This window comes from Stomoxys calcitrans, chromosome 5, assembly GCF_963082655.1.
Source record: "Stomoxys calcitrans chromosome 5, idStoCalc2.1, whole genome shotgun sequence".
NCBI classification, from domain to species: Eukaryota; Metazoa; Arthropoda; class Insecta; order Diptera; family Muscidae; genus Stomoxys; species Stomoxys calcitrans.
The window spans coordinates 25,506,881-25,578,969 of NC_081556.1; the positions used below are offsets into that span (position 1 = coordinate 25,506,881).

Genomic DNA, 72,089 nt, shown 5'->3' on the forward strand with positions numbered 1-72,089 from the left:
AAAAGTGTATAGATGTTAATGGGGAATATTTTGAAAACAATAAAGCGATTTTCGATGATTAATATTTGTTTGTGTACCTAATTCCGAAATATAAAAGGCAACCCTCGTAGTGCTCTAAAATCCCTATAAAGATATTCTATATCTCAAGTGGACTTTTTGAGCACTATAAATCAAAAAAATGCGGAAAATCGGACCACAAATGAAGATTTGGCAACACGAAAAATTTTTCGAAATGCCACGGTGACCAGCCTTAGGGCCTTGCCAAGAGCCTAAGGGCCCTGCCAAGAGGCGCCCGTCCAAAGGCCTTGATATGAGGCATATGATTTCGATGACACTTCTAAAATTGCATATTGTTTTACTCGTTTTTTTTCGATTCTATCCCACTGTGCGACGCCACCTTCGAATAAAATGGAGAATAATTTTGTTAAATTTGTGCTTCATTGAATGAAGTAGACTAATTATATGCCACCTCTCAGAAAAAAATTTCCAGAGGCAACCGTGGAGGGTTCGATTCCTAACGAGAACATCAGAAAAAATTATCAGCCATGGTTATCCCCTCACAACCCCTTTGCTACATTTTTCTTCTCTGCGCAGAATATCCGACCTCTAGATCGATATATCAGATTCATGCTCTAATCTCAAATAACTTTCATATGACACCAATGCGAGGGATGCTATATAAATTTCTGCCCCAATAATAAAAATCCAATTTTTAATGTATTTTAAATTATTCTCCAACGAGATTTAGATACTTTTGCATGCACTCAACCCAATTGTCAAAGCGCTTTTTCCAATTTCCCGATTGAGACACCTATAAAACGTGGTAATTGAAAGCTTCAAAGGCATTTTCTGGCGACGAAAATCATTGATCACTCATTGGTTTTCTTAATGTACGGGAATAAAAGAAGTCATTAGGTTGCAAGTCAGGGTTGCATGGCGGATGACCCTTTAATTCGACTTTTTGTCAAAAAGAGCTGGCTTGAGCCGATGTGTGAAAGCTCGCATTGTCATGATGAACAATGATTGATTTTCGCTTTTTCGTTTTTGGAATTTCTCCCTAGACTACAGGCAATAAATTTGTGGTGTACCACTCAAAATTTACCGTACTACGTTGCTCAAGCGGAACAAGTGACTTATTACCAGTTTTGCCGAAGAAATAGGCGACCATTTGCTTCGAAGTTCTTCTTCCACGAAAAATTTTCGTTGGATTTGGCTCCTCTTCGAAGACCCACACGGTCGATTTTGGTTTTGTGTCGGGTTCATACGCGTGGATCCACGATTCGTCAACTGCGACGTACTTTGAAGCACCGCGATTGTATTTTTTCACATTTCTTCGCCCTACTCGCCGCGAACCTTTGTGGAGCGATTATCAAATTGTGCGGAATTTTACGAGAACAAACCTTTTTATGGCATGGTGTTTATGCAATATCGAATGTATGGTGGTGGAAGAAATGCTCAAGGATGCCTCTTTCTCATGGTATGCCATTGCATTACAATCTTCTAACTTCACGTATGGCATCAATGTATTCTGATAAAACAGCCGTTTTTGGACGACTTTATTTCAGCGAGCGTCAGCCACGTAAGTAGTGAAAAATGGTCGCGCGAAAATGTTCACGAATTAATTTCATTTCTTTTTTGTCAAATTAATTTTTTCAAGTCACTGTAAAGAACTTAAGTCATATTTTCATGGTTTCATAGCAGATATGCTGGGCTTTATCGAAAAATTAAAAAAATTACGCTTTTACAAATTTCATAAGCTCCTGAGTCGGTACCCTTAACATCCATGTAATAAATGACAGCTTTGCGCATCTATGCTGCTAAAGCTGTCTTAGATATTTGAAATGTGTTACGGTTTTTTATTTTGAAAAAATTATTCGCATTGTGACGTATCACTGTATACAAGCCAAATGCGTAACGAGGTGGAGAGGCAAAAGTTTTTGTAAAAAATGTCATTGGAAAAAAGTGTTAATATAGGAATTCTAGAACGAATATGCTTAGATTTCAATAACTGCTTCACACAATTTGACAAAAAAAATCCATGTATATGCATTTTGAGCACCCTCCTCGTATTCTTTGGAATATCTTGGCAAATTCATCTTCTACTTCTGTACATTCTTGATTTCTATAGAATATATGGCAATAACAGCGATGTACCAATACAAGACACAATACCGCTCAATTTTTATTTTATTCTCTTGATTGTCTGTCATGTAAATATGAATTTGAATTTGAAAAACACGATGAATAGAACAATGCAAAGTAATTCAACAAGCTCCGTTAAAGCAGCAGAAAAAAAAACAAAAGCGCACATAAAATTGATGAACCTCTGTCTGTTTGCTTTCCAAGAAACCAGAAAGCTAAAGAAATTTCCCAAATGAAAAATTGATGTACTTTTTTTAGACGTCTTCTAACTGAGAATGACTATTTGAATGTCGCTATTGTCTAGAATTATGCTATAAATAATATCGTGAATTAGTATAATGGCTTTTTCAGGAGACTTTATTCTCTTAATGTTGAGGATGCCCAAGTTGAACCTTGCATAAAATATATGCAAATAATCTTGGAAAATCCATTGACAAGACATAAAATTGATACTCACTTTTGATACTATGTCTCTGGGTTTCCAACCACCCCTCAAACACCCCCCAAACAGGACTTATTTACCGACCATGGCAATATGGGACTTAAATGAAAGATATTTCAGAGTAGAGCTCTCTCAAGGCCAAGACTCAGTTTGGCCGCACCGCTCCCTTACCATCCCCACTAAACCGGACATATTTGCCGACAATGGGAAGCCTACATAGCGCAGAGGTATGCATGTCCGCCTATGACGCTGAACGCCTGAGTTCGAATCCATTGAGCTTAAACTTAAATCAGACTGCACCGTTGATGTGTGAGAAGTTTGCCCCTGTTCCTTCGTATAGCGTCCATGTGCAAAATTTGCATTTTACGGCAATATGGGAGTAGAGCACGAATCTAATATCAATATTCGTGACCAGGTGTGCACGGACCGCCCACTATCATAACACCCACTAAATCGAACTTATTTGATGTCCTTGACATTGTGGGGCTCAAACAAAATCGTGCTTTAGCACGATGCCCGATATTATTTCAGGATCCCCCCCTTAAACTCCTTTCAAACCGGCCATATTTGCCTACTATGGCAATATGGTCGGAGGCCACCGTAGCGCAGAGTTTAGCATGTCCGCCTATAACGCTGAACGTCTGAGTTCAAATCCTGGCCAGACCATAAAAGAAAAATTTTTTTCAATGGTGGTTTTCCCCTCCTAATGCTGGCAACATTTGTGAGGTACTATGCCATGTAAAACTTCTCTCCAAAGAGGTGTCGCACTGCGGCACGCCGTTCGGACTCGGCTATAAAAAGGAGGCCTCTTATCATTGAGCTTAAAACTTGAGTCGGACTGCACTCATTGATATGTGAGAAGTTTGCCACTGTTCCTTTGTGGAATGTTCATGGGCAAAATTTGCATTTGGCAATAAGGTCTAAAAAAAAAAAAACTATTTGATAGTTGGGGGTCGTCTCATTTCTTTGAGAACCTGTCTGATTTAGCAAATCTGAACATTCGCAAGTTGTTGAGATTTTTAAAGCAATCTAGATGATTGAACAGTAGGAACTAGAAGGAAACTTCCTTCATTTGTTCCTGTGGTATCACAATCGATGAAAACGTCTAAGTGAGTCTGATGGCAGACTGCCACTTGGGGCGCCGTCTCACCACATAAACTACCCCTAAACCAATGGCATTTGGGGCTCAAATAAAAGGAATTTGAGAGTAGAGCTCGATGTTGATATTTTTTCAGGGCTAAGTGCATGGGTTGCCGCCCTACCCTACATGCCCCTCAAACTGAACATATTTGTGGACTATGGCAAAAAGGGGCTCTAATCCGATATCTGTTTTATGGCCAAGTGTTCCATGGCGCCACACCTCATAAACTCCCCTTAAATAAGATACATATACCGACTCTTGCAATATGTAGCTCAAATGGGGTTTTGGAAGTAGAGTATGAATGTGATATTCAGGAAAAAGGGTTTGGCTACTCCAATCCACCACCAAAACCAAGAGAATCAAGTGGATCTATCATTCAAACTTTAATGGCCGGACCCCCCCCTTACCCCGATTTCAAAAACGCAATATCTCGGAGATGGGTGGGACGATTTAGGCGAAAAACAGAAATTTGGTATCCTAACTTAAGGTGGGATGTCTAGATGGCCGCCCCACTTCCAAAGCCCACCAAATGGAAACACCAACTAGTATCCCGGTGGTCTACTTCACTGCCCCCGTTTTTGATACCCCCCAGTCACTCAGTTTAAAAGATTATGAAGTTTTGTAATAATTGCGTATAAAATTTCAGAAATCTGTTCTCTTCTGTAAATAGAGTGTGGTGTATCCACATTTATTATTCTCAATCGTTTAAATTATTTATTTTTTAACAAAGTAGGTAAAGTTTTAATTTTCCTTGTTAGTTTATATAACACTTTTGAGTTTTAAAAAATATGTTAAATTGAGTAGGCATTGGATTGTCATTTTCTTTTCATTGTACAGAAAAATTTGATTCATTTGAAAAAATATAAGTGACGTGTCAGGAAGCAAAATTTAAAATATTCATAAATTTGTTAAATGCTTGCATTTTATTTCGTTTTGCCCCTTAACCACGTCAAGAGTACCAAATAGTACCAAGAATACCAATACATCGTACAAATCATTAAGCCGCCCAATATATATTGTCAAGGTATAAATGAATCCCACTTTTGAGCTCTCTAAAAAGTACTATTTTGTATGTTTTAGTACCTAAATGTACGATTTAAAAAAAAATCTTCTGGTCGCCCAAAATTTATAGTCAAGGTGTAGCTGTATCCCAAATTGGAGAGCTTTAGCTCACTCCGTTAGAGAATTTCCATTTTGTACATTTTAGTACCTGAATATACGAATAAAAATATCTTATCTAGTTATCTAGTTGCCCAGTTTATTTTTTCGTTGTACCAAATATTCCACAATTAGTATGTTTTCTTCCAAATGTCGTACTTTTGTCAAGACTGCGATAATGGTATTTTTTAAAATTACTATTTCGTACTATTTACCACTTTTTGGTACCAAAATGCATGAATTTTGAATGGATCATTAAGTCATTCATTCCATATTTCCTTCTTTACCTTCATGCCAAATGTTAGACTTCTAGCACCATCTATTAAAAAAGTACCTATTGGTATCAAAATGTTGGAGTTGTGAATAGATCATTTAGTCACTCATCACATTTTTGCTAGTTGGACCTGCATGCCAAATTTCAGACCTCTAATTCTATCTGTTTAGAAAGTACCAAATGGTACCAAAGTTGAATATATCATTTAGGCACCCATCATATATTTCTTACTTGTACCTACATGCCAAATTTCAGGCCTCAAGCTCCATCTGTACAAAATGGTACCAAAATGTACGAATCTTTAATAGAAAATTTAGTCACCCATCATATATTTTCTTTTTGTACCTACATGCACAATTTTAGACCTTAAACTCCATCTGAACAAAAAGTACAAAAATGTACGAATTTTGAATATATCATTTAGTCATATTTCTTAGTTGTGCCTACATGCCAAATTTCGGACCTCCAGCTCCATCTGAATAGAAAGTACATAATGGTAACAATTTTGGTATCAAAATGTTCTAATTGTAAAAAAAAAAACATTTAGTCGCACAACATATATTTCTAAGTTTGGCCTACATGGCAAATTTCAGACCTCTAGCTCAAACTGCACAGAAAATACCAAATGGTACTAATATTGGCACCTTAATATACGAGTTGAAAAATGACCATTGTCACTCATCATATTTTTCTTAGTTGTATCTGAATGCCAGATCTGCTTCATCTGTAAGAAAAGTACCAAATGGTACCATTTTTGGTATCAAAATTTAAGAATTTTAAGTAGATCATTTTGGCACCCAACATATGTTTCCTAGTTGTACGTCCATGCCAAATTTCGGACTCCTAGCTCCATCTGTAAAGAAAGTTCCAAGTGGTACCAATTGCGATACTAAACGTACATTTTCTCCAGTTACCAGTACCAATTTTTTTAATTTTTTTCCTCTCATCCTTTTGCATCAGTTGTCTTTTAGGTGAAATTTCAAAATTCCGCCTTTATCCATCTGCCCTTTACAAAGTTTACCCATTTCGTACGAATTTCCAAAAACTCTTATAGTCACCCAATTAAGGTTGCCATAGTGTACCTTAGTTCATAAATTCAGAGCTCTAGTTCAATTTACAAAGAAAGTACCAAATAATACCAATTGCGGTACTAATTGTACTATTTCTCCCACTTCTGGTACGATTTTCCATTTTTTATACCAAACCTTATTTTTTCAAGACGTTCTTTGAGCCTAATTTGAGCCCAAGAACATAATTTGAGGCCTTTCCGTTCGCGCTGGGCAAATATGTTCCCTTTCGTACTTTTTAGTACCTAAATGTACGAATATCACCAAATCCAGCCTTATCCCGTGCCTATGATCCAATACCGTCCCAAGCTACTATGGACATATATCTAAGCCAGCAATCGGCTTGTTGTGCACTCTAAAAACTATAATAGGAATTCCGTGCTACTTACAAAATCTTTAATTGTTTTCAATACCACTCCCCTAAGTCGGTTCATATCTGGTATTGTGTCTCCACCTAAGTGCCGGTATCTGTTAGACGCGAAAGCCGGCAATGACAGAGGAAATGCTCCATCTTCCCACATGCCCTACACATGCTATCACTTGCCCCACCGATGTGAATAGCGAATAGCTATACTGACCTCCTTCTTGCTTCCATTCAGTAATAACCTCGTCTTCTCACGATCTGGATCTCCCTATAGGATTTTCGCCGTCCTAACGACCGTTTCGCTGTTCCACAATGTTGCATACGCATTCGTCGCCCACTCTCTTAACTCAGACTGCCTCGACCTGAAAGGCTTCGGGTTAACCAAGTTTATTGACGGCAGTCCTCTGGCCTTCACCGTCAAATCGTCTGCCCTTTCATTCTCCCTTACTCCGTTATGGTCCGGCACCCAAACGATGCGGATTTTGCCATCCTCAGAGAAGGAGTTAATCTCCTTCTTACACTGCAAGACTGTTCGTGACTTTACCGTCCTGGTTGTTATTGCCCTTATGGCAATTTTTCTATGGGTAAAGATGTTCACACTCGACATCCTCGCATTAGCACCACACCACTTCACGCAATCCGTGATCGCCCGGATCTCCGCCTGCAGGACCGTATTCTGGTCAGGCAGCCTAAACCGGATCTCAGTCCCTGGGTTCTCAATGTATACCCCCAGGCCCACTCTGTCCCCTAGCTTTGATCCATCCGTGTAACATGATCTTCCAGATGGCAATACTAGAGTTCCGTCAATCCAAGACTGTGCAGATAGCAGCAGTGCCTCGCACTCGACTTCAAGGTTCATCTCAGATATCCGATTAGAAACCTTTTGCCTTCCTTCCAGGTTTCCTATCGCCGCCTCGATTATACCGCGATGGTATGAGCTGCCCCAAGGGCCAATGGGCCTAGACAACATTTTCTCTGAACCTGTTGTATGATCCTTACGTTGCACTTTTTCTCCATAGCAGTCCACCAAACTACTGAGGCGTTAGTAAGTATTGATCTAATCACGCTTCTGTAGAGCCAGTGGACTATTCTCGCATTCAGGCCCATTTCGAGCCAACGGCCCGTCTACATAGTGCCCAACATCTGTGAGCCTTCTCAGTACGCTCCTGAATGTGACACTTCCAATTCAGTTTCCTGTCCAAGATCACACCAAAATATTTGACCTTATCTGATATCGAAATCGTCTTATTCAGGAAACGTGGTGCGTTAAATTGGTCCACCTTCGTCTTCCTCGTGAACAGGCATATTTCAGTCTTCTCTGGGTTAACATTGAGACCTCTGGGTCTAGCCCAGTCATATGCCATATGCAAGACCCTTTCGGCCCTTCTGCATAGTTCGTTGGGATCCTTACCCCTTATAAGTGTTATAACATCGTCTGCGTAGCAGATAGGTTCAAATCCATTCAATACCAACATTCGTGCAAAATTTCATGATTCTAGCTATAGCCGTTTGGGCTGGGCGGTGATCAGTCTGTCAGTCACGCAACTCTTTTATATACATAGATAAAGATAATATGGGGCTCAAATGAAAGGTATTTGAGATTAAAGCACGAATCTGATATATGGGGCTCCCGCCTCACACCCAAAAATATCCCCATTCCGGACATATATACCTTTCATAGCAGTATGAGGCTCAAATGAAAGTTATTTGGGAGTAGAGCACCAAAATCATAATGACATTGGGAACGAAATATCTGAAATGCAGTACCAGCTCCCCCTAACAGGACTTATATCCTGACCTTGCCGGTATGAGAGAGAGAAAGACACCCAGCGGAGCGGGCCCTATCCAGCTGGTATGTTATATTGGGTTGCCCAAAAAATAATTGCGGATTTTTTAAAAGAAAGTAAATGCATTTTTAATAAAACTTAGAATGAATTTTTATCAAATATACTTTTTTACACTTTTTTTCTAAAGCAAGCTAAAAGTAACAGCTGATAACTGACAGAAGAAAGAATGCAATTACAGAGTCATTGCCGACTATATGAAAAATCCGCAATTACTTTTTGGGCAACCCAATACAATTTCCTTAAATTTGTTCCGTATTCACCATAAGCATTTACTTTAAATTTCACTTTAATCCAACCCCATGACATATAAGCAACATAAATGCTTTTCAAATTCCACATACGCCTTAAAGTCCAAATCGTTTTCGCTTGAAAAACCAATAGCACTACCAATAAACAAAACCTTTAGCTTTTAATACCCTTCCTCTTTCAATAGAAATGAATCAAAGCTAAACACATATCTATTTGAAATCTCTTAATATATCCTGTAAGCAGATACGAATCACCACAATGACCCTGACTTGTTTCCAAACACAGGCAACCATTTTGTTGCCCTTACAACCTCCCCGACACCGAAATCGGCTTCTATGGCGAGAAACGCATACTTTCATACAACTATTCGCTTTTGTTGTCCTCATACTTTCTCGGTCGCATCTCAAAGGCCATACATTCAAGCAATTTTTCTATTATTGTCCTTTTATATATGGCGGTTCTTATATGCCAAACCAAGCATTACACACACATCCAACTATAACGAGCAGTATTGTCGCACTGTTATTTGGTTGTTTGGTTGTTTGGCTGTTCCTGTTTGTTTTTATTTCCTTACTATTTCAAAATACTCCTACGATATATCACCTAAACCGGAAATGCTTGGCACAGCTTATTTTATTTGCTCCATGGCCAGTTTGGAAACAAACGACATGCACACAGCCACACATATAGACTCATCCGCATGCTAGGGAGCGAGAAACACGCAAACTCATGACATCGACTAGCAGGATCTGCTTAGTTTTTAACCGGACAACACTTTCGACTTTAGGATGTATTTTTCGCAAACAACCATATCATTGCTGTGTGTTTAGACCAACAATCACATTTATTACCACAACTTTTTTCCCACGTCATGGGATCAGGAGAACGATACAAGGGAAGAAAGAACAAAAGAAGTTTGCCATAGACAGTTCAATTAACGAGGGGTACTGATCTGGTATCTTTGTGCAATTACGTTTAGTATAAATTTCTTCAACATTCAAGTAACAAAAAATGGGCAAAAATCAACATGAAAATCAATCCATCGGATACCATTAACGTCCGTCAAAAAAGTTTCATGGTCTTAGATATGACATATTTGAAGTCAGGATCAAAGTGCTAGGTCAGTAGAACAATACCCTAACAAGTTATGCAAATTTGCCCATGAAGATTCCATTTAGGAATAGGAGGACTTCGTGCCGCGGAGGTTACCATATCCACCTACGACGCTGAATGCCTGAGTTCGAATCCTGGCGAGAACATCAGAAAAAAATTTTCAGCTGTTGTTATCTACTCCCAAAGCTGGCGACGTTTGTGAGGTACTATGCCATATAAATACTTCTCACCAAAGAGGTGTCACACTGTGGCACGTCGTTTGGACTCGGCTATAAAAAAAGAGGCCCTTATCATTGAGCTTAAAATTGAATCGGACAGCACTTTTTGATATGTGAGAAGATTGCCCCTGTACCCTAAGAAGTAAGGACGGACTAAAAACAGGCAAAGCTGTCCTTTTTATACCCTATACCACATTAAGTCTACGAAACTAAAATTTCCTTCAATTTTAAATGAAAAATTTTACTGAAAACTCCCTTTATATTGTGGGAATCATTGAATTTTGAGAAAATCGCTTTCAAAGGCCCTACAAGTGAAAATTGAGAGGTATACATGGGATGTATATCTAAATCTGATCCGATTACTACGAAATTTAGAAGTGAACTGAAGAGTCATAAGAGATAACTTGATGAAAAATTTCGTGGGTATCGGTTAACAAATCACCAAGTTAATGCAGTATTGATTAAAATCGGACGAACTTATTTGAGTCAATAAAGACAAAAGAATTCAGTTATTGTTTTATTTCTTTTTATACCCTACACCACTACTGTGGTACAGGAGATAATAACTTAGTGCAATTGCTTGTAACAAATGGACAGACAGACGGACAAACTGTCGAACAGACGTAAAGATGTATAGACACACAGACGGACATAGCAGAGATGATCCCCTTTTGATATGCTTGCTAGGGAACATTCCAATATAGAAAGGTCATTCGTAGTTCTGAGAGAGTTACAACGACGAAAAGCTGGTACAGACGATGGGAAAATTCCCTATATGCCATTTGGTCGTTTAAATTATTGCCAAACATAAAAAAGTGGCTAGCGCGAAATCATGGGGAGCTAAACTTCAACCTGTCCCAATTTCTGTAATGGCTGCTACAGAAGCTACCTATATCACTTTGGTCATGATACCTCTCCACGTTGCCCAAATTGTCCTACATTGGAGGAGAACGCAAAACATGTGGTATACATATGTCCCAGGTTCGCCATAGATTGCAATATGTTGGAGTCCTTCATAAACAAGCGGTTAATATCAGTCAATAAAGTAACCAAAGTAACTAGAATCCTAGGATATTTGTAACGAGATAGACGCGTATATAGCGATAGTTCACAAAGGGCTGAAAGAGCAAGAGATCGGCCGAAAGACGAAGCAAGCAATACAGAGCTACCAAAATACAGATTGTATCTGAGAAAAAGGAATGAGGCTATCATTGAGATCGTCTATTGTGACACCATAGAAACCAAAGATGGAAGATGCCTTCCAGTTTCTACAGCTGCACCCTCCTAATCGCTTTAAAAATTCCAACAACATGCGAATATTCACATCCGCTAATTCAGACAAGTTCTCAAAGAAAAGACAAATTTAAGTGGAGCTTCTTCTGCCTGCCAATGCGGGACACACACACATGTCCTATAGTCTGCTCTTCTTCGATGTCCTCACAGCTTCTGTAGGAGTCATTGCTCGCAACTTATAGTCTATCAGCATGTTTACCGACAGACAGTGACATAATTTGGGAGTGTTCACCATCTATCATTCGTTGCCCTTCGGAGCTGATCCGGAAAACTGAGCTTATATGTCGCTAAAGGCACACCCACAGATTCCAGTTGCCCTGGAATGTGTAAGGTACTACTACTAGTCTCGCGAGATCGTCTACTCTAGAATTTCTGGGCATATCTCTGTTGCCCGGCACGCAGAAGAGGTAAATTTTAAACTTTTCATCCACCTCGTTGAGAGATCTGTGACAGTCGAGGTTGGTTTTGAATTCAGAAATATAGCCTCCATGGATAAATTGGCTGCCTTGCTGTCTGAGAAGATATTTATGCCAGTCGTCGTTATGACATTTCATCTTTGCCATTTCACCACTTCTTTAAATGCTCCCCTTGACACACAGCGGTCGGGTATCCAGCTCAATATTACTAGTTCTTTAGAGTGAAGCCCAAGCCCACCTGATCGTCTAGTTTGGAACCATCCATATCGAAAGCTATCTAACTTGTGTTACCAAGGATATTATAGTTCCTATCGGTTCTATCAGAAATAGTGGTAAGAAAATTTTATCAAAAAGCGGCACACTGCCTGGAACATCGGACATTGTATAAGGGATAATACAGTGACGGCAGCCGCCACATGATTAAAGAGAAAGCTCCCTTAGCCTCTCAGCAGTTGTCGCAGCAATTTGTCCAGCCACAATGTCCACAGGCATTAAGTGTTGAACTAAATTCAGTACATCAGATGGTTTCGTCCTCAGTGCGGCTGTGATGCTCATAGAAGCCTTGAATTCAGTTGAGTATTGAACAGTAGATGAACTTTTGAAGTGCCGTCTACCAGACCATAACACCATATAGCATATTTGGTCTGACAACTGCAGTATTTACCCAGTGCATGATACGCGCCTTAGACCACCCCACTTTCCCAATGGCTCTCTTACAGGCGTATAGGGCAAGAGTTGCCTTTATTGCACTTTCCAAAATGTTCGATTAGTAGTTCAATTTCTTGAAACAAACAAATTTGTCTCAGTGAAGAGACTATAAATGGGCGTTGTCAATTCCTAATAAGTGGTAATAAAATTGTTGATAATGTGAATAAAATATTGTCTGCAGGTATTGGCAAGATAACTTCTTTTTTTACCCACCACTATAGGATAGGGCGTATATTCATTCATCGAAATATCCATTTCCGACCCCACAAAGTGTATATCTATTTCTGATTGTCGTAAAATTCTAAGGCGATCTAACGATGTCCGTGTGTCCTTTAGTTGAAATCACGCTACAGTCTTTAAAAATTTAGATATTGAGTTGAAATTTTGCACAGACGCATATTTCTTCTATATGCAGGTTAAGTTCTTGAATAGGCCAAATCGGACTATATTTGGATATAGCTGCCATATAGACCGATATGCCGGTTTAGTGTCTTAAGCCCGTAACAGGAGCATTTATTATCCGATTTCTATGAAATTAGGAACAGTGAGCTGTTGTAAGCCTCCCTACTTTCGACTCAAATATGGTTCAGATCAGACCATATTTAGATGTTGCTGTCATATTGACGGATCTGCTGATTTTGGATCTTAAGTCCATAAAAACCGCAATTATTATCCGATTTCGCTGACATTTTAAATAGTGAGTTCATTAAAACCTCCCGACATCGGACCCATACTCAGATATCTGACTATACTCAGATATCTGACTATACTCAGATTGGACTATACTCAGATATAGCTGCCATATAGAACGATCTGCCGATTAAGGGTCTTGAGCCCAAAGAAGCCGTATTTATTATCCGATTTCGCTGAAATTTGAAATAGGGAGTTGATTAAAGCCTCCCGATATCCGACTCAAATATGTTTCAAATCAGATAAAGAGCAATCTGCCGATTAAGGGTCTTCAACCCATAAAAGCTGCATTTATAACCCGATTGCGCTGAAACTTGAAACAGTTATTTTAAGCCTTCCGTCATCACTCCTCATTATGGGGCCAGATCGGGCAACATTTAGATATAGCTGCCATATAGACCGATATGTCGATTGAGGGTCTTAAAGCAATAACGCTTAAATTACTATCCAATTTCTCTAAAATTCGGAATAGTGAGTATTTTTAAGCCTTCCGACATCTGACTCAAATATCGTTCAGATCGGGCTATATTTAGATGTAGCTGCCATAAAGACCGTTCTCCCGATTTAGGGTCTCAAGCCCATAAAAGCCGCATTTATTATCCGTTTTCGCTCAAATTTGAAATGGTATGTTAACTAAAACCTCCCGATATCCGACTAAAATATGGTTCAGATCGGTCTTTATTCAGATAAAGCTGCCATATATACCGATCTGCCGGTTAAGGGTCTTAAGCACATAAAAGCTGCATTTATTACCCGATTTCGATGGAATTTGACACAGTGACTTGTATTAAGCCTCCCATCATCCGGTTAACATATGGTCCAGATCAGATTCTATTTAGATATAGCTGCCATATATACCGAACTTGGAATCAAATATGATCCTGACCAGCCCCCATCTGGATATAACTATGGGTATGGTTGTGTATTTGTAAAAGAGAATGGTTAATTTATCCATCACAGTGGGTATACAAAGTTCGGCACGGCCGAACATAACACGTTTTTACTTGTTTGTATTAGTGTATAATCGGAAGATAGATTTATACGAGAGCTATATTTCAATAGTAACCGATTTGGCCCATTTACAATCCCAATCGACATACATTTATAAAAAAGTATTTTTGAAAGTTACATGCTTTCGACAGACGAAAGAACATGGCTAGATCGACATAAATTGTCATGACGATCAAGAATACATGGTGTCTTAGATCATTATTTGAAGGTGTCATAAACGGAATAACGAAGTTACCATGATTTTTCCTTACTTCGTTTATGTTTCTGATGAATTCAATGCGAAATTGAAAGTAATCAAATCACTTCCAATCCATCCACCTTTGAAACTTCAACACTAGACACTCCCTACAATTATCCCTCCATATTTCTAGCATGACCCTAAACACAAACATCCACCTCGAGTTTTACAATAAACACGAGGAGAAAGTTCTTCATACGTTTGTACGTTGGTCAGTTCCTTAGTGGCGCAGTTGTTTAGTTGCGGCCGTATTTTAACTATTGTGTTGCCATGTGTTGGAAACTATAGGCCGTATATTTTCGTTAGCAACAACCATGATGTCTGTGTAACTTTTGCCCTCGTGTTTCATTCATCCGATATGCTCCAACGATGTACATACACCATGATGATGTTTCTCAAACGTTTGCTAAACTACAATGTTGGAATGCAGTCTGTCATTGACAGCCAAGTCAAACGGTTGTGCGTAAATAAACATCAGCTGATATTTTAAAAACTAACCAGAATTGTTGGCTAATTTTTTAATGGCTTCGAAACGTAAGCAATTTTCGGGTAATAGCCCAAAATACAAACATCGAAGGATTATTGAGACTCGACGTGAAAACAGGTTCCAGGAACTTTCTGACCTGGACGACGATGATGATCAAGCGGGAACCGAAATTTTCCCAACCAAAGTTCCGCCTATTGTTATTGACACATCCCATTCATTTACGGATGTAATTAAGCTTCTTGGTCAAAATGCCAAATATAAGAGGATGTCTGTTGGTACGAAGGTAATGGCCAACTCGTTGAATGATTATAGTGAGATGATAAGCAAACTAAAAAGCAATAATATTGTGTTCTACACTCACCCAGTCAGGGATCAAAAGAAGTTTAAGTTGATTTTATTTGGTTTACCTCAGATAACCATAAATACCATCACGGATGAACTTAAAACTTGCTTCAACATAACTCCAGTTAGTGTTACGGAGATAGTTACTCAAAAGTCTAACAAGAACGACGCTATATACTCGGTGGAATTTGATCGCGGGCAAATTTCTAAAAGGGAAGTAAGAACTAAGGTGAAATATTTGTTTAACGTTGTTATCCAATGGAGGAATCCATTAAGACGGACAAAAGGTCCAACTCAGTGCACAAAATGTGCCATGTATGGTCATGGTGCGTCCAATTGCTTTAGGAAGAGCACCTGCCTAATCTGTGGAGGTTTGCATGATTCATCAACATGCCAATTGAATAAGACGTCATCAGAAGGACCCGTAGTTTATAAATGCTTTAATTGTATAAAAAGCAACAGGAGAAACGTGAATCATAGGGCAGATAACCCTAAATGCCCTTCTCGTCAAGAATACCTAGACATACGCCAAAGAATAACCGAAAGAAACGGTCCCAGGATCTCGAGAAACCGAAATGTAGAGTATTCTTACTCTGTAGAAGACTTTCCTCAAGAGGTTGGCAATCATACGCAACCTCCAAACCGTATTTGGCCAAACCAGCAGCCTGGAAATCAACAAAGATTTAACCAAAATCAAGGTCAGTACCATGATAATGATGATCTACCGAATGATAAGATTTTGGAAATTTATTTTGAAGCTATCGATGCCTTGCAAAAATGCAAGAACAAATTCGATAAAATGCGAGTTTTAGGAAATATGCTCAAATATGTCATATAATTCCTCTACAATTAGAACGCTTCGTGTTATGCACTGGAATGCACAAGGCATAACAAATCGATCGAATATTGCACAGCTACAACACTTTTTAAATGAAAAACAAATAGACTTGCTCTTTATTAACGAAACATTTCTTAAATCACACCACAAATTTAAATTAACAAACTACAAAGTATACAGAAAAGACAGGCGATCTCATGGAGGTGGCGTACTTATAGCAATCAAATACTCAATCCCGCATCAGCTTATATCTTCATACTCAACTACAGTATTGGAAAATGTGTCCTTAAAACTTCAAATTAACAATCGTCCAGTCCGCTTCACAGCAGCTTACAACCCAAGATTTTCCTCCAGCTTTCTAAACGATATTAAAAAGATTACCACTGATGATGGTGATTTCTTCATATTTGGTGATTTGAATGCTCTGCATACCAGCTGGCATTGTATTCGTAACAATTCTGCTGGTAACTGTCTTTACAATCATCAATTACAAAGTAATTTTTATATCCACGCCCCAAACTCTTTTACCCGCTTTGGCCAAAGAACCTCCTTTGTACAACCTTCTGTTGTTGACATTCTTTTGACGAATTCATCTTTACAAATTTCTAATATACGTTCTCATCCCGGAATATTACCGTCTGATCACGTTCCAATCTCATGTGATATTTTTGGTTCAGTTGAAGAAAATATTATTAAAATTCCTCAATATAATAGAGCAAATTGGGATGAGATACGCAACTGGGTTGATTGCAAACTTGAGTGTTTACACTCAGTAGAAATAACCACAAACAACATCGAACAACGATTGTCTCTAATAACTAAAACGCTACAAGAAGTAAATAATAAAATACCAACTGTCAGAAAACTCAACAATAAAAACAATCTCTCCAAATTAAGTGTCTACTTAATTGGTCAGCGAAAAAGATTCACAAGAAAACTGCAAAGAGCACATGATCCAGATCAGATGATTTTATTGAAATCACTCATCAAACGAATTTCACAGCTGATTGACGAAAACGTGTCTAATGATGTCAACAACAACTGGAATACATTTCTATCTAAACTCCCAGCTGGTAGTAAAAACTTTTGGAGAGTTTCAAGGGCCATGAGGTGTAAGATAACAGCCGTTGAAACACTAACCGTAGATGGTGTAGACATGGAGAGAGCTGACATAAAAGCAAACGTCATTGCTGACACTTTTGAGAGAGCACATAAAATTACGCACAGCGATCATTCGGCAGCTGATCGTAAAGTGGTGCAACATGTTCAGTGGTTAAACTCACAGAGCATTACAATTGAACCATATGATCTTACCACAGCGGAAGAGGTAAAATTTCACACAATATCACTGAAAAATAAAAAATCACCTGGATTAGATGGTATAAAACCATTGATAATTAAAAGAATGAGTGACAATTTTTTTGTACTTTTAACACAAATCTTTAATTGGTGTCTGTGTAACGGCTACTTTCCTCAGACTTTTAAAGCAGCGAAGGTAATTCCCATTCTTAAAAAAGGTAAAGCAGCAAACTTGGCTTCAAGTTATAGACCAATCAGCATGCTGACTGTTATAGATAAAGTTTTTGAAAAAATCATCCTGTCGAGAGTAAAAAGATTTACAGAACAAAACAACATTATCCATAAATATCAGTTTGGTTTTCGTGAAGGGCTTTCAACAATTCATCAACTGAAACGAGTTTTGAAATTAATTACCGACAACAAAGTTGAGAGAAAAAGTACAGGAGTGGTATTGCTCGATATCGAAAAAGCTTTCGATACCGTATGGCATAATGGGCTCGTATATAAATTAAATGAATTCAATTTTCCAATATTCATACAGAAAATGATAAAAAGCTTTTTAGAGAAGAGATCATTTTTCGTTTACGTGGATGGCCAGAAATCTTCTATGAGAACTATAAACGCGGGAGTCCCTCAAGGTGCTATTTTATCTCCAATACTTTACTCTATATTTACATCTGATTTTAAAATTGGAAAGGAACAGTCTGTCGCCTTTTACGCCGATGATTCGGCATTAATTTCAAGCGGAAAGGTGTCAAATGCTATCGTTAAAAACATGAAAAAAGGTTTGATGGCATGTCAACGCTATTTCAAGAAATGGAAAATCAAAATTAACCACAATAAGACACAGGCAATTATATTTCCATATAATAAATCACCCAGAAGGATACCATCTCTAGCGCTATCAGTCAATGGTTCTGATATCCCGCTGCTTGATTCAGTTAAATATTTGGGGATAACTTTTGACAAGAAACTAAATTTTAAGCATCATATTATAGATATAGCTGACAAAGCAATTAAATGCGGCAGAGCTCTCTACCCTCTCTTAAATAAAAGGTCATTGCTAACACCGAAAAATAAAATCTTACTGTACAAAATGTGTATTCGCCCAATAATGGCATATGGATGCCAAATATGGTTCAAACGGAGTGCAGCATCGAATCTAAAAAAATTGCAGATAATACAAAATAAAAACTTGAAAACTATTCTAAAACTACACAGAAGATTCTCAACTCGTACTTTGCACGAGACCTCTAAGCAACCTACAGTAAGCTCTTACTTGGCAGAACTTACTCAAAGGTTTGAAATGTCTTGTAGATTTTCTCCCTATGAAGAAATTAGAAATTTAATCAGATAACCAGAATTTCGCAACTTCTGTTTTGAAGTTGTTGTAATTGGGGTTTCTATTAAATTTCGGTATATAAAATAAGGTCTTTTTCTATCTTTTTGCCTTAACCTTGCATCTCATTTATAAATCCATAAAAATTTGATGATAAATCACTATAAAATGCTTAAGTTTGCTGTAATACTTGTAAGTAAAATCTCAAAATAAGTTTACAATAATTACAAATGTACCTGTGATAATGATAGTTAAAATAATAAAAAAAAAAAAAAAAAAAAAAATGTTGGAATGCGTTTTCGTTTTTGCGCGCTGCTGTCGTGGTGTTTTCATTGTGGATAGTAAATCAGTAAAACAAATTATGAGGGGAGATGTTTGTTTTATTAAACCAAAAGTTTAAAGCCAGATAGCCAGATTTATGGTTGTTTTGTTGTTAAATATTACATTGTGGGAATGGTAAGGCATTTAGTGGAAAGGATTTTTTAATGTCTGATAATAGCCATCATTTAAATGGGACTGTTTTGCACAACGATAATTAGGATGAATAAAAAATCAGCAGGTTAAGGATGGAATAATGAGTAGAGTAATGAACATTGTCCTGCTTTGGACCATTAAGTTCAATATTTCTACTCAAAGAATAGCAAAGAATATAAAATAGAAAATACCTTCTACTTTATAGGGTCTGGGATTAATATTTCAAGTTATAGCAAATAAAATATCAATATTAGCTTATCCTACCTATGGTGGAGGGCATAAAAAGTATTGCATGACATCGAATTTCCAAATTGCATAAAAGAAATAAATTCCCAGAGTGAGAACATTAGCTCAAGTATTTGAGTTAAATTAAACAAACCCAACGTTATACTAAAGTTAATTTTGGCTTTCGTTTAGTGAACGGAAATATGCACTTGACAATTTCTCACCAAAATTTCATTTCCGTTTCCTTCCTGTTTCATCATAACAGTACACACAACCTTACATGTCCCTCATGGCCCTCACCCTGTGTAGTATTTCGAACATCTTGGTTTTTTTACTTTTATTAAACGAGACACTTACCTGTGGAATTTCATGCACATACTTTGTAAAGTTCATCATAAAATGCTGCTAAAACACACATTCAGACAAAGGGGATTTTTAAGATATATTACAGCATATTGCATATGGGCCCCTCTGCATGAGAGCTCAATGAAGAGAAAAAATTCACATTTGACTTGTGATACTTCATTGCCTCCTTGCTGTGGAGGAGTTGTCACCTACAATGAAGAAAAACCTGTAAATTTGAGAGATCGTAAAAAAGTTACAATAACAAGGTGAAAAAATTCTTCGCTTTAGCAGCAATGCTCACACCAACATGCTTGCACTCACTAACTCGATACGCAACCAAGACAATGTCTGTCGTCCTTTTTGTGGTTTATGGCTGTTTTAGTGAATACATTTTGATGTGGGCGTCCACCCGTCACCTCTTCCCCACAAGCTGAGAACAATTTTTCATTAAAGTTTACGATGTAAGTCATATAACATTTACTTAAATGCATTCACATGTTCGTACCGGTAACAAACTCATCATCAATCCTTCAAAAATGAAAACGATGAGCAGTAGCAATATTGGGGGTATTGTTTCTACTAGACATCCCAAAGGAAGACACATAGCTTGAAGGACAATTTGTAAGCTCGACCACACTTGTGTTTGAGTGTAAGACTTTATGATTTAAAGCATAAAACCCAAGTGTCATCAACTAACTGAACAAGCAAGTAAATACCTGCATTGAATTATAACCAATATCTGCTAGGGTGTCATTCAAATGAGCAACATGCTAACGGACAATGTGCTGTGTATTGTGTCTTCTATGAAATGAGCAAAGCTATGGTTTTTTTAGTTAATGACAAACGTTTGTAGTTTTTCAAATAATACAAATGTTCTGCATTTATTGGAGTGAGGAGAAAAGGTTTAATACGAGGGCTGCTATGTAAATTTTTGACCTAATAATAAAAATATAAATTTGTATCAAATGGTTTCCTCCAGCATGATTTATGCACTTTTCATGCCCTCAAGCCAATTGTCGAAGCAGTTTTTCCACTCCGATTGAGACACCTTCAAAACATAGTTGTTGCACTCTTCAACGGCATTTTCCGGCGACGAAAATCATTGACCACGCATTTTTATCTTAATGTGCGGGAATGAAAAAAAATCATTGGGTGTCAAGTCATGGCTGTACGGCGGATGAAACATCAATTCACTTCAATAACTTCAAACTTTTTATGGCGATAAAGCACCATCCTATAGCGCTGTGAAATACTGGTTTATTGAATTCAATCGTGCCCGACACTCGCTCAAAAAGGAATTCCTTGAAGGTCGTACAAAGACGGCCGTTTTACCAGAGATCATTGATGCCGTGTTTGAACTTATAATGTAAGATTTGTAAGATTTTATTTGACATACCGTGAGATAGAGACATCCTTGGGTATTTCTTCCACCACAGTGCTTTTGATATTGCATGAACACCTTGCCATAAAAAAGTTTGTTCTTGTGTGGATCCCGCACAATTTGACAATCGCTTAAAAAAAACTGAGTGGTATACCACAATTTGATTGCCTGAAGTCTTGAGAGGAATTCGAACAAGTAAAAAGGCATAAAGTTCGGCCGGGCCGAACTTTGATTACCCACCACCTCGGTTATATATGTAAACCACCTTTCATCAAAATCCAGTGAAAATTGCATACCTTATGTCCCATAGCAGTTACATCGAAATATGTTTCGATTTGGACCAAATACTAATAAGTATGTCATTGTTCAACTGTGTATTACAAAATATTGGTATTTTTAGTAGCTATTGGGTTGCCAAAAAAGTAATTGCGGATTTTTTAAAATAAAGTAAATGCATTTTTAATAAAACTTAGAATGAACTTTAATCAAATATACTTTTTTTACACTTTTTTTTCTAAAGCAAGCTAAAAATAACAGCTGATAACTGACAGAAGAAAGAATGCAATTACAGAGTCACAAGCCGTTGTAAAAATTTGTCAACGCCGACTATATGAAAAATCCGCAATTACTTTTTGGGCAACCCAATATGTAAACCACCTTTCATCAAATTCCGCTGAAAATTGCATACCTTATTTCCCATAGCAGTTACATCGAAATATGTTTCAACTGTGTATAACAAAATATTGGTATTTTTAGTAGCTATATCTAAAAATAAATCTTAACCATGAACGACACGGATGTCGAAAAGCCTAACATAAGTCATTGTATCAAATTGCAGTGAAATCGGATTACAAATTCGCCTTTTGTTGAGCCAAGACTTTACATCAAGGTATCAGTCTACATGGCAGCTATAACCAAATCTGGACGGATTGGATCCAAGTTGCAGCGCACTGTCCCAAATTTCGACGAAATCGGACAATAAATGTGGCTTTTATGGACCTAAGACCCTAAATCAAATTGACGAAGGATGTCGAAGGACCTAACAGAACTCACTGATTTCAACAGACAGGCGGACGGACATGGCTAGATCGTCTTAGATTTTTGCGCTGATCAAGAATATATATGCTTTATAGGGTCGGAAGTGGATATTTCGATGTGTTGCAAACGGAGTGACAAAATGAATATACCCCCATCCTTCGGTGGTGGGTATAATATGGCAAATGGCTCCATGTTTCACTATTTGACTTCTAGAGCCCCTAGAGAACATAATTCATATCCGATTTGGTTTATATATTCCATGTATACTGATAAGGCTTCTAACCTAAGTATGGTACCAATTGGTTTATAACCGAAAAAAGTTGGCCTACATGTGTGAGAATCCATTACAACTTCGTAACCAACAGCGTACAGGGGAGTAGGAATGGCTCTCAAAAAGTTGTTCTGCTGCTCGAGGTTTTACACTTTTTTATGAAAAGGTGGTATTTTGATGTTTTACTAGACTAATTTCATTAGGACTTACAAGAATGCAATTGAATATCTGCAACAGAGCATCATATTTTCAAACAAAATGCAATTATCAGTCATTACACTTTTGGGTAGCAATTGCAATATGTTTATTACTTCTCATGATTTCTTAATTCTCAAATTTATGGTTAGTATTTTAAAGTCACATTGTTTTTTTCTCTTTCTTTAAATTCCTTTCTATTTCCCTAATGTTACAAGAACATTTCAAAAGAACATTTTTCCAAACGAATAGATATGTAAACAACGTTTTTACATTACCACAGACATTTGGCTTTGGTTTTCGTTTGAAAAAAATCCTTAATGTATACATGTAACCAATACCACAAAACATTAACTTTAACAAAATTTTTGTGCAATAAATATTTAAATTTTATGCAAGTTCTTTTAATTGGATTTGTTCGAGGACACAGACCATTTGGATAAACTAACAGTTTATTTTTCTTTGCCTCTTGGGTAGTTAAAGTCATGGCATGTATCTAAATTTTAACAGACTCATTTACATGCATGTGGAATGCAGGTAGGAAAAAGGACATAGTGGCAGTGTGTGTGTGTGTGTATGTATGCGTGTATTTAAGAAGACACGTAAATGTAAAAGCTTATACATTTTTAAAGCAACATTTGCAAGTAACATTAAATAATAGTAGTTTAATAAAAACAATTGTCAAGAAATTATATGGGCCCGATATATTTTTTCATTTGGAGTTTACAGCTTAAAAAGGGTTTATAATTATTATACCCATCACCGCAGGATAGGGGGTATATTCATTTAGTCATTCCGTTTGCAACACATTGAAATATGAATTTCCGACCCTACAAAGTATATATATTTCGGATCGTCGTAAAATTCTAAAACGATTTTACGATGTCCGTGTGTCTGTCCGTCTATCCGTCTGTCCGTCTATCCGTCTGTCCGTCTATCCGTCTGTTCGTCTATCCGTCTGTCTGTTGTAATGGCTCCAAAAATTGAGATATTGAGCTGAAATTTGGCACAGATACGTCTTTTTAATGCTTGGTGGTTAAGATCTTGAACGGATCAAATCGGACCATACTTGGATATAGCTGCTATATAGACCGATTTTCCGCTGATCATCGACAGAAACTTGCCTCGGATCAGCAGCACGACGTAGTCCGCATAAGCGATAATCCTCGTGCCGTCCCCATCGAGATCCATCAGGATTTCATTTATCGCAGGGTTCAACATTATCGGTGAGAACACCTCGCCTTGGGGCGTTCCTCTGGTCACCCGCCTTCTGACCACACAATCTCCCAGGTTTGCATTAATAATCCTGCCTTAAAGCATATTATTGGTCCATTGGGAGATTAAGGGGTGAATCCCTGTGCGGTCCAGTGCGGCGACTATCGCCCCAATCTCCACATTATTGAAAGCCCCCTCAATATCCATGAAGACCGCCTGGTTAAATGATTTCAGTAGTGGTCGACACTTGTTGAAAGTCGCATTCGTTAAAGGTCGTCCAAATACGACCGTTGTACCAAAGAACATTGATGCCTTGCGTGAACTTATGTGATATACCATAGGGCATTTCTTTCACCAGCATACATTCGATATTGCATGAACACCTTGCCGTTAAAAACTTTTGGGTTTTTTAACGGCTGGATTTCGCACAATTTGACAATCGCTCAAAAAAAAGCTCCTGTCTATAAGTGCGAAGAAATGTTAAAAAAATACAATCGCAGTGCTTCAAAATCGTATATAATATCCTCACTGGTGGCGAATCATGGATCTATGCGTATGAACCCGAGACAAAGTAGCAATGGACCGTGTGGATCTTTGAAGTCGAACCAAATCCAACGAAAGTTGTTCATGGAAGAAGTACTTCGATGCAAATGGTCGCCTGTTTTTTCGCCAAAACTGGTCATGCGGTGACTGTTCCGATTGAGCAACAAAGAACGGTGACGTATGAGTGGAACATCACAATTTGATTACCTGAAGTTTTGGGAGAAATTGAATAACGAACAAGAGTAGACGAATCATTGGTCATCATTACAATGCAAGCTTTCACACATCGGCTCAATGAGTCGGTGGAGGGTTAAATTGTTTCACAAAAATATTTCCTGCTGTTTTTTCAGCAACATTTTCAAGAACACTTTTTACCTAAAATGAAGGAATTACAAAAAAGCTTATCAAATAATAACAAACATTTCGGAAAGAATGGAAATTTCGGCCTCTTAGTATTAGAGAACTTTAAATGTATAAACTTTCAAAACGTTAATACTTTAGTCTTCTATTTTTGTTTCCCATGATTTAAGTTTTCTTGCAATTTTCGTACAAAATTTTGTATGAGAGTGTTATCAAAAATTAATTTGGAAATGTTTTAAGGTGACATCTATTGATAGTTTTCTCAATATTAAATCGAATTTTAGTCAAATAATAACAAACATTTCGGAATGAATGAAAATTTCGGCCTCTTAGTATTAGAGTACTTTCAATGTATAAACTTTCAAAACGTTAATACTTTAGTCTTCTATTTTTGTTTCCCATATCCCAACTGATTTAAGTTTTCTTGCAATTTTCGTACAAAATTTTGTATGAGAGTGTTATCAAAAATTTATTGGAAATGTTTTAAGGTGACATCTATTGATTGTTTTCTCCATATTAAATCGAAGATCACCAAGTATTATAATTTTATAACAGTTATATTGCAATTCGAGAACGATTAAGATAAGATAATAGCAACAATGTGACATCTATTGAAAGATTTCCTAATGTAAGTTGAAAGATCATCAAGTATAACACTTGTATAACAGTTGGAGGGCGTCATCTATAAGATTATAGCAATATTGTATTGCTGATCATTGGTTGTACGCAGTTTAGCTCATGTTAAAGTTACGATAGTTCAATACATCGAAACACAAATCGCAGCCACCAGCTGGTGAATTAAAATAATTTCACCACTTGTATAACTCATTTTTACTAACAACATGATTTTGGCGTGTGTATACTTAAAACTGTAAAAAAAAGTTTGAATATATCAATCGTAAAATATATCCCATATGGTCTAGTGGCTAGGATATCTGGCTTTCACCCAGAAGGCCCGGGTTCGATTCCCGGTATGGGAAGTTTTTTTTTCCTTTTTTTATAGAAACTAAAAAAAATTTAACTAAAGTTAATGTAAACATATCTAATACAATCAAAAGAAATAAGTTTTTATAATACAACATAAAACTTTAAAAATGGGTTTCTTTTGGTAAAGTTTAAGCCATACACACAAGCATCAAACTCTAAAAAATTTGTAAATTTAAAATTTGTAGGGTATTCATTGTTGCCGTTTTTGAAAGTTTTTTTCTCTTGGTTTGTAGCCCGACCTCCATTTTGGTAAGCTTTTCCACTATTTAAATACCAAGTAAGTTACTGAAGAAATGTGTAATTTTTTTGGGACGAACTGCAAAATTAATTACTGGAGTTTCTCTGTTCCAAATGTCAAATATCAGTCGCGTATTATCTGCTTAATGTGGATAATATTTGTATCCTATGGGCTCAATACCTTAAATCGGGAGATAGGTCTAAACGGCAACTACATTGAAATATGGCTTGATGTAAACCCATACTCGAATTAAGTGGAGTCCAGCGCAACTCACAGCGATAAATTTCAACAAAATCGTCTTGTATATGCATTTTATTGGCCAAATAACTTAAATTAGGAAGTGCTTAACACAGTTGTCGATGTAACACATCCAGTATGATACAACCATTTAAGTCACCCGGACCTGATGGAATATTTCCGGCTTTACTACAGAAGGAAACGGACAAAAGCCTGCCTAGGTTATACTCCGAAAGCCTGGCAGGTGGCTAGGCCTGCGACACCATAGGCCTACAGACCTATGTATATGCCTTACGTCCTTTCGTCTCAAAACCATGGAACGTATTGTGAATATATGATAAAGAGTACGACATCCAGCGAACTGCTCAAATACAAACAGCTCAAATAAAGAGAGGTCCGTGGATACTGCCCTGTACGAGATTGTGGATAAAATAGGAGAATCCTTCGAAACATTGGCGGTATGCATTAACATCGAGGGGATGTTTAACAATGTGCGGACCGACGCACTGATCTAATCCTTAAAACAGTACCGGGTGCTCCGGGTCCTTTGAGACTGGATGAACCATATAGCAAGGAACAGGTGGATAAATTGCGTGTCCCGTGACATTAACATAAGGGAGAAGGTGGCACAGGGCATGCCACAGGGGGGCATTTTATAGCCACTCCTATAGGTAAAACCGTTTGCTACACTGACGATGTTATAATACTTCTAAGGGGTAAGTATCCGCATAAGCTTTGTATAAGTACCTTATGGATTAATAAATTTCTCTTCCCGCTAAACGCTTTATACTTTAACGTTGGCAACACTGACGCCACATCCAAAATAATTCAGTAATTTTAATTTTAAATAATTGGAACATCCCTCTTACACTTACTTTCAAAAACACAAGATCTCGGAAATGGGTAAGGCAATTTAAGCGAAATTTTCTTTGGATTCTCGACCATGGCAATATGGGTCTCAAAAAGTATTTGAGAGTCGAATACGAATCTGATATCAAAATGTGGGATCAAGTGTTTGGGGAACGCCCCTTCACCAAAATACCCCCCAAAAGAGGACAAATTTACCGACCATAGGAATGTGGGGCTCAACTGAAAGGTCTTTGGGAGTAGAGCACGAATCTGATTTGAACATTCGAGAAAAAGTGTTTATGTGGCCTACCTACCCACCATAACATTATTTACTAACCATTACACTATGGGGCTTAAATAAAAGATATTTTAGAATAGAGCACGAATCTGATATATATTTTCAGGGCCAAGTTAATCAGTGGCCGCCCCATCCCTCAAAACACCCCTACAAACCAGACATATTTGCCGACTATGGAAATATGGGTCTCAAATTAATGGTATTCGAGAGTTGGGCCCGTTATTGATACCTACTTTCGAGACCAAGTTTTTGGGGGTCTACCAATTCCGCAAAACACCCCCCAAACAGGACTTAATTACTGGAAATGGCAATATGGGGCTCAAATAGAATACGAACCAACAACCACCATGGCCCTTCCCACTCCCAAAATTCTCATGAAAATATCGGGCTCTAATAAAGTCTTTTAAGAATAGAGTACATCTAACGTCCAAACATAAATGACCTTAGACCCTTCGAGCGAGTTCATAGACCAATAAAGATCATATGGGATTAACATTAGGGCATTTATATTGTTATACTGAAGCCACATACTGCCTTAATGTGAATTCCATACGATCTTTATTGGTCTATGAATTCGCTCGGAGGGTTTAGGGTCATTTAGGTAATATTCAAAGGATAACTTTTTTCCATATATTGTAAAAGATCTACAATCTCAAACTTCTCACATAAATTAACCCGAATCGCCCTGAGTTTTTTTGTAAATTTATATTTGAACAGCTTATCAGGATTTATGTACATATAACAAACGATCTCTTGTTAGAAAGCCGCCTCTTACAATGCAAAAACATGCAACTTAACACCATAATTTCAAAACCTAGCAATTTTACCTTAAGAAAACTTTAAAAATGCAACCGGAGTTATTTGGATAAATAGTAATTGTGCTAGATGTCGAGAGGCTAGCCTTACTCATTCCAATTTTGCCGTACTTAAAATTGACGCTTTTAAATATAGACATAGATAGATCTTAAATGATATGGCTTTTTGGAACATAAATACTTTATACGGTCTTCGAACAATGTTTCGGAATTACAATCCATATGACAAAATTGGTACACCTTCATTTCTGGATATAAAAATTAATTGATATCATCTTCAAATGTGGCCCAATTTTAAACTTAAACTTATTTATGTCTAACATATTTAAAAAGCATACAAATCTAGCGCTCTAATACATTTGTTATCATATATTTTGGAAGAAATTTTAAAAAATTTTATATAAAATTTTTTTGAAATTATATATTAATTTTTATTGCAATTTTGTCAAAAAGAAGTGCACAAATCACCATATTCTCCCCGACGGGGAATTGAACCCCGGTCTCCCGCGTGACAGGCGGGGATACTAACCACTATACTATCGAGGATGTCGATGCAAGGACATTGAAACATAATCAAAACCAGCCCACAATACAACAACATTCCAACAAATCACCCTTAAATTTAAAAAAAGAACCATTACATTTTATAAAATAAACGTATGTGTGTGTGGATGTATGCCTTCATTCAAAAGACTTTTCCTTCTCAAGTGCTTCAAATCCATTCTGTACCCAGCCGTGAAACGAATAGGCACATGCAACCCCCAAACATTAGCAGATGAGTGAATTCAACCATACTGTAAACACATTCTACTAGCAGGCATAAGAAAAATAAAAACGAACTCGTTGAATAAAAATAGATTTGTTTTATAAACACTCATTTGAAAATCATTTTTAGGGAATTTCAACTAGACAACAAGAAAAGTTTCTCATTTTTTACTTGTTTTAAAACTATACCACATCTAGGGATGTTCAACTAATTTTAAACAAGACAGTTCATCTAAAAGGTTTTCACAAAATATTCTGTGGCATTTTTGTTACTTCCCCACCGGGTATTGAACCGCCATCTCACACGTGACAGGCGGGGCAACTAAACACTTTACTTTCCAGGACCTTGATAATGTTTCAAAATTCGTCTTATAGAGTTTAAAAGTTAAAGTTGCTAAGCGGTCATATTTATATTATATTTTTTACAAAAGGTAGACTTGTATTACGCTTCTTCGAATTAGATAAATTGAGATTTACTATATCCAGAAGAGGAAGAAAATTACTCCCCTTTGGAGGACGAAGCCTGAGGGGCAGTTTACATTAACACTGGCCATTCTTGGAATAATCTTGCACATGAATTTCATACCAACAGCAACGCGTTTACTTTTGTAATAATATTGTACCGCGTTATTCACAAAAGCCTTATCATGTGTTTATTTGAAAGTTCTGTAAAGGACATTTGCCAAATAAATCTATTTCAAATCTACATTAAATTTTGTTAATGCCGGTGTTAATTTTAATCAAAAACGAAAAACTTTTTCGTTTTTTTTAATTTTTTTTTTAATTCAGTTTTATTTTTTTTTCATCCTCTCATGTTTATCTTACTTTAATTTTTCATTCATTTACAATTAATTTATTATATACAAATATCAGCAGGTAAATAAGATACTTCATAGTTTTTGTTTTGCTGTGCAGGCATTCAATGAAATAAATAAATCTATCTACAGAATTATTTTAATTCTCCCCGACGGGGAATTGAACCCCGGTATCCCGCGTGACAGGCGGGGATACTAACCACTATACTATCGAGGATGTTATTGATCTTCAAAGATAGTTGAGATGGTAAAATTCTCAAACGACTCATTAAAAATCCTAATATAAATAAAAGAGTATGTTTACTATTCTTCAAAAGGATTAAAATTGTAATTAGTAAAATTAAATGGATATTTCATTCCTTATTACAGAAAGACATGTTTAATTTAAGCAAAATAATTTTAGCCCTCCCCGACGGGGAATTGAACCCCGGTCTCCCGCGTGACAGGCGGGGATACTAACCACTATACTATCGAGGATGTTACTGATCTTCAAAGATACTTGCAATCCAATTGAAATTCTCAAACGGCTCATTAAAAATTTTTATATAAAAAATAAGTACTGTATACTATTCTTCAAAAGACGCCGAAGTTTAATTGGTTAATTCGTTAAATTTTATGCATATTTTATTCCTTATTATAGAAAGACATGTTTAGTCCATCCAAATCGGACTGTTCTATGAAAAATAATTGTAAGTCCTCCCCGACGGGGAATTGAACCCCGGTCTCCCGCGTGACAGGCGGGGATACTAACCACTATACTATCGAGGATGTTATTAGTTTTCATAGATAGTTACAACGACGTTAAGACGGCAATATTTTAAAACCGCTCATTAAAAATTGTAATATAAATACATAAGTATATGGATAACATATCTTCAAACGGCTTAAAATTTTAATTAATTTAATTTTATGTATATTTCATGCTTTATTACAGAAAAACGGGTTTAGTCTACCCAAACCAGTCTATAATTGTAGTCCTCCCCGAGGGGGAATTGCACCCTGGTCTCTCGCCTGGAGATACTATCCAGTATCCGTATTATCGAGGATGTTAATTAGTGACAGCAAATACATACATATATCGCACATATCTCCAAGATATGACTATCGTCAACATCTCTGCGATATGCCCGGACACAGTTGTACATCGCAGGTAATTATGCAATTCTTTATTCTAATACACAATTCTTTTAATATTGCCTTGATAAGTGGGTGAACTTCCACAGCTCATTGCGATATATAAAGCCAGGTTTTTTTGAGAAAGATCCCCAAATTCCAAAAATTTTCCCCATTTAAAATGTGTTTCCCCTAATAAAATCCCATAAAGTATAAGATTTAGGTTGAAATTAGGGTGCAGATATTAATCTGTCCCATACCACTTTGGACACACAACTACGCCAGTAATCGGCTTGATGTGCGCTCTAAATACAAAAAAAAATCTTGACAAAAAAGTTAGGAATTCCCTGCTACTTACAAAATCCTTAATTGTTTTCCATGCCACTCGCACCTAGTTGCAGGTATCCCTTAAACACGAAAGTCGGGCAATGACAAAGGAAATGCTCCAACGACTCATCATCTTCCCCGAATGCCCTACACATGATAGCACTTGCCGCACCGATTTTAACATACCAAAAGCTATACTGAACTCCTTCTTACTTCCTTTCAGTAAAAGCCTCGTCTTCTCACGATCTGGATCCCCCCATAGTATTTTCGCCGTTCCACCGACCGTTTCACTGTTCCACAGGGTTGCATGCGCATTCGACGACCACGCCCTTAACTAGGACCACGTCGACCCGAAAAGCTTCGGGTTAACCAAGTTAATTGACGGCAGTCCTCTAGCCTTCACCGCGAAATCATCTGCTCATTCATTCCCTATTACTCCGATGTGCCCCGGCACCCAAACGATGCGGATTTCGTCATCCTCAGATAAGGCGTTAATTTCCTACTTACACTGTCCTGGTTGTTATTGCCCTTATGGCAATTTTCCTCCTTTGATCCATCCGTGTAACATGATCTTCCAGATGGCAATTGTAGGGTTCCGTCAATCGAAGACTGTGCATAACTAGACCTCAAGTCTCGTCTCAGGTATCCGATCGGAAACCTTTTCTCTTCCTTCCAGGTTTCCTATCATCGCCTCGATTTTATACCGATAGTATGAGCTGCTCCCATACTCTACCCATCCTACAATCGCCTAAAGTCTCATAGCCGTAGTGCTGCCTCACACTTAATCTTTATGTCAATGAGTTGGATGTCTAGGGTAGTAATGAGGTAGGTCTAATCACGCTCCTGTAGAGAAGAAAAAGATTTACTGATTAAAGTTTCTTTATTAAAAATTATCTTTTATGCCCACAACCAAAGGATGGTACATTTAAATTTTGTCAATTTCATCCAAATCAGATAACAATTGTGGCTTTCATGGGCTCAAGATGTCAAATCGGGAGATCGGTTTATGTGGGAGCTGTATCAGGCTACTACTGATGTGGGAGCTGTATCAGGCTACTACTGAGTATTGTTCTAATCACGCTCCTGTAGAGAAGAAAAAGATTTACTGATTAAAGTTTCTTTATTAAAAATTATCTTTTATGCCCACAACCAAAGGATGGTCGAAAGGCCACTTTATATGGAAGCTATATTGAAATCTGAACCGTGTGGTCCATTTGCAAATGGTCCAAAAATTTCAAGGAGATAGCTTTATTCCTTCGACCTCTATCGTACTTCCAACAGACGGACAGAGGAAAGAACATAACTAGATCTACTTAGCATGTCAATACGGTCAAGCCGACTTTAAAATGTATGAAACATTTTCAGCATTACTACGATTTCTACTAAATAATACCTAACCCAAGGATATTGGCTCGCACTTAATATAAGGAAAATTCGCATACTCAAGATAATTAATTTAAAAGCTATGCTGACGGAATTTTCTCTATTAATCCCCAATTTTAACTTTTTTCCTCTATCAAACCGGGGTTCAATTCCTTGTATACACGAGTATATTGTTTACATTTTAAGACCTTATATGAACACCGTTCGACTTCATATGCAAAAATATTTTCAATCTCTCCCCGACGGGGAATTGAACCCCGGTCTCCCGCGTGACAGGCGGGGATACTAACCACTATACTATCGAGGATCTTACATGATTAAAATAAAATAGTCGTACGGCTTTTTATGCACAATAATTCATAACCAAGCCAATAAAAACATTCCAAAGTTTTCTTATACAAAAAATGAATAAGGATCAGCAAAAAATATTAGAGTTTAATACAAATTCTCTATGATTAATGTTAACATGTATTACATTTCCTTATCCTTATCTAGGAAAGACGTAACATTCACGTTTTACTGTTATAAAAATGACTTTGTTCCTCCCCGACGGGGAATTGAACCCCGGTCTCCCGCGTGACAGGCGGGGATACTAACCACTATACTATCGAGGATGTAATGTAATTACTTTGGATTTTTTACTGCATATTTTGTTACATTAAATAATTCCCAAATAGTTCATTATAGAAATTCTATAAGATCGTGTCAGAGATGTTACGAATTTCATGGAAATGAAAAATGACGATTCTTTTGACCATTGTAGGAATTAATTGTAAATTGTCTTAATATTTGAACAATTTCGGGTTTTATAAGAATAAACTTATTGTAAAATAATTCGTATACCTCCCCGACGGGGAATTGAACCCCGGTCTCCCGCGTGACAGGCGGGGATACTAACCACTATACTATCGAGGATGTTAGATAATACGTTTGAGTTTTTCAATGTATATTTTGTCGAACGAAATAATTCTCAAAGAGCTCATAATGAATTTTGTATAAAATAATGTGACAGATAAAAGACAATCTGTGAAATAAAATACTTCATAAGGACCTCTCGTGTATAATAGCTTATGTTCTTTGCTTAATCTAGCCCTAAAGCCTGTAAAATAGTACCAACTTCTCCCCGACGGGGAATTGAACCCCGGTCTCCCGCGTGACAGGCGGGGATACTAACCACTATACTATCGAGGATGTTAGATAATACGTTTGGGGTTTTCAATGCATATTTCGCCGAACGAATTAATTCTCAAACAGCTTATAATGAACTTTGTATAAGGTTCTGTGAGAGATAAAAGACAATCTGCGAAATAAAATCTTCATAAGGATCTCATTTGTAATAGCCTATCTTCTTTGCTTAATCTATCTTCAAAGCCTGTAAAATAGCAGTAATTTCTCCCCGACGGGGAATTGAACCCCGGTCTCCCGCGTGACAGGCGGGGATACTAACCACTATACTATCGAGGATGTTAGATAATACGTTTTGGGGTTTTCAGTGCATATTTTGTCGAATGAAATAATTCCCAAACAGCTCATTATGAATTTTGTATAAAAGACTTCATTAGGATCTCATTTGAAATAGTCTACGTTCTTTACTAAATCTATCTCCAAAGCCGGTAAAATAGTGCCAATTTCTCCCCGACGGGGAATTGAACCCCGGTCTCCCGCGTGACAGGCGGGGATACTAACCACTATACTATCGAGGATGTTAGATAATACGTTTGAGTTTTTCAATGTATATTTTGTCGAACGAAATAATTCTCAAAGAGCTCATAATGAATTTTGTATAAAATAATGTGACAGATAAAAGACAATCTGTGAAATAAAATACTTCATAAGGCCTCTCGTGTATAATAGCTTATTTTCTTTGCTTAATCTAGCCCTAAAGCCTGTAAAATAGTACCAACTTCTCCCCGACGGGGAATTGAACCCCGGTCTCCCGCGTGACAGGCGGGGATACTAACCACTATACTATCGAGGATGTTAGATAATACGTTTGGGGTTTTCAATGCATATTTCGCCGAACGAATTAATTCTCAAACAGCCCATAATAAACTTTGTATAAGGTTCTGTGACAGATAAAAGACAATCTGCGAAATAAAATCTTCATAAGGATCTCATTGTAATAGCCTATCTTCTTTGCTTAATCTATCTTCAAAGCCTGTAAAATAGCAGTAATTTCTCCCCGACGGGGAATTGAACCCCGGTCTCCCGCGTGACAGGCGGGGATACTAACCACTATACTATCGAGGATGTTACATAAGTTTGAGTTTTAGGTAATTATTTCTTTTTTAATTTATTTATTTGCGCACCAATATTAGAACCAAAAAATTGGTATGTCAGTCAAATCGGACAAAACTTTATGCGTCGAAGGGTTCAAGGAGTCCCATAGGGAAGTAACCGTGATATGGACCTTTAAAAGCTACTTGCTTGCCGTAGCCTTATTTGTTAAAATGCTATCGCGATTTCGAAAGATAGTCCACTGGACATCGTTAGCATGCCAATGTCCTATTGGGCCATACCGTACAAATAATCTAAAAGACAACAGGTCATCACAACTGCATACTACACTTATAAATGCATGGTGCCAAACCCAAGAGCGCCATAGCACGCAATAACAGCGGCATGTAAGTAGATCAAGCGTGATTTGTTGTCATGGACAATTTCATTCGCCAGTGAACTCTCTCTTTTCTCAAATATTTTTTTTAAAATTTACACTATATTGGGTTCTGTTAAATATCCAGATCTAGGAACACTGCAACTGGGAAGAAGCGCCCCAGAAAGATCTGGTAGTTGACCGTGTAGTATTAGGTGGGTAGATATATAAATGTCATGTGCTCCCTGGTGACTTGCTGAACTTCTAGCATCTAGAACATTTTATAATCTGTGATATTAGTAAAAGTCGTGTTTTGATTTTTATGTTTAAAAATCAAAAATTGATGTAAACGGTTAAAATTAATATTCTGCATTAAAAATCCCCTGAAGAAGTCTGATAGAATTGATGAAACGTTTGGAGAAATGCAATAAAAAACTTTCCTTAACTTGCAAAACAAAAAAGGTCTTAAAGCTTAACAACTTTGCCAAAACATCTTACACATTGACATGAATCCTATCCCAGTAGAGGCGGCTTCATATGCTGGAAATTAGTTGAACCAAACCTACTCTGGTTTGATGAGGGAGGATAGCTCTTTCAGTTGATTTGGGTGGAGGATGGCCTTCATAAACGGCTTTCACTCAGTGGTTTTCACCGCTTCCAGATGCTCGTGAATGCTATTTGGACCAGCTTGATATATTATTCGAAGCGCTGAACCATTTGCTCTATCTATTTATAAGATGATGATTGGAATGTGTGCCGTGTTAACTACCCAATAGATACTGCGTGGACATTTTTGCACAAATGGATAAAAATACATCTTAAAGGAGCTTAAGAAGTCCAATAGGGAAATCGATTTACTGAGCAGTTATATCCAATTTGCGACTTGGAGTGAAATTGGCACGATAATAAAAAAGACTAATATAACACACTGTTAGAAATTTGCACTGAATCGCGTAAAAATTAGGTTTCAAATAAGCTTAATAACTTTTATCAATCTATATGGTAAAAGGGTTATTTTTAAGAGCTATAGGAAAGTTAAAAAAAAAATCATAAAATTCAGAGAAATGCATGAAATCATTTTTTTGAATCGATAGCACGGTCCATATAATTTTATGTTTGAAGATTATTTCATGCAAATGTTGAAAATGTTGAATTGCGCCTCAAATGGTCCATCTGCTTAGTCCAATTTTCGCATACTCTTTCCAACATTTCGGCCGGTATCTCACGAATAATTGCTTCAATGTTGTCTTCCAATGCGTCAATTGCAGCGGGCTTGTCTGTATCGACATAGCCCCACAAAAAATAGTCTAAAGGTGTTAATTCGCCGGCGGCTAATTGACCGGTGAATTGACCAAACGTGAAATAAAATGTTCATCGAACTCGTCTCTCAATAAGTCCATTGTTACGCGTGCTGTGTGGCATGTGGCACCGTCTTGTTGAAACCACACATGCAAGTCAAGCTCTTGCATTTTGGGTAAACAAAATAATCTCACGGTAGCGTTCACCATTCACAGTTACTTTACGATTCGCACCATCTTTGAAGAAGTACGGTCCAATGATGCCACCGGCCCATAATCCACACCAAACTATGACTTTTTCTAGATGCATTGGTAGCTCTTGCTATGCTTTTGGCTGATCTTCACTCCAAAATCGACAATTCTGCTTATTTTCGTTCCCATTAAGCCAAAACTGAACTTTGTCTTTAAAATGGAAGGAGGGCGTGATGAACTTTCTTAACGGAGCACGCTTTTTGTAATAAAATTCAACAATTTGCAAGCGTAGTTCGTTTATAAGACGATTCATGGTAAAATTATAGACCAAACTGAAGATGTTTGACAGTGAAACAAAACACGTAACTTGCGTGAGTTCTTAAAACCAGTATTGCCAAAAAGATAATAGGTAAAAAATCACCCTTTATAACTAAACATGGTCTGATTTTGACCTGTTTGACCAAATCGTGTAAAAAAATGTCCTTTGTGAACTAAAGAACTTTATATCTTTATATAAAAAGATATAAACTAAGTTCACCATTTAAAATTTATAACAAAAAATTAGTATCGTACGAGTATGTATAAATCCATTTCAAATTTACAGGAAGAAGAAAATCACATCGTAAAGAGTTTTAATTTTTGAGTATCAAAGTTAAAAATCATCCTACTGGTTTTGAGCCTACGGCAACGGCTATTAGTATATGAAAAGCAACAGTGTGTGCAATCTACATGTGTTTGTAGCTCTCCTTCAATGCAGACAAAATATGTCCTTTACTTTTTGTTGTGCCATGCATATTAGGTACAACTCTTTTAAGAGTTAATATAAAATCGCATCCATATCCGCAGTTGCATTAGCATATCCTTGCATATTTCGTTTATAATTTGAACAATAGCGCAGTGAACCACAATGCAGCATTGTATTCATACATGAAACTAATACATATTTAATTGGCATAAAGCTATAAAATTTAAAAATTCATCTTAAAATTTTTTATTGATGGCAAACAAAATTTATTAAACCAATTAAAATAGGATAAGATTGGAAAGAATAATGCTGCTTTTTGAAAAAGAAAAACAAATAGTTTTTCATGTGCTAGAACCCCTTATGTAATAAAATCCTTGAAGTTTCTTAGCATGTTTTAAGCCTAAGATAGAATAGCGAACATACATACACAAAACGTATGCTTTACTTTATGAGTGATTCTGTAGAACAAAATAAACATAAAGAGCGTAAAAACAAGTTCATGCTTTGCATAAACATAACTGAAATACACATTTCCTTTTACAATTCAACCCCCTTTCGTGTTACAGGACCAAATTGCGAGAATTCTAACGGCAGGATAACGTCCTCGATAGTATAGTGGTTAGTATCCCCGCCTGTCACGCGGGAGACCGGGGTTCAATTCCCCGTCGGGGAGTTTGAAAACCCACTCCTGTTTTTTTATATATTTAGTGTGCTATTTTATAATGTTTAAAATATTTTAAAATAGTTATTAACCTAAAAAGGGTTTTACGTAATATTTTATTTTCTAGTGATATTGATATTGTCTAACGAAGCTTTGACAAAAAATCTTAACTTACTTATCCTTAGCTTCAAAAGTAAATTTTTCAAAATCACAGATGAATACATTCTTACTCCCCGACGGGGAATTGAACCCCGGTCTCCCGCGTGACAGGCGGGGATACTAACCACTATACTATCGAGGATAAGTTTTAACTGAGAATAAATTTACATCACCTGCAAACTCTCTCGCATTTATCATTATTAAGATTGTTCGCGTACTCAAAAATTTGTGCAAATATGCACAAATTGTTACTGGAAGTCGTTCGAGTACTTTGTTTGTCAGCAGAAGGAAGCGAGAGTGTGCGAGCAACCAAAATTTTGAGATTTTGTTGAGAGTTTGCAAAGGAGGTCTTTTTGCCAGCACCAATTTGCAGCATTGAACAGATGTTTTCTGAAAACCATATATATAAATATATAAAAAAAAATGGGAAAAGAGAATAAAGGCTATTCTTATTATCCACTAAATTTTTAATTGTTTCTGAAAAAGTATGCAAATAGACCTATTATTTGAAAAAAAAATCAAGCTCAAAGTGCAAATATACCCGTATTAGCTTGTAAAGGGTGATTTTTTTGAGGTTAGGATTTTCATGCATTAGTATTTGACAGATCACGTGGGATTTCAGACATGGTGTCAAAGAGAAAGATGCTCAGTATGCTTTGACATTTCATCATGAATAGACTTACTAACGAGCAACGCTTGCAAATCATTTTCAGTGAATGGGCCCTAGAAAAGTTGGCAGAAAATCCGCTTTTTTATCGACAAATTTTGTTCAGCGATGAGGCTCATTTCTGGTTGAATGGCTACGTAAATAAGCAAAATTGCCGCATTTGGAGTGAAGAGCAACCAGAAGCCGTTCAAGAACTGCCCATGCATCCCGAAAAATGCACTGTTTGGTGTGGTTTGTACGCTGGTGGAATCATTGGACCGTATTTTTTCAAAGATGCTGTTGGACGCAACGTTACGGTGAATGAACACATTTCGAACCGAACACTGATTTTGGTAATAAAATTCAATGATTTGCAAGCGTTGCTCGTTAGTAAGTCTATTCATGATGAAATGTCAAAGCATACTGAGCATCTTTCTCTTTGACACCATGTCTGAAATCCCACGTGATCTGTCAAATACTAATGCATGAAAATCCTAACCTCAAAAAAATCACCCTTTACAAGCTAATACGGGTATATTTGCACTTTGAGCTTGATTTTTTTTCAAATAATAGGTCTATTTGCATACTTTTTCAGAAACAATTAAAAATTTAGTGGATAATAAGAATAGCCTTTATTCTCTTTTCCCATTTTTTTTATATATTTATATATATGGTTTTCAGAAAACATCTGTTCAATGCTGCAAATTGGTGCTGGCAAAAAGACCTCCTTTGCAAACTCGCAACAAAATCTCAAAATTTTGGTTGCTCGCACACTCTCGCTTCCTTCTGCTGACAAACAAAGTACTCGAACGACTTCCAGTAACAATTTGTGCATATTTGCACAAATTTTTGAAATCCCACGTGATCTGTCAAATACTAATGCATGAAAATCCTAACCTCAAAAAAATCACCCTTTATTAGTTTTAAAGTCGATTGACTTCTCCAAGAGGGCCTTTCGTGATATAAAAACCTATCTCGCAATTTTCCTACACAAACGAGTTTAGATTTCGACTCTATACAAATGTGAATACCAGACAAGAGTCATTGGGGTTCGACTATTCATAGATCGCCCATATGGATCAATTAAACAATTTTATATCTTAAGCTAAAAGTATGAGCATTTTCTCAATAATTAAGAGTTGAGAACATTATCGGTATATAGGTTAGGTTAGCTTAAAGTGGCAGTCCACCCCCAGACTCAGACGATTTCGTCCAATGTGATACCAGGGGAGAAGGATAATGCCTTCGAGTTCCAACCGTTAAACCATTAAAATCACTTTAAAAAGCCCAACAACGTGGAGATGTTTAAATCCTCTAATGAAATGAGAACCTGAGGTGAAACTTCTTCTGATTGCCACTGCGGGACACACACACAGTAGATGTTCTATACTCTCTACTTTCTCAACGTCCCCACAGTTTCTGCAAAAGCCGTTACTTGCAACCTTCAGTCTGTCACCATGTTTCCCGATCAAACAGTGACCTGCCATGACGGACACTAATACTTAGACGTCTGTTCCAGTCAGCGACAGCAAACCGGTAGACCTCCTCAGGTCTAGATAGGGTCACATTATTTGGAGTGTTCACACCAGGATTTGTTCGGAGACTTTCTCAGCTCGCCCATTTATTTTCTTAGCTCAGCCTTGTGTACACATATTGGGACAACGCCCGAATACGGGCGAGTCTACAGCATAGAAGATGACAGACTAATAGGACAAAAATCTTTCACCTTCGTATGGTAAGGTTTTCCTACTTTCGGAATGAAAATGATCTGTGTGTCCCTCCACCCCACATGTATATATAACATGATGATACAAGCATAGTACAATATATCTCCCTAAGCCATGGAACCAGTCTATCACTCACAGCTTGTAACTCAAGCTATGGTACAACATCAGGGCCTGGCGACTTAAAGGAGTCGAAACTTCTTATCGCCCAAAAATTTTCGGATCAGACACGATTAAGACAGACAAGAATAAATCTCGAGTACAGAATCTTCCTTAGCCTAGTGGCCCCAGATGTTTTCTGCAGCCCTTCCATAGACCAACCACTTCTGGGGTGCACCATGGCGGTCGATTTTTGGACATTTGCTCGGCATTAGGACATGCTGACACATGCGAGTCGTTCAGGCCCTTGCCGATAAAGGAATTCATCGGGTCAATCTGGTACGTACAACCGGCTGCCATGGTTGGTAAAGGTCACATCTATTACCTCCTGCCTGTTTCTGGTAATAAAGGTCGATTTAATTCCCTTTATTTCAAATCGTGAGATTGCACATAATAATATAGTCGATAAGCAGCTCACGCCCTTCGTAGATATCCGAACTTCCCCATATTTGGTGATGTGCAATAGCATCACCTCCCACAATCAAACTCTTTTTACATGGCTTATCGGTTCAGATTTGAATATAGCCACCTTATACGGAAACCCATCCCCCGATTTGGGTTCTTAAACCCTTAGAAGCCTCAATTTTCATCCGTTTTATCACTTCTTTAAAAGCCGATGGTAAAAAAGTTATAGAACCAAGTTTTTTTTTGTAAATTTGTGGGAAATTTTGAAGAAAATCCGTCAAGGATGATTTTTAGTATAAAAAAAAAACAAGTAAAGCGTGCTTAGTTAGGCCGGGCTGAATTTGCGTATCCACCACCATTGATTCCCCTAAAAATGTACCCTTATTAACTGAGTTTGCATTTAAATTTTTTTTTTTGGTCTCAAGAAGTCGTATCGGGATATCGGTTCTTAGGGGGGCCTAAATCACCATATTGACGGATTCGGATAGAACTTGGCACTGATGTTATAAGTCATAAGACAGGTTTTTGTTCCAAATTCCAGCCAAATCAAGTGAAAATTTGGGCTTTATATTTTAAATTATAGAATTAGCAATTTGTCGATCGTAGGTGTTTTGGTATTTCAAATGCATAGTAGAGTTGACCAGACACGATATTTTTATACCCTACACCACCACTGTGGTTGAGGTATTATAGATTTGTGTATTTGTTTGCAACGCTAAGAAGGAGAAGAGCTAGACCCATCGATAAGTATACGGATCGGCTTAGAATCACTTCCTGATTCGAATTACCTATGTCCGTCTGTCTGTCTGTCCATGTATTCTCGTCCTCAAGGTACACGTCGCATTTGTTGTCCGATTTTCACAAAATTTTGCGTTAGTCTCTTTTTTGGCCCAAGGACGAGCGCTTTTGATTTTGAAAAAAATACGTCCAGATTTAGATATAGCTCCCATATATATCTTTCATCCGATGTGCCCTTTTAAAAATGTAGAAGCTACAATTTGGGTCCGATCCTTATACAAAGTGTTTTTTTGTATTGTCCCAATATGTGTGCAAAATTTCATCAGAATCCGATCAGATATATATATAGCTCCCATATATATCTCTCATCCGATATGATCTTTTAAGGCTGTAAAGGGCACAAGTTTGGTCCGATCCTTAAAAAATTTGGCATAAAGTGTTTTTTTTACGTCCCAATATGTGTGCAAAATTTCATTGAAATCGGTTCAGATTTAGATATAGCTCCCGTATATATCTTTCATCCGATGTGCCCTTTTAAAGCTGTAGAAGCTACAATTTTGGTCCGATCTTTACATAATGTATCATAAGATGTTTCGTGTGACGTCTTAATACGTGTGCAAAATTTCATCTAAATCGGTTCAGATTAAGGTATAGCTCCCATATACAACTTTCATCCGATTTGACCTATTAAGGCTTTAGAAGGCGCAAATTTGGTCCGATATTTACCAAATTTGGCACGAAGTGCTTTTTGTGACGTCTCAATATGTGTGCAAAATTTCAAAATCGGATTAGATTTATATAGCTCCCATATATATCTTTCATCCTATATTGCTTTTTAAGGCTGTTGAAGGCACAATTTTGGCCCGATCTTTACCAAATTTGGCACGTAGTGCTCTTTGTGATGTCCCAATATGTGTGCAAAATTTTTATATGATGAGTCTCTTTTCAATGTATTCAGGTAGTGGAATTCCAAACACTTGTTTTAATGCAGTTTAAATAAAATACATTCATTTTTCCCGTGTGTTAACAGATTTGTTGACTTTGGGGAAAAAACACAGGAAAAAGATACAATTCCGACGTTCTTGTATCTCATTTGTAACCTTTTCCTTGTAATCCCCATTAATTGTCATTAGCCGACACTTTTGAGCCGTTTTTTGTCCCAACTCGTTTTTATGAGTCTATGTCCTCCCTTTTTTGTCGCCCGGTTAAGTGTATTTTTTGTTGTTACTTTGCCACTCTCATTGGCAACTTCCTTAGCTCGATTCATCCAAAGTATAAATGTAAATATAAGTTTGCGGTTAAGAATTTCTCAAAACACTTCTTTGTTTGCCTTTGTTTCAGGCTCACAAAGTAAGCTTTCCCCTTTTGCCTTTGTTAGACGATAGTAGAAAGATGAAAAAAAGAGAAAAATTGGAAAACACCCAAGGGGTTGGTCGCATGTTCTTGTTAAGATACCAGACACATAAATTTTGCGTAACTCCCTAAACTGCAAATAAAAAGACATAAACGTTCGTAATACCCAACTCTAATTCTCGATAGAACAAGAGCCCAACAACATCATCAGCACCACCACAATGGCATAACTAGTACCCTTTCCGGAGAACAGAGGCATGGTACGAAATCACCATAGTTTGTTTTTTTAGGTTGATAGAGAAAAAATACAATATTTAGGCATAAATTAGCAAGGACCTGGTATTGTGTGGTAAATAATTCCCATTTCATATGAATCCTTGCCTATGAATTACACTCGCTCTTTTTCCAGAAGCGAAAAAATACAAAACTGAAATGCTAAGTGTGATCAACCCTTCATTTCATGCTCTTGAAGCGTTTCCTCCATAGATTGGCCCTATAAAGAGTCAATGCTGTGGCCCATGATAAATGGGGTTGGTTCAACAATGTCACAATATTGTCGTTTATTGTGAGATCAATAAATTCAATTTTCACATAACAGCTAAGTGACAGTTGTTTTTTACAACATGTGCATTTCAAAAGTTTCCATTATTGCTTTTTGGTTTGGCGAAAATCAACACTTTTCAAAAATTTACACAGCTGTTAGCCACATTTTAGGCCAATTTGTTTGGTGGTTTCTTTTGTAATGGCTAAACAAATTAGCTATTGTTGCAACATTTTGAACAGATGAATATAATTATAAAGCAAATTAAAAAAGGAACAGTCAATTAAAAAAATAAATTTTGTTTGATCATATAATATAGCAGTCTCTGAAATATTTAAAAAAAATGGGGGAGGGGGATGGATGGAAATGTTTAACAAAAGTTTTTGCTTAGGTATGTAGTTAAAAAGAAGAAAAATTTTTTTATAGTTTTTTTTTTTTTTTCACTACCATGACATGGTGCTATATACACTTTATTAAAGGAATCATTTATGATATGTTGGATTTAAATATTTTTTAATATTTTTTCTGGTATGATTGCCAATGTGTCAGTGAATTCGAAAATAAAAATACAATAATTTAATGCATTCTTTATTTCATTTCTCCAATAATTGTTTTTAAGTTTCATAATATTTTTTTTTGTCCAACATTATTTTTTTTATTGCAGGCACCTGCTTAATTGTCTTATCTTAGTACTACATTTTTTGATATTTGTAGAGGGGGCGGACCCTCCCCCTTACCCTAATTTTCAGAAACGCTAGATCTCAAGCGAAACTTTGTGTGATCTCTTATAGTAACCTAAAAACAAAAATTTGGTATCCAAATTTCGAATGGGGTATCTGGGGCCGCCCCACCCCCAAAACCTACAAAATATATATATAGACCAATCACGACAATATGGGCCTCAAATTAAAGGTATTTAAGATTAGAAAACTTATCTGATATCCAATTGTTAGGGGGACCACCCCAACCCCCAAAACGCATCTAAATCGGACGTATTTACCGACCATGGCAATATGGGACTCAAATTAATGGTATTTACGAGTAGAATACGAATTTGAATCCAAATGTGGGACCAAGTTTCTGGGGGTCCACCACTTCCCCAAAATACCCCCATTTACTGAAATACCCCATATTTACTGACCCTGGCAATATGGGGCTTAAATAAAAGCTATTTGAGTGTAGAATACGAATCTGATATCCAAATGTGGGATCAAGTATTTAGGAGGCCGTTCCTCCCCAAAAACATCGCCCAAAGAGGACAAATTTATCACCATAGTAATATGAGGCTTAAATGAAAGGTCTTTGGGAGTATAGCACGAATTTGATATCAATATTCGGAAAATTGTCTATGGGGCCACTCCACCCTCATAACACCACCCATATAGGAATAATTTGCTGACCATTGCAATATGGGGCTCAAATAAGAGGTATTTCAAAGTAGAACACGACTATGATATATACTTTCAAGGTCAAGTCAATGAGTGGCCGCTCCATCTCCCAAAACACCCCCAAACCGGTCATGATTGCCGACTATGGAAATGCAATTGCGAGTTTTGACCATTCCACTAAGGAACAGGGACAAACTTCTCACATATCAATGAGTGCAGTCCGATTTAAGTTTTAAGCTCAATGATAAGGGGGCCTCCTTTTTACAGCCGAGTCCGAACGGCGTGCCGCAGTGCGACACCTATTCAAGGGAGAAGTTTTACATGGCATAGTACCTCACAAATGTTGCCAGCATTAGGAGGAGAAACCCACCGCTGAAAATTTTTTTTGATGGTCTCGCCAGTATTCGAATCCAGGCGTTCAGCGTCATAGGCGGACATGCTAACCTCTGCGCTACGGTAGCTTCCTGCCGACTATGGAAATATGGGGTTCAAATGAAATGTCATCCTCAGAGAAGACTCCAATATCCAAGCCAAGTTTGGCTCGAATCGACTAACCTGATATATGTCCAATAGCATAACAATTCTTATCCATTATGCTTTTGAATGATCGATCTTTACCAAAGCGGTTTCTATGCGCCTTAGACCTTAAATCGGGAGGTCGGTCTATAAGGGAGCTATATCACTATGGACAAGTCCAATATAGCCCATCTTCCACCTTTTCCTAAACTTATGGGCAAAAAAAGAATCTGTGCAATGTTTCTGCTCATTATCATCATTTTGGAAGACTGAGCGATAATCAAATCTTCCCATCTAAGATAATTCTTATGGCCAATCAGCTCGACTCCACTTTGGAGAAAAAAAAAACAACTAAAAGAAACGACTAAGATTAGTTAATTGTCTCTTCCTTATGTCGAAGTTTCCTAAACCCCTTATTTTTTATTTACAACTCACAAAGCAAAAAAGTGTAACAAATGGTACCAATATTGTGTCTATTACTCCCCGACGGGGAATTGAACCCCGGTCTCCCGCGTGACAGGCGGGGATACTGACCACTATACTATCGAGGATCTTAATCTAGCACTACATTTCAATTCATTTCAAGCCTTCTTTGAATACTAGCTTAAGCTATCTAGTGTCCGATAGAATTTTATGCGATCTACAACATGGTCATTAATGCGAATTCATTGAGAAATGGTTGTGTGTACAATAACTCTTGGTACTTTTTAAAGAGGATAGCAGATCACAAACTGGAAAGTGAGTCATGAAACAACGATTTTTGTGTGTATAATAACTTGTCTTATCATAGTCTATGCCAAGGCACAAATTCTTATCGCATAGTAAGTGGTTTGCAGTATGATATAACAAACGAAATACTACTAATACTACTTTGTTGGAGAACATTTTTAATGTATAACAAATTTTGCCAAGACTTTATTTCATTGTCGGGAATTGTAAAGTTAAGTTAAGTTAAGATGGGCTATATCGGACTATATCTTAATATAGCCCTCATGTAGATCAATATGCCGATTTAAGGTCTTAGGCCCATAAAAGCCACATTTACTGTCCGATTTTGCCAAAATTTGGGACAGGAAGTTGTGTTAGGCAACTCCCCATCCTTCTTCAATTTGGCTCAAGTCGGTCCAGATTTCGATACAGCTGCCATATGGACCGATTTCGTAGAAATTTGGGACAGTGAGTTGTGTTAGGCCCTTTGACATCCTTCTTCAATTTGTCCCAGATCGGTCCAGATTTGGATATTGCTGCCATATAGACCGATCTGTCGATTTAAAGTCTTGGACCGATCTATATTTGGATATCGCTGCCGAAAAACCAATATTTTGTTCTACAAATCCGAATTTAGTCCAAATCGGACCATATTTCGATATAGCTCCCATGTATATTTTTCATCCAATATCGTCTTTAAAGGCTGTAGAAGCCACAATTTTGGTCCGATCTTTACAAAATTAAGCAAGAGGTTTTTTATTTGACGCCCTTATGTGTATACAACTTTTTGTCAAAATCGGACCAGATTTAGATATAGCTCCCTTATATATCATTCTTCCGATATGGCCCTTTAAGACTGTAGTAGCCACAATTTAGGTCCTATCGTAAGAAAATCTGACAACATTGTATTTAATATTTCAATAGGTATGCAAAATTAAAGTCTAAATTGATTTCAAGATATGTTCCATGTATAGAAAGAAGAACGTATTATATAGTCGGCGCCGCCCGACTTTTGCCTTTCCTTACTGGTTTTAATTCTATTTTTGCTTCTGATTTTGAAACTTTTAGTTACGCGGATTTACCTGATTCAATTATTGATTTAGGTAATTTAATTTTAACTATTGATATGATATTCATTTTGAAATTTCTAAATTGAAGTGTTCCTTCAGAGTCGATAACAAGGGTTTTTGTGGTTTCTTTATTAAAATTCCTTATCATTGGTATATCGTATGTTAATTCTTTGAAACAAGGCGTTTTCATCGATAATTGGAAGTTGGCATCCCAAAGTCCTATTTTTAAGGCAGGTGCAAAAGAGAATATTTGCAACTATATGCCAGATTGTCTAATGTCTGTAAGACATTATATTTGAAAAAAATAATTTTTAGTAAAATCGATAAGAACGCAACTTTTTAGCATGGGTTTGTTCCTGGCCGTTTTAATGTTACAATTTTGACTGTTTTTTCACAATACTGCTTATCGAGTTTTGAGTCAGGTTATCAAGTTGACACGGTATATATGGATTTGTCTAAGGATTTTGACAAGGTCTCAATTTGCTTACTTATTCACAAATTGCATTCGTTTGGTTTTCATTCGACTTTTTTGAGATGGTTAGCATGCTGTCTGAGAAATCGAAGTTATTATGTTTCTATATTTTTCAAGCTACCTCTGGAATACCCCAAGGTAGTGTTTTAATAAATTTACTCTTTATTTATTTATAAATGATATGTATTCCTTATTATTAATTGGTCAAATATATTACTTTACGCTGATGACGTATTAACTCCATTACAGATATTATTCGACTACAACTGGATATAGTTAATTGGTGAGTTGGTTTACTTTTAATCTTCTTGATGTTAATATTGATAAATGCTACTTTATTTCATACTTTAAACAAAATCCTTTTTTACACATTCATTCCATAACTGGTCGGCCTTTAAATAGGGTTTATGAAATTAAGACTCAAAATTTACATTCATGATGCATATTAATTTCATTCCTTATTGGCTTTTGTGAAAAAGAATTGCATTCTTTTAAATTAGTCTATACGTCTCTTGTTGGGTCAAAATTTGAATATGCAGCATTTATTTGGAGTCCTTATTATGGTGTACATTGCTTTAGGATAGAACGTATCCAAAAGAAATTTATAAATGTTGCACTTCTTTTTTTAAAATAGTCTGTAAGGAATTTTTTACTTTCCATAGACTCAAATAAATAAATAAATTTTTGGGAGAATTTAACTCAAAAAACATGCACTTTCATCACAAACAAAGACCAACATTTGTCACAAAAGAAGTTTACTTGTCCAAAAATTTCCTTTTTGTGAAACGAATTATTTGTTGCGTGTATATGAGAAATTGAATGTTTGGAAATTAACCACATCGGTATGGAAATTATCCACATCGGCGTTCAAATAACATTTTCATGCAAAGTAAGACGAAATTTGGGTTAACCCACCAAGAAGACCCTGCCTTTTCTCTAATAGCATTAAAAGGAAATCGGTAATACATATTTGAAATATGATCAACTTTGAATAGAACAAAATATTGATTTGAATGCATTGAAATTAATTGGATTAAGTACCCAAAGATATCCGTGGAGCTTTTTTTCTATTTCTACTAACTTCTCGCAACAGTACTAAGGGTTGATCCCGACAAATTCCGTCTAACAACACTTGTTCCAGAGCCTGATTACTACCAAACTCTATCAATCGTACCGTGTTAATTCAATGACACTGCGTATAATCGAATTTTCCACCATTCTGTGGATAATGGGAACAGAATAAAAGGGAATGAGTGAATATGGTCTGCAACAACTCTTCGGTAAAGCAATAAATATTTTATACAATTTATTAAATTATGACTCAAAATGCAATAATCTCAATGGGTGTGTGTGTTCTGGTACAAATGCGAGGGTTGGCAAGAATTCCTCTTCTGCTCTATTCTACCCTTAATGTCCTGCATCCTATGAATGCTTGTGGAGTGTTTGTGTGCTAACGAAGACAAATTTTTGTGGTTGGGCAATATTGGCTGTACTAGTAAAATGTTTCAAAAAGATTTCCTTCACGGTTTTTAAATGGGACTGATGCTTGCTTTTGTAGCCTCCTCTATGCCTAGTGTGGGGTGGTTCCATAGACACCAGGGAATGCTTATTCATAGCCTTTATCTACAGTGAGACCAAGGACACGTAACAAGTGCATTCTGTGATCATATTTTTGCAATATTGCAAAAACAAGGACCTACCTAACAGAACTACCAACTATGTTAGATAACAACATGTTCCTTGAGTGATGGATAAAACCATAGCAGATGTTATAAATGGCCTTTTAGAGATGTTTCATGCTATACGGCAATGTCTAAAACTTTTCACAGTAATTTTCACTAATGTATAAAGGCATTTATTAGCCAGATATTACACATGTCACTGAACTGTCTATAAAATTTATGTGAGTTTTGTTGGTTTATTGGCCACGACCCGCAACTTGTCATGATACATTTGTAATGGGTTTTCATTTCATTCGTTTGTTTTGCACGGTCGATTAGGGACTCCAACCTAAACTTTGAATTTTCATTAAAAATGCTTCGTTACATTGACGATCGAGTGGCTAATCAATCATTTTTTCGGATTTCCGACATTTTATGATTCTTCTTCTCTCCAGCATAATCCCTTACACCTTGAAATCCCTAGGGGCGCAATTTTTATATGGTATTAATGAAATTTTGCACGAAATAAATTATTATGACTTCCAATAATGTTTCAAGTATGGTTCGAATCGGGTTATAAGCTGATACGATCCCTTCCACACAGCGTTAGCCCCAGTGATATTGGGATAGTAGAGAAGAACAGCAGTCCAGCATCTTCTACATTGTGAATCAAATCTCCTTATCACATTATCCACAGAACTGGTCATAATGGAAATGTTCCTAATTGTCCCCATAGTACGATAGAAACGAAAAATGTTAATCAAGAAACGAGTATATACCCTATAGAATTAAGAAGAAGAGGAGATAACGATCGATACTCCACAAGCTTGGCAGACAAGACAGTTGATTTTCCTTCGAGAATCAAGTTCAGGAGAAATTTTGATTCTGCAAAAGAAACAATGGATAAAATGAGTGTAAGCTTCATTGTATAATATAATTCAACAGTATAATGATTTTCTTGGATGAAAAGCTACTTGAATATGAAACCGATAATGCCATAATGTAATACTGGGTTATAGGTCAGACAATCTTTAAATAAAGGGATCCATAAAATTTGAAACTCTAAAACATTAGACCCATTGGTAAATGGGTTCTGCACGTTTTTCCTTCATCAATATAAATCACCTTTCACATCGATATTCTTCCATAAAGGATTTAAAGGCTACTCCTCTTGTTGGTAAATGAAATCTCCGTACCCCATTAATTTATACACCCCCCACAAAAAAAGTGAATCACTTCCTGACCATTGCGTGTCTGTAGAGTCTTATTTATATCCTTAAGAAAGAAAAAAGAGATTGAACATTTTATATAAATTAAGTTTTTTCTTTTGACAATGCCACGAAAAAAAGGTTATTATCCTTATAAAACGAACAAGCAAACCTTCCCACATGGTCATACGTACATACCATAAGCTAGAAAGAATAGAAAAAAACACATTTATTTTCTGTAAAACATTTTTGAACATTTCATTCATTCATACTTTTTCCGGGAATTTATGGCATTGTCAACAAATAGTGAAAAGTTATTTACTCGGCTGTCGTTGACATTTTCAACTTTTTGCTGTCAACCAAAGGACTTAGGACAACGGCAACACGGCAAAGTTAATCCTGTTAATGTGTTTTACAAAATAGTCCCCAAACACGACAAAGGATATGATAACGTAAAACTTAACTTCATTTCCTTTACTCTGTCTGGCACTCTCTCTCTCTCTCTCGGTCTCACTCTCTTATCTTTGTTGGTCTCTGTTGTATAGGGCTTTGGTCGCTTTTCGCTTTTTAATGAGCCTCAGAAAAATTGTAAATTGAGTCCCTTCGCAGTACCGAATAACAAATGATTAATAAGTTGCATTTAATATTAACTGCTGCCATAATGGCCATAAATAATGATATGCTTGATTGTTGTTTATCTTAAGGGGAGTTGTTTTCTCGGAGTGCAATAATGCATTTTTAAGGGTTTGTAATTAATTCTTGTGGAAAGCATTTCTTCCGTGTCATAGGTATCTGATGCATGCCATATGCAATTGATTAATTACTAGAGGTTTTGTAATGGAAACGTTGCTTTTTGCGCAAAAGAATAACCACGTTGAGATATGATAAATCGATATACGTCCTTTTAACAGGGCATTGATAGGTAATACATTGCGATTTGAACTATAACATAAGGGTAACTCCGATTTGGCAATTATGTCAAAACTGTTATTAAAGAATTTAAATATTTGATCTTCCGCCAATTTTATGCTAGGACCTAAAATAATCAACTGGATTACTTAAAAGCACTACATCCATGTCGGCACAGGTTATCGCAAACCGACTGTCATAATATTGGGTTGCCCAAAAAGTAATTGCGGATTTTTCATATAGTCGGCGTTGACAAATTTTTTCACAGCTTGTGACTCTGTAATTGCATTCTTTCTTCTGTCAGTTATCAGCTGTTACTTTTAGCTTGCTTTAGAAAAAAGTGTAAAAACAGTATATTTGATTAAAGTTCATTCTAAGCTTTATTAAAAATGCATTTACTTTCTTTTAAAAAATCCGCAATTACTTTTTGGGCAACCCAATATTTTGTATTCTGCTTGTTGGGAACGAAAACGAAAAAAGGAGGGTAGAGTTTATCAATTCGCAATAAAATATTTCCCCTTTATAGCATTGGATGGTCTAATGTATCTCTAAACATGGACCGATCTATACTATATTCGCCACAAACTTCGAGATGTCTAAAACAACATACTATTCAAAATGTAAACGACGCACAGTGGCCCAGGATATTTAGACCATTTCAGGTTTTAATTCAACTAAAAAAAGGGAAAGTAAATGGGAATGTGGAAACTTTTGCAAAAAGCTAATTTTTAACAAAAAGTCTACTTTTTGCATAAGTCGTCTTTAAATAAAGTCGAAAATTCGACTATTACTATTGTAATAAAAGTCGACTATTGTAATAAAAGTCGAAAAGTCGTCATTTCATCCTAACTTGGGATCCCTAACTCAGGTGACTGTTGAGGCCAATAGACGAAACCTACTTCAATTGGGTGAAATAGGTTCTTCCTTACAAATAGCTCCTCGATACAAGTTTTTCCCATTTGGTTTTATGTAAGAATAATGGCTCACATTATATGCAATATTTTGAGCGATTTCCACTCGAAATGCCCAGCAAGCAAATTTATCAAATAACATTTCCAAAATTTTGCACAATCTTTATCTCATGACTACAGCAAGCTAGTTAAGAACTTTTCTACTCAAATAAAAATTTTTCTACAAATCGGTAAAAAGTATTTACGGATCATATAAAATTGTCCTTCATGACTTCTTTTAAACTATTGGGTTGCCCAAAAATTAATTGCGGATTTTTTAAAAGAAAGTAAATGCATTTTTAATAAAACTTAGAATGAACTTTAATCAAATATACTTTTTTTACACTTTTTTTTTTAAAGCAAGCTAAAAGTAACAGCTGATAACTGACAGAAGAAAGAATGCAATTACAGAGTCACAAGGTGAAAAAAATTTTCAACGCCGACTATATGAAAAATCCGCAATTACTTTGGTATTACTTTGGTGTATGATATAAAAAAGCCGGCTTTACTCAACACTTAATTGTATGTAAATAAAAACTGGATTTTGACTTAGGGTTTTTTCCAGAAATTTAGGCCAAGCCCTACTTGTTCTATTGGACTTGTAACTTTTTTTTGCTTTGGGCATCTGGCAAGCCTTACAGTCTGGCAAACTGACATCGCACAATCGTCTTAGAATTTTGGGACTACATATCATAAATAAATGCACATACACATGTATGCAAATTTTTGTTTACAACATGTTGATTAGAATGTTTCTATACACCATGTTGTTAAACGACTGGGTAAAAATGAATCTACCTCCTTCCACCCAATGGTGGTGGGTATAATATAAAGCCATTATGAAACAAAACAACCCATCTGTTGACTACACAGACAGCATGTTGTATTAGTAACTACAACATGTTGATAAGAATGTTCATAAAGACAATGATGAATGTTGAGTTTAGTGGCACACATGCATCTATACGTTATTTCATAGCCAGTGTTGCTATACACTTGGCTAGTAATAAACGCTGCACTGTCAACATCCTCGATAGTATAGTGGTCAGTATCCCCGCCTGTCACGCGGGAGACCGGGGTTCAATTCCCCGTCGGGGAGAATTAGTATTTTTCTTATATTTATAATTTATTATAAATAATACTTTTTATCATAATTAAAATTTAGTTTAATAGAAAAATCGTATTAAGTATAGAAGTACCTATATATCGCTTAAGCGGTAACGTTATTACAATCTGTCTTAAATCGACATGTCGACATTTCACTTCTGTAGAAGATTTTGCCAAATTTTGTATATCTAAAGAAAAGTTTTTAATCATTTAAAAATAATTCTCAAACTTTTTTGACAACCTTCTTTAAAAGACTTCTTCGGTGGAGCTTCTTCATTCATTCTTATTCATTGTAAAGGGTGATTTTTTTGAGGTTAGGATTTTCATGCATTAGTATTTGACAGATCACGAGGGATTTCAGACATGGTGTCAAAGAGAAAGATGCTCAGTATGCTTTGACATTTCATCATGAATAGACTTACTAACGAGCAACGCTTGCAAATCATTGAATTTTATTACCAAAATCAGTGTTCGGTTCGAAATGTGTTCATTCACCGTTCAGCGATGATGCTCATTTCTGGTTGAATGGCTACGTAAATAAGCAAAATTGCCGCATTTGGAGTGAAGAGCAACCAGAAGCCGTTCAAGAACTGCCCATGCATCCCGAAAAATGCACTGTTTGGTGTGGTTTGTACGCTGGTGGAATCATTGGACCGTATTTTTTCAAAGATGCTGTTGGACGCAACGTTACGGTGAATGAACACATTTCGAACCGAACACTGATTTTGGTAATAAAATTCAATGATTTGCAAGCGTTGCTCGTTAGTAAGTCTATTCATGATGAAATGTCAAAGCATACTGAGCATCTTTCTCTTTGACACCATGTCTGAAATCCCACGTAATCTGTCAAATACTAATGCATGAAAATCCTAACCTCAAAAAAATCACCCTATATTTTAATGCGTTTACCTATGCTATCGTCGTCATCAGGGCTGCGGAGTCGGAGTTAAGAAATTTTCCCTGGAGTCGGAGTCGAAAAAATTGCCTCGACTCCGATAAAAGTTTCAACACAAAAAAAAATTAAAATATAAAACAAAAGAAATTCATTAAAATATAGTTCATAGAAAAAATTTATTTGAAATCTTGTCTTTAAAAAAAATTTCATTAACATTTTGTCATTGAATTTTTAGCTCTAGAAAAATTTTATTGAAATATTGTCTTAAGAAAAAATTTATTAAAATTTGTCCGTTTATTTAAAAAAAAATTAGTTAATATGTTATTTTCAGATAAAATTTGATTGAAGTTTTGTCTTAAGTAAAAATTTAGTTACAATTTTATTGACATTTTATGCTTAGAAAAAATTTCATGGTAATTTTATCTTTAGAGAAAATTTGATAGATATTTTTTTCTTTGGAGAAAATTGATCGTAATTTTGTCTTAAGAAAAAATTTTATTAAAATTAGTATTTAAAAAAAAACTCATAATAATTTTGTCTTTAAAGAAAATTTGATCGAATTTTGTCTTTAGGAATGATATTATTTTCCTTTAGAAAAATTTTCGAAAAATATCAATACAATTTTGCCTTTAATAACTTGATTCGAAATATTGCCTTTAAAAATGTCCTTGAAATTTTGTGTTTAATTTGTTTTTTAATTTGGTTTTAAAAAACTTTTGAATGAAAAATTCTATATAAAAATCGCATTAAAATTTTGTCTTAAGAAAAATCTTCATTAAAATTGTGTATGCATTTGGAAAAACTTTTACTAAAATTTAGTTTGGAAAAAATTTCATTGAATTTTTTATCACAGAACAAAAATTGTTTAGTATTTTAGTAAAAAACATGAATATCCTGCAATGGATATTTGAAAATGTGTTGTTGCATTCATTTTTTGAGTAAGGTCAGTTTTCGAACATTTTGAAAGCCCAGTCCAGGAAAAAGTTGGCCTAATAATCACTTTAGAAACGTTCGCAGTACGAAGCAATTTTTAAGTACTAAGCCTAAATTTTTTTGTACCAACCACCATAGGATGGGATATACTAATCTAGCCATTCCATTTCTTAAGCCTCGAAATATTGAACTGCGATCCCATAAAGTATATATATTCTGGATCGCCACTACATTCTAAGTCGACCTAGCCATGTCCGTCCCTCAACCTGCCTGTCGAAATAACGATAGCGGTCGAAAGCGTAAAGCTAGCCGCTTGAAATTTTCCACAGATACTTCTTATTGATGTAGGTCGCTGGGGATTGGGTCATATCGGTTTAGATTTCAATAAAGCCCCCATATAAAGCGATCACCGGATTCGACTTCTTGAGCCCCTAGGAGCCTCAATTTTCATCCGATTTGGCAGAAATTTGGAACAAAGACTTGTGTCGGCGTATTAACTGATAAACCGCCCATATAAACGGATCATATAGTTCTTAGTTGTACCTATATGCCGAATATCAGACCTCTAGCTCCATCTATTAAGAAAGTTCCAAATGGTACCAAAGTGTACGAATTTTTAATAGAACACTTAGTCACCCATCGGTATATATTTCATAGTTGTACCTACATGCCATATTTCAGACCTCGAGCTCCTTCTGAACAGAAAGTATTAAATGGTGCTAATTTTGGTACCAAAACGTACGAATTTTGAAGAAATCATTTAGTCATCCATCATTTATTACTCAGTTGTACCTACATGTAGAATTTCAGAATTCTAGGGTCATCTATAAAGAAAGAACCAAGTAATACCAATTTTGGTACTAAAATGTTTGAATTGTGAAAAAATCATTTGGTCATCCATCATATATTTTTAAATTTTACCTAAATGTCGAATTTCAGACCTCAAGGTCCACTGTAAAGAAAGTATGGAAAGTTGGTACCAAAATGTACAAATTTTGGATAGATCATTTAGTCACCAATCATATATATCCCAGCTGATATAGCCCCCGATATTCCCCGATCCCCGGATTTGACTTCTTGAGCTCCTAGAGGCCTCAATTTTCATCCGATTTGGCTGAAATTCGAAAGAAAGACTTGTGTTATGACTTTCAACATTCATACCAAGGACGATCCTGTCTATAAACTGATATAGCGCCCATATAAACCGATTCCAAATTCTTGATTTGGACCAAATTTGACCCTTAAATCTATCCATCACTGCCAAGTTTTACCCGAATCGGTCAATATGGTGATGTAAATACAGATGTCCGAATTCCCGATTTGCTTGCTACAAAATAATTCAATACAAACTCAGTTAGTAAGGGTACATTTTTAGCGGAATCCTGCCACAGGTGCCCAAAATTCGGCACGGCCGAATTTAGCACGTTTTTACTTATGTTTTGTATAAATTATAACAATCTCCCCAATATGGTCAATATTGAGCAGCAAACGACCCACAATAAAAAGTATATATGCAAAATTTCAGGCGGATAGCCTCATTCGCTCCAATGGTATCGTGAATATTCAGATGATTGAGAATATTTATTATATTGGGTTGCCCAAAAAGTAATTGCGGATTTTTCATATGGTCGACGTTGACTAATTTTTTCACAGCTTGTGACTCTGAAATTGCATTCTTTCTTCTGTCAGTTATCAGCTGTTTCTTTCAGCTTGCTTTAGAAAAAAAGTGTAAGAAAAGTATATTTGATTAAAGTTCATTCTAAGTTTTATTAAAAATGCATTTACATTCTTTTAAAAAAATCCGCAATTACTTTTTGGGCAACCCAATAAATATTTTGAGGTGTTACAAACGAAATGACGAAATTTGGGGAAAATGCAATTTAGTGGGCGCATTCCTTAGTTCTGAGCCCAGCAACGAAATTCTTATGTCCGTTTCTGGGGCAAAGGCCCCTCAATCCCTTGCAACCAAAAATGCCAATGGGGTATTGTTTTTGGCCCTACCCAGGGATTGCCGCTTGGATGTGGCAATCATATTTGAATGCCTTTAGGAGTATATTTAATATGGGCTCGATTTAGTTCCAGGGTGTGATCTCTTCATACTCATCCTCCTCCTCCTTTTCATCCTTTATTTTGGATAAAAATGAAAATTAGAAAAAATCGCCGTAGTCTACTCCTTAAAACCTTTCATTTGGCATCCATAGAAGATCCCGTAGGTCCTTTCCCGGTCCAATTTTTATTTTTTTTTTACTTATTCGTAATCTACTCGCTAATACCTTTCATTTCATATCCATATTGGGTATCACCGCCATTCTTTTCTGCTGGGTATAAAATATAGCATTTTTAAGATCCCGGAGTCGACTCCGGAGTCTGAGTTGGAGTCGAGTCAAAATTCCCCGACTTTGCAGCCTTGGTCGTCATACAGCTAGTGGTTCAAACGAAGTCTAAATTCTGCATCAACGCAGGCTGGTCTGTATATTTTACGAAGGCTCATTCTCTCAAACACTCCAAGCATTGACTCATCTGCTTTCGCAAGTTCCCATGCTTCCGAGCCATACAACAGTACTTGTAGTATTAGTGTCTTGCATAGGGTGATTTTCGTCTGTCGAGAGAAAGGAGGTTTTGCTCCTGAACTACTTGTGCAATCCAAAGTTGTATCTGTTAGCCAATATTATTATTTGTTTTAATTCAAAAAGGGATTGCGGGATTAGGCGGGCCTCTAATGATAGCGATTTTAGCCTTTGTCAGAGGCCTTATCAGATTGCGATGCCACCAAAAGATTACATGCTTCCACCTACTCAGTTGCAGTTCCCAACTTTCACCTGTTCATTCTGCAAAGTCGTATCAGTTGTTCATGGGTACCTCAGCATTGTGCTCGTGAAAGCTTTTCTTAAAATTTTGCCAACAATTTGTCGTTGATTTCGTCATTGCTAATATTGACATTTGAATCTATAATATGTTGAAATCAAATCTATTGTTATGGAAGAGTAAAGTAATTGGTGAATTTTGTCTAAAATGGCGAAATTATTGACCATATATTTTGTATGGATTACAATTCCGACCCAGACTATAAAACATCGGTTTTCAATATCCTCGATAGTATAGTGGTTAGTATCCCCGCCTGTCACGCGGGAGACCGGGGTTCAATTCCCCGTCGGGGAGGACAGTAACAATATTTTTCTATATAAATATGTAAAAGTAAACAAGTTCCTATGTCTGTTTTCCCCTAAAAGAGTTCTTTAAAATCCATTCTTCGTTTTTATCATTCGCCCAACTTTAATTACACATACTATGCATACGGCAAATTAATCCGCTTAATGGAGGAAAACGAATCAAAATGGCAAACAGAAAAATCAACACAATGTGGGCCCGAAATAAATGCTATTACCATGTGGCCGGCCGTATAGCACAGTACGTACAAACGACACAACAATTAAGAGTATGTCTGCCAATATGTCGGACAGAATAACGCCGTCCATAATATGGCAGACACAAACAGACTTCAATTTATATCACAAGAGCATCCAAGCATTTTGTAAATGAATGCATCCATCACACAAAAGGATTCTCCTCGCTCTCTCTCTCTCGGTCGCAATCGCTGTGTATCCTTCTTGTAGTGAGTGAATGAATGCTGGGAATTGTCTGATGAGCAGATGAGAATGAACCAATGGACGGACACACTTCTAGGATTCGGTAACAAAAGAAGAGTGAATAGGGAGAGATTCATAGGAAAAACAACTTTGTGTGCTTCGTTAAGCAAAGTGGATGTTAAGTGTAATGCGATTTTTATGTAAATTTCTACCCAGAATAAAACTGTTGGCAACGTGTACTACTATTACAACTACTGCTATGACAATGGTGCTGACTGGCCTGCCTTGTCTCCTGGCCGGATGCTGCTGACGATGATGGTTTTGGTTGCCACGGTCACGGCCAGGAGATATTCACACAGTCATCAACATCCAGAATCCAGAAATTTTAACTTTTCCATATGAGGGCACACCACGAGCACAAATGATCACACATATGCATAAGGTTATTTTGTCCTTACAGCTCCCATCTGCATGAATATGGGAAAAGATATATGTATTTTAAATGAACATTTTATATTTTAAAGGCATGCCAGCGGTGCGTGATGTCAAAATAGAGTAGTCATCTAGCAGGCCTTAGACAAAAGGGCATTTTTTATGCCCTACATATATGTGCTTATAGCCTACAAATGGCAGACATACAGGTTCCGTATGTCTCGTCATCTTCCGAACGAATAAAAGCTATGCGATCCAAATTTTGCACAAATGTTTCTGATTATTGCAATTCAGTTTTTAGGTATAGCTCCCATCTGAACTAGGTAGAATACTCTCGGTCCGCTTCGCCACCTCATTTTGGTAGTACCTCAGTTTTAGTGTTGGACTTTCGAAAGCCCACGTACTCACGAAGATTATAAAATTATGAAGTCTTGTCATATCTGACTATAAAATTTCAGAAATCTGCCGATTTCCGTAAGGAACGTATCAAATAGTACCAAGCAAAATAACACTTTTTAAACCACTTTTCCCCACTATTTTTCCAAAATATATTAATGTCCAATTTTAAAAGGTTTTGCTCAATCGGTTAAGAAAATAAAGCAGTAACTATGCCACAGTTTTGAGAGCTATAGCTCAATCGGTGAAGGAAGTACCATTTTGAACTTTATTCTAGTTACCCGATACACACCGCAAAGTGTAATTGTACCCTGGTTTTTATAGCCTTAACTCAATTCCTAAAGAAAGTACCATTTTGTACATTTTAAACCTAAATGTACGGATTTCAAACAACTATTCTGCAAAGATATATTGTCTTGGTGCATCTATATACCAATTTTAAGAGCAGTAGCTCAGTCTGTAAATAAAATACCATTTTGTACGTTTTTGTACCTTATCACGGTACACCTGTATTCCAATTTCAAGGTATGTAGCTCAGTCTGTAAAGAAAGTAAAATTTTTTTAGTTTTAGTACTTTATGTACGAATTTAAAAAAAGACACAATCTTCTTGTCGCCCGGTATCTACTGTCCAGTTGTAACTGAATCCCAATTTTGAAAACTGTACATAAAAGTACAATTTTGTACTTTTTAGTAAGTTATGTACGAAGTTCAAAAAATATTTTCAAGTGGCCCGGTACATGTTCCCTATATCCCAAATTTTAGAGCTGTAGCTCAGCTTGTAAAGAAAGTCATATTTTGTGCTTTATAATACCTATATGTACGAAAAACAAAAAAATACACCGCAAGGTGTAACTGTTTCCTGATTTTAAGAGCTTTATCTCAATCCGTAATGAAAGTACAAGTTTGTACGTTTTAGTACCAAATGTACGAATTTTGAAAGATATCTTCTAGTCGCCCAATATATACGGCAAACGTGTAACTGTATCGCAGTTTTGGAACTTAAGCTCTATCTGTAAAGAAAGTACCATTTTGTACGTTTAAGTACGAAAGTGTACGATTTAAAAAAAGTATCCAGATCCGGGAACTCTGCGACTAAGATGGGATGCGTCCAGAAGGGTCTGGGTCTGAGTAAAAGGCTTGCTCAAGACCATTCATTTTTTGATTTCAAGACACACTAACAATCATAAAGTATTTCAAGAACTGAACTCTTCGTTAATAATACAGCATTGTATGAGACAATTGAGAAATGAGTAAAACAGATAAGAAGACACCAAGTAACGAGATGAGTGAATGCATAGAACGAGCCCTTTGACAAAAAGAAAGATTGATTCGGATTGCAGTGAGTGCACGTTGTATAATGGATGCATTCGGGTACATTTTTCTTATCGTCTGCTTTCGTAGTACGAGATTCGCACGAAGTCAACGTGGTTGATTTGGCAAAAGCGTGGGTTAACACACGCCTAACGCCTGCTTAATATGAGAAATCAAATAGTTTGCAAACGATTTGTGTGATATTTTGAAAATGACAGCGAGACGCTATCATATACAGCGAGTAATTTCTTATATCTCACTGTAGCGGCGATAAATTCGAGATACAAATACTCCCAAGCACTGAATGGCGGTTGTTTTTCAAAATTATCTACTTAACTGCAACGTGTTCGGTTTTCTCTATCTTCAGTGTCTCGCTCTTCAAATGCAATATCATGTGGGTTCAGATTCGCGGTTCATCAAAAACAGTCACCAATGAATGGTTTTGTGCAGGCCTTTGGTCTGCATCGGTTGGGTCTGGCTGGGCAGTTAAACAGATGACGTGTGATTCCTGATCGCAATCGGGACATACATTCTGCACATTGGCATGAAACCTTTTTCTGGAAGAATTGAGGCGGCTGCATCTGCCGAATCGTAATTGAGTCAGAACTACGCTGGTTTGGCGGTGGAAGTTAATTTCTTCAGGTGCAATGGGAGGCGGTCGTTCTCCGAGGACCACATTCACTCGGTAGCTATTCAGCCTTTCTGCTACCGTGTCTGCATGAATGTTGTCTAAACCCGCTTGAGGTTCTCTCTTGTAGCGTTGGACATCACTCTCTAGATCATATAGATCTAGCTTAAGGCTTCTGGGCGGGGGATACCTATCCACAAGATGATGATTTGGATGGTCCCTGCGATAACCGCCCGCAAGGTATTGCTTAGACAGCATGTAGTTATGTCTTCGCACGGGTAGGATCTTTGTCTCCTGATGGAGGCAAATGTACGATTTGTGGAAAAATCATTTAGTCAACCAAAATTATTTCCTAGTTGTTCCTACATGCTAAATTTCAGAGCTCTAGCTCAATCCGTGAAGAAAGTACGAAATCGTAATAAATTCAGTACTCTCTCGTTCCCGGTACTATTTTTCTATCTGCCCCCTTTACTTCGCAACAAGAATTATTTAAATTTTGGAGTTCTAGCTCTATCCGTTCCCTCGTTCAGACTCCCAACTTGGGTTGCCATAGTGTACTTATGTACCAAAATTAATAGCTCTAGCTCAATTAACAAAGAAATCATCAAATAGTACCAATTGCGGTACTAAACGTACCATTTATGTCGAATTTGCAAAAATTTTTACGATTTTGCAAAAATTTTTAACTTGAGTCCAATTTCGTTTTCCTAGCACTTTCCGTTCACGCTGGGCAAACATTCACCAATACGTAAACCCTTAACGCAGTTTTTGGATGTCAGCACAAAACACCGCCTACAAAATTTCTGCGAAATCGGATAAGAATTGCCACCTATAGAGGCTCAAAAAGTCAAGATACGAGATCGGTTTATATGGTAGCAATTTCAGGTTATGAACCAATTTGAACCCTTCTTGGCACTGTTATTGAACTTCAAATTAAACATCCATGCAAAATTTCAGCCAAATCGAATAAGAATTGCCCCCACTAGAGGCTCAAGAAGTCGAGATCCGAGATCGGTTTATATGGCAGCTATATCAGGTTGTGAACCGATTTGGGCCATTATTGAAAGTTGAAACAAAATACCTCATGCAAATTTTCAACCGAATCGGAAAAGAAACACTGCCTCTAGAGGCTCAAGAAGTCAAGATCCGAGATTGGTTTATATGGCAGATATATTAATGTATAGACCGATATGGCCCATTCATAATCCCAACTGACCTACGCTGATAGATCAAGAATATATATATTTTATTGGGTCTCGGATCAACATTTCGATATGTTACTAACGGAGTGAGGAAATTAGTATACCCCCATCCTATGTTGAAGGGTATAATATATTTAGCTCCCACTCTGTTGATCAAAGTAAAAACCCTTTTCAAATTCGCCCTCATCAACCTGCGGTCTACCATTTCCGCCTCTGTTTTAAACATGACTATCCTCGAACTCCTTGTGGGTGATAGGATATCCGATTGATAGTATGAGACAATTGTGTCTGTGTTGCCAAATACTCACTTCAGTTATTTGCATGGCATGCATGTGCTCATGATAGGAGTATGATTTTTATTTAAGTGTATGTCCTTGTGAGCTGTTCATTTTTCAGCATTCGAATGAAATTGTATAGCTGTTTCTAGATGGCCATCTTTCCCATCTTTTGAAATGAGGGAGTTGCAAAGCAAAACATCGAAATCAAGAGCTTAGTAGCAGTTGTGCAATGGAATTTGGTATGATTTTCAAGCAAAAACTAAATGTTTATGGAAAATTTGCTATTGTCCAAATAAAAGTTTTCGTAATTTTTTAAACCATTTAAATGTTTGCCTACTACAAATCGAGGTAGGACCAATCGAGGATTGTATGAAAATGGTGAATAGGTAACATTCGTTAAAGGCTGAGCATGGTGATGGTCAACTTGAAAGATAGGTCATTCCTATTAGTAGAAGATTTAAGATGCCAAAGAATTCTCATGTATCTCTAATTTAAAGGGGAGCCATATTGGGTTGTGGGCCGATTTGGACCAAATTTGCCATGGTATTCAAAGTAATGGAACTCAATCTGAGATGTAATTTTTCACTTGATCTTTGCATCGAAGTTTTGTTCTTCAAAAGAGTTCTTAATTCTGACAAAATGATCCAGCCAACGCAATCGATGTATTTTGATACGTTTAACTATGCTAAAATCGTTATACAGCTCTTGATTCATATGGCGCCTATATTCTCCATCGGGCAATGAAATATTACCTTGGCTGTGGATTGTGGTTAGTCAGCCACAGACTAACCACAATTCTTAAAAGCCTCCTTTGTCTGGTATTGAATTGATACCAAATGGTATTAAAAATCTTTCATTTTCAAGTTGTTTGCCTGTTAGAACTAAGATCATTAAATTTTACAATTTTAGTTTGTTTCTTTTTGAGGCGAAAGAATGACAAAATAATACCAGGCGGTATTGGCATAATACTGTCATTGTTCTATCAGTGTAGTCCTGCAAACACGACTGCTCAACAATTTCCTGGCATTATTTTTTGCCCGGCACACAGAACAGGTTAAAATAGAACAGCCTTCACGTTGAGAGATCTGCCAGAGTGTAGGGCGGTTTTAGTAAATACGTTTTTCAGAGGTTTAATGGCTGCATGAGAAGGTATTTATACACTGAACAAAATTGTGTCCTCACTTTAAGGATTCGAGGCAAGATTACAAATTTTGGCACGAGCCAGAGCATGACTCGCGGTTAAAACCCCAAACGATTGCCAATGATTTTACCGATTTCCAAATTTTCCCACCGCTCTCGTACAACAATAACTGCCAAATCGGTTTTCATGTATTCTCTGATGATCCTGCCTGCTTTTGTTTGGGCTGCATGCTGGAGCATAAGCCCATATGCGTGTGAATCTGTAGGTAAGAATGTGTGCACATCAATACATGATTGTCGAATTTTCGCATTTTCGTTGGATTTTTTTGTCTGTTCTGCTGTTGTCCAGGATTGCAAAACGTTGGAAGGATATGCAAATGCAAACATACACCGACAATATACAAAATATGCGATGAGCAACACAAACAACATAATACCCTGTCAAGTGGTCGGTTGAACATTTACAATATGCCACAGCTAGTTTCTCGCTGTGGCCATCATTGCTTTTGCTGTTTGCCATCCTTATTGTTGGTTGGGGTGTTTTTACTCCTTTGGGTTGAATCCTTGAAACGTTATAACGGATATTTGCATCTTTTGCCGTTGTTGTTGTTTTATAATTTGTTTTGATATTCCTATGTTGTTGTAGTTGTTGTTTTTGGCATTGGCTCCTCTCCACTCCAGTTTTTTTTTTTGATTGTGCATTACCTTTGTTGTGTTAACTCAAGTGTGCTTTTGTTATTGCATAAAGAGATTGCCGACCATTGGTCTGCGTGGGTGGTTTCAGTTTCGGTTGTCTACAAACGTCTGTCCATGTGTGTGCTGTTCTGTTGGAGTACTCTTGGTGTTTACATAAATGAAATCACATTCAAAAATTGCTCATATTTGTTTTCGGTAATTAACGTAATGAAAATTTCCTTTCAAGTGCTTTTTGGAGTAATGCGGTGGTACATTGGTCGGTTGGCCGGTCACTCATTTGATGTTCATTTCGCTAGAAATTGGTCATTGCATACTTAGGTGTGGCTCTATGCTTGGAAAGCATCTAATGTGGTTTCAGGTTAACTAAGAGCATACACCTATGGTAGGCCAACCAAAGAGTTTATTTTGAAAGCCTATTAGTCTCAAAGAAGCTTACAATTTGGCAAATATTTTGTACAATAGACACAAATGCGTTTCTAATTGTTTTGCGCTTCGTAATTTGAAAATTTGCTCATTTTGATAGTTATGTGTGCGATGAGTATAGTAGGTATGCCAAACAAATGTGTGAGCTTGCTTCTGTGCTATCAGAAAATTAACATCAGCGTCCTCGATAGTATAGTGGTTAGTATCCCCGCCTGTCACGCGGGAGACCGGGGTTCAATTCCCCGTCGGGGAGAATTTCGATTTTTTCTTTCCCCTTATTGAGATCTTACCCAGCAGAGGAACACCTCAAGGAGGTGTACTGTCTCCTCTACTTAGGAATATAGGCATTAACAATATATTATTGTCTCTGGAAGAAAAAGGCGTAAAATTTGGTTGCGTATGCTGATGATGTGGCAATTGCGGTTAGGGGAAAGTTCCCAGCACTCTAAGAGATATGCTTCAGGAAGCTCTACGTGCAACAGCAAAGTGGACTACCGAAAGTGGTCTAGGTATAAATCCGTGCAATACAGAAAAAGTTCTTTTTAGCAGGAGATACAAGTTGCCTACAGTGGAACCTGTCTCCTTGGGTGGAGAGAATGTTCCATTTAAAGAAAGCGCAAAATACCTGGGTGTTTTGCTGCTGGACAGGAAATTAAACTTCAAATCCTAAATCCCTACCTGAGCCGCTTTTTAATAAAAATTATGTACCACTTTTCCTGATAGAACCCTTGAAAAAGAAGTTACATAAACTTCTATACGGATGGTTCGAAATAAAACGACCAGGTGAGCTTTGGGGTATACTCTAAAGATCTAGAACTGCTCATAATGCAAAGGTTTCCCGACCACTGCAGTATGTATCAAGCAGAGATCCTTGCAATTAAAGAATTGGTGGAATGGCTTAGATATAATGTCATTACAAAGATTAGCATAAATATCTTCTCAGACAGCCAGGCAGCCATTAAATGCCTGGAGAACGTAAAACAGCCCTCAACGTCGCAGATCTCTCAACGAGATGGCTGAACAGTTCAAAATCCACCTGTTCTGGTTGCCTGGCCACAGAGATATTCCAGGGAATTGTAAAGAGGATGAGCTTGCGAGACTAGGAACTATCCTACACATTCCAGGGATACTGGAATCTGTGGGTATGCCTCTAGCGACATATAAGCTAAGTTTTCCGAACCAGGCCCGAAGGACAACGAATGATAGATGGTCACAAAGAGGGGGCTGTGAGCATTCCAAAACTATGTGGTCTAATCTATACTTGAAGAGGTCTACTGCTTTGCTGTCATTGGCTAGACAAGACGTCTCAGTAATTGTGTCGTCCGTCATGACAGGTCACTGTCTAATCGAAAAATTTGCTGACAGACTGAAGGTTGCCAGCAACGATTGTGCAGTAGGAACTGGAAGGTATCTTCCATCTTCTGTTCCTGTGGTATCACAATGGACGAAAAAGTCTGAGTGAGTCTAATGCCAGACTGCCACTTAACCACTTATCCTAACCTAACTTAGCTGAAATTTTGCATGAAGAGTTTTTTTTTACTTCCAACAAAAATCAATTAATTCAAACCTGGTATTGAGTCATGCAGGTTTTGACTCTAATAAACCGTTCTATATAAATGAGAACCTGACAAACCATAATTACAAAATTTTTCAAAATGCACTGAAGCTTAAGCGACAAAAACATCTGGAGTCTGTTTTTTCGCTTCGTGGCCTTGTTTATGTAAGACGGCCTGGATCTGATTCCCCTACGCTTGTTGAAAACATAGAGCAACTTACCAATCTCTTTCGTGAAACACCTGAAAGACCAGTTGCTCATATTGAGTCCTGAAATATTTTGGTGTCATATTAAATTTAATATAATAATTTTAATTGTATGTTACTATATATTCGCTTTACTATGCCTTTTTCTATGTTATCATATATATGTTTTGCCTCTATTTAAATCGAATTTCCTTAATACAGCTCAGCACTTAAGTCAACTATTCATACTGTTAGCATTGCTTATGCGTATTACATATGTCAAGTGACACTTCTTGCGGTTCCAGAGATAATCTCAAATTGATGCTGAAGATTTTTAAGAACCAAATGCCAGGGCTTACAATTGTTCATATAAATGCACAAAGTTTGAACAATAAAATGGATGAATTTCGAGATACTTTTGTGAATTCTGCTATAGATGCCATATGTGTATCTGAAACTTGGTTTCGCCCGGATATATGCGATAATATATATACCTTACCAGGATATAACATATTTAGAGCCGATAGGCAAAGTCATGGTGGCGGTGTTGCTATATTTTTGAAATCTGGACTACATGCGACTGTTAAATGTATGTCATCACAAGGTGACAGCATTGAATACCTATTTCTAGAAATAAACTGTTATTCAAATGAGAAGATGCTGATTGGCTGTGTTTACAGGCCCCACAACAATATACCATATGACATGCTCCTATCTTGTATCGAAACAATCTCGTTTTCTTACAACAATATAGCTATAGCTGGTGACTTTAATAGCAATATATTGTCTGAATCTCATTTTTCCAGTTCGATGGAGCTGTTGGGCTTAGTACCAACTAACACTTCTGTGCCCACCCATTTTACGAGTCATTCATCCAGCCTTCTGGATATATTTTTTGTTAACAATGTTGCAAATGTTTTGTTTTATGACCAACTTGCTGCACCTGGTTTTTCTAAACATGACCTACTGTTTCTAACATATAACTACGTCATGACCTATCAAGACAACAGAATTACCTACCGCGATTTTAAGAAAATAAACTACAATTTACTGAATCACCTTACTGATGAAGTACCGTGGGACTCAATTTATCATTTTGACTCTGTGGATGAACAAATATCATTTGTTCAAAATCATATCTGTTCAATATACAATCGATGTGTTCCAGAGAAAACAATAACAATTAAATATTCACAACCACCTTGGTTTAACCAGCGAATAAAAACTTTGATTGATGAAAGAAACTTTTCATATAGACGTTGGAAACGTTTTAGAACCTCACAACTACATGAACATTTTAAAAATGCTAGAAGAGCTGTTGGAAAGTGTATAACTGAGGCAAAGACATTGTATTTTCATAATAAATTTCAGAATGCTGTTAATAGTCGCTCTAAATGGAATGAGATACGAAAAATTGGCGTTGGAGAAAAACGCAATACTCAGCTGGAACCCAACATGAACATAAATGAACTAAATGAGAATTTTGTTTCAATAAACACTGTCTATCCTACTGAAAATATATATGAAAATATGTGCATGGTAGCTGTTGAAAATCCTTTTTCCTTTCGCTGTGTAAATGAAACTGAGGTTCTACACAGCATTCTGTCCATTAAATCTAATGCGATCGGAACTGATGAAATAAATCCACGATTTATTAAAATAATTGTGCCAAAGATTCTGCCATATTTAACATATATATTTAACACTGTTCTAACTAAATCCACTTTTCCGCTTGAATGGAAACATGCAAAAATTGTACCTATTCGCAAATCAAAAAATGAGTACCGTCCCATCGCCATTTTACCATACCTGTCTAAAGCACTGGAACGCATAATGGCTAACCAAATTGAGCATTTTCTGAAATCTGAAAATTTGTTATCTAACTGGCAATCTGGATTTAGAAAGAAAAGAAGTTGTACCACTGTTCTGATTGATGTAATTGAAAACCTTCGTCAAAGTATGGATAACGGAATGATATCCTTTCTCCTTCTTTTGGATCACAGTAAGGCCTTTGACACTGTAAACCATAATATTCTTGTCCTAAAACTTATGAAATTATTTAATTTCTCCGAGACGTCTTGCAAGCTGATATCATCATATTTGACGCAAAGATCGCAGTCTGTTTTTTATAACAATAGTTGGTCTAACCCTCTGAATGTCCTTAAAGGAGTACCTCAAGGTTCTATCCTTGGCCCTCTTTTATTTTCCATGTATATAAATGATCTGCCTGATGTGCCTGCAACATCTAAAATCCAAATGTATGCTGACGATGTCCAACTTTACACATACTGCAAACTGAAAGATATCCAAACCTGTGTGTCTAACATAAATATTGATTTAGACTTAATACATTGTTGGGCTGTTAATAATGCATTATGTTTAAATCCATCCAAAACCAAACTGATTCTGATAAGTAAAAGAAATGTGACAATAACTGATGATCTCGTTGTGAAAATTGGTAACTCTGTAGTGAATCTTGTACAAGTAGCCACAAATTTAGGATTGACTTTTAATTCAACCCTAACGTGGACAAATCACATTAATGCAACAGTTGGCAAAGTACGTGGGATGCTGCGTAATTTATGGACTGTTCGCTTGTCAACTCCTTTTCACATCCGAATGTTACTTGCAAAAAGTTATTTAATTCCCACACTGTTATATGGATGCGAGATATTTGCGAATTGTGATGCAGACACCAGTAGAAAGCTTAATGTTGCTTACAATGATATTGCAAGATATGTGTTTAACAAAAGTCGACAAGCTCGTATATCACAATTTACATACCAAATATTTAACTTAACTTTTTCAAACTTACTGAATGTCAGATGTCTACTTCTTCTGCACAAGGTAATCTACACAAAAGAACCTGAATACCTACACAAACATCTGAAATTTGCCAGATCCAACCGTGGCCTAAAACTCATTCAACCACGATTTGCCACACAAACCTCTGAACGACAGTACATTGTACATAGTACGCGTCTCTGGAACAACCTACCTCCCAACATACAGAGCATAAGCAATGCAACTTCATTCAAAAATGAGCTATTTAAATTTTTTAAATGAACTACGAATTATTTTTCTTTAAATGTCCTTAATATTTACTACTATAATTTAAAATGTTAAGATTAGTTAATATCCTTTTAAAAAGAATAATCATTATTTTATATACTCTATTGCGAATCAGCACATTAACATATAAGATATAATCTTGTTGTGCTGGTGTTACACTCAATAAACAAACAAACAAACAAACAAAAAAACAACTGATCTAAATATGGTCTATGTCAGCTCATAAATTGATGTACCTCCCATATAAACCGATCTCCCGATTATACTTCTTATGCCTCTAGAGGGCGGGATTTTTGTCCGTTTTGTATGAAAGCTAGTAAAACGACTACTCCTGAGACCTTCAACATACATACAAAATATGGTCTGAATGGGTTCATAGCCTGATATAGCTGCCATATAAACCGATCTTTAGATTTGATTTCTTGAGCCTCTTGAGCCAGATGTGCCAAGTATGGTTCAAATAGATCCATAACCTTATATAGCCTCCCCTTATAAACCGATCGGCCGACTTGAATTCTTGAGCCTCTAGAAGGCGCAATTATTATCCAGCTGAAATTTCGCTCAATGAATTCTCCTATGACTTCCCACAGCCGTTTCAAATATGGCTTGAATCGGTCTATAACCTGATATAGCTCCCATATAAACCATCTCCCGTTTGTACTTCTTGAGCCCCTGGAGGTCGCAATTTGTATCCGATTTGGTTTGAATGACTTCTACTATGGTCTCCAACATCCAACCCAAATATGGCCCAAATTCCAGTCCCTAATCTGATATCCTTTGTTTGTTTATAAAGAGAGGGCAAAGAACTTGACAAAGCGATCTATGGAGGAGGATCTATAAGATTTGGCCGGCCGAATTTAGCACGCTTTGACTTGTTTGTGACTGATTACAAATTTTTGCCAAAATATAACTTTTTTAGGAAACTGTGTCATTTTCCTATATATTTATTAGTTCCATTCTTTCCTTAACACCTATTACAAGCAACTTCATAACCATAATAACCATAACTACCTTATAAAACTTACAAAACCCAGCTGTCTACCCTTGCTGTTGTTAACCATGATTATTCTATGACATCATAAACGAATTAGTTTATTTGTTTCACACCTAAATCCAAATAAACACTTAATTAATGTTATAAAAAGGATGGTGATTTATTTCAGTGGCACTGCCATAAAATGCTCCTCCGGTGCTCCTTGCGCAGGTGACAATAAACCAGGGAAAATTGTTTTACGTCTAATAAACACCAAAACAACAAAATTAGTTGTTTTACTAGAAAATTATGAGTGACACTTATCAACCAAATTCCCCGTAGTGGATTTCAACAGTTTATAAAATTTAGAAAAAAAAATATTAACTATATTTTTATAGAGTTTTTAGTTGAAAAGCAATACTAGGCTGTTGTTAATTAAAGTAATTAAAACTCGTAGAAAAATTGCCATAAATTCCAACTTCATAGACTGGTGTGGTGGTACCAGTATGTCTGCAATCATGAACATGATGTTTTGTCTGTTTTTTTGTTTTATTTTTTTGCAACTAGAATTCGGGGGAATTCAAAAACATTTTTTGGACATGCAGTAAAATCGTGCACATGTCTGGCAT

At 36.7% G+C, this 72,089-nt stretch overlaps 14 non-coding genes across 14 annotated transcripts; 1 reads left to right on the forward strand and 13 right to left on the reverse strand.

Moving 5' to 3' along the window:
• The first annotated feature begins 25,631 nt into the window (after positions 1-25,631).
• Trnae-uuc (transfer RNA glutamic acid (anticodon UUC)) lies at positions 25,632-25,703 on the forward strand. Its single transcript has one exon. It is a non-coding gene; the product is annotated as a tRNA-Glu (tRNA).
• A 2,918-nt stretch (positions 25,704-28,621) lies between these two features.
• Trnad-guc (transfer RNA aspartic acid (anticodon GUC)) lies at positions 28,622-28,693 on the reverse strand. The gene has a single exon. It is a non-coding gene; the product is annotated as a tRNA-Asp (tRNA).
• A 1,439-nt stretch (positions 28,694-30,132) lies between these two features.
• Positions 30,133-30,204, reverse strand: Trnad-guc (transfer RNA aspartic acid (anticodon GUC)). Its single transcript has one exon. It is a non-coding gene; the product is annotated as a tRNA-Asp (tRNA).
• Positions 30,205-30,423: 219 nt separating this feature from the next.
• On the reverse strand, positions 30,424-30,495 carry Trnad-guc (transfer RNA aspartic acid (anticodon GUC)). The gene has a single exon. It is a non-coding gene; the product is annotated as a tRNA-Asp (tRNA).
• Positions 30,496-32,785: 2,290 nt separating this feature from the next.
• On the reverse strand, positions 32,786-32,857 carry Trnad-guc (transfer RNA aspartic acid (anticodon GUC)). The gene has a single exon. It is a non-coding gene; the product is annotated as a tRNA-Asp (tRNA).
• A 235-nt stretch (positions 32,858-33,092) lies between these two features.
• Trnad-guc (transfer RNA aspartic acid (anticodon GUC)) lies at positions 33,093-33,164 on the reverse strand. Its single transcript has one exon. It is a non-coding gene; the product is annotated as a tRNA-Asp (tRNA).
• A 229-nt stretch (positions 33,165-33,393) lies between these two features.
• Positions 33,394-33,465, reverse strand: Trnad-guc (transfer RNA aspartic acid (anticodon GUC)). Its single transcript has one exon. It is a non-coding gene; the product is annotated as a tRNA-Asp (tRNA).
• Positions 33,466-33,669: 204 nt separating this feature from the next.
• Positions 33,670-33,741, reverse strand: Trnad-guc (transfer RNA aspartic acid (anticodon GUC)). Its single transcript has one exon. It is a non-coding gene; the product is annotated as a tRNA-Asp (tRNA).
• A 201-nt stretch (positions 33,742-33,942) lies between these two features.
• Trnad-guc (transfer RNA aspartic acid (anticodon GUC)) lies at positions 33,943-34,014 on the reverse strand. Its single transcript has one exon. It is a non-coding gene; the product is annotated as a tRNA-Asp (tRNA).
• A 167-nt stretch (positions 34,015-34,181) lies between these two features.
• Positions 34,182-34,253, reverse strand: Trnad-guc (transfer RNA aspartic acid (anticodon GUC)). The gene has a single exon. It is a non-coding gene; the product is annotated as a tRNA-Asp (tRNA).
• Positions 34,254-34,456: 203 nt separating this feature from the next.
• Positions 34,457-34,528, reverse strand: Trnad-guc (transfer RNA aspartic acid (anticodon GUC)). The gene has a single exon. It is a non-coding gene; the product is annotated as a tRNA-Asp (tRNA).
• A 200-nt stretch (positions 34,529-34,728) lies between these two features.
• On the reverse strand, positions 34,729-34,800 carry Trnad-guc (transfer RNA aspartic acid (anticodon GUC)). Its single transcript has one exon. It is a non-coding gene; the product is annotated as a tRNA-Asp (tRNA).
• A 3,468-nt stretch (positions 34,801-38,268) lies between these two features.
• Trnad-guc (transfer RNA aspartic acid (anticodon GUC)) lies at positions 38,269-38,340 on the reverse strand. The gene has a single exon. It is a non-coding gene; the product is annotated as a tRNA-Asp (tRNA).
• Positions 38,341-46,147: 7,807 nt separating this feature from the next.
• Positions 46,148-46,219, reverse strand: Trnad-guc (transfer RNA aspartic acid (anticodon GUC)). The gene has a single exon. It is a non-coding gene; the product is annotated as a tRNA-Asp (tRNA).
• Positions 46,220-72,089: the final 25,870 nt, after the last annotated feature.